This window comes from Jaculus jaculus, chromosome 10, assembly GCF_020740685.1.
Source record: "Jaculus jaculus isolate mJacJac1 chromosome 10, mJacJac1.mat.Y.cur, whole genome shotgun sequence".
Lineage (NCBI taxonomy): Eukaryota > Metazoa > Chordata > Mammalia > Rodentia > Dipodidae > Jaculus > Jaculus jaculus.
The window spans coordinates 33,039,926-33,112,014 of NC_059111.1; the positions used below are offsets into that span (position 1 = coordinate 33,039,926).

Here is a 72,089-nt window from a genome sequence, read left to right on the forward strand (position 1 = left end):
TTACAGATGATTTATCCTATGAAGTCATTGTTCTTATTTTCATCAAAAATCACTTATTATTTTGTGATAATTAAGGATTTTGCCAGACACAATGGCTCATACTTATAATCCTGGCACTAGGGAGGCTAAGGCAGGAGGAATACTCTGAAGTCACCCTGAGCTACATAGTGATTTCAAGGCTAGCATGAGCTACAAAGAAGACTCTGTCTCAAAAATCATTGTGCTCTGTTGATATTGAAGTGCCAAAAGATCAAAATTAATTAAAACTAGAATGTTTGCATAAGAATTAAAGTTAGTATAAGTACACATATTGTTCAGAAAGGTTTTTGTTTGTTTGTTTGTTTGAGGTAGGGTCTCTAGCCCTGGCTGATCTGGAATTCACTGTGTAGTCTTAGGGTGGCCTTGAACTCACAGCGATCCTCCCACCTCTGCCCCCCGAGTGCTGGGATTAAAGGTGTGCACCACCATGCCCGGCTTCTGTTTTTCTTTCTTATGATACTTTGCATACATTTAAGTAATTAAATTATGTATTTTGAACATAACCCTCTCCCATTACCTTCTCTTGTCCCCTCCCCTCTCATGGACACCTTCTTCTTTCCATTTCTTTCTATTTTAATGTCTTCTCTTTTATGACCGAATGTTGATGGGCACAATATTGTGCAGCTGTTAGTAGTCACTGTAAGATCATGAATGTAATGGTCATGTCATGCCCAGATCAAAGCATTGTAAAGTACTCTTCCCTATCCTCTGGCTACTGAATTTTTTAAAAGTAGTTATTCAGAGCTGGGGATATGGTTCAGAGGTTAAAGGCATTTTCTTGCAAATCCTGATGGCCCCAGTTTGATTCCCAAGTACCCACTTGAAGCCAGATGTACTGGTTCATGCATCTAGAGTTTGTTTGCTATGGCAGGAGACCCTAGCATGCCCATTCTCGTTCCCCCTCTTTCTCTCTCTTATTACAAATTAATAAATAAAATATTTAAGTATTCATTTATTTATTTGAGGTGAAGAGGGAGGAGAAAAAAATAAAAATGGGCATGCCAGGTTCTCCTGTCACTGCAGATAAACTCCAGACACATATGCCACTTTGTGCACTTGGCTTTACATGGGTACTGGGGAAACGAACCTGGGGCGTCAGGCTTTGCAAGCAAGTGCCTTTAACCATTGAGCAATCTTTCCAGTCCCTAAATTCTTTTTTTTTTTAAATGTTTTTTTGAAAGCCAGGCATGGTGGTGCATGTCTTTAATCCCAGCACTTGGGAGGGAGAGGTAGGAGGATCACCGTGAGTTCAAGGTTACCCTGAGGCTATATAGTAATTTCCAGGCCAGCCTGGACTAGAGTGGTACCCTACCTCAAAACAAAACAAAAAAATGTTTTATTTATAATTTTATACGTGTACATAATGTATTATAATAGCAATCCCTTCCCATTACGTTGCTTTGTTCCCCTCCCATTCTCTTCCCACCAAATCCCTTCTTCTTTACAACTAGTCCCTCCTCTGTTCTTTTCTACCTTTCTCCATCATCTATGATGACATGTTGATGGGCCAATATTGTGCAGGTGACTTTCTTTTTAAAGTTATCTATTAAAGTTAAGTCAGACTCAAATTAATGAACATGAAAACTTTAATCAATGTTATCTAAATGAGATAAAATTTTAAACTCACTTTTCAAAAATTTCATTGTTTAGATATTTTCATTAAACTAACCAAAAGTTTAGCATTGAATATTGAATATCAATTAGTGTTCAATATCAATATAAATATTTATCTATATATATCTATGTGTTGGTGTGCATTTGTGTGTATGTGTGAATGTATGTATGTATGTGACAATGCTAGGAATTCATGGCATTGTACATGCTAGGCAAACATTACCACCAATCCTAATTCTCAGCCTGTACAACTATCACATAGTATTATATGCTTGCATTAATGTTGTCTAACAAAACTATAGTGTAACTTGTATAAAAAACTTTTTGTTTTTTAATATTTTATTTATTTATTTGGGAGAGAGAGACCAGCAAAGAGAAAGAGGTAGACAACATATAAATATGGACATGCCAAGGTCTCTAGCCTCTGCAGACGAACTCCAGACGCATCCACCACTTTGTGCATCTGGCTTTATGTGGGTACTTGGGAATCAAACCAGGGTTGTAAGGTTGCAAAAAAGCACATTTAACCACTGAGCTATCTCTCCAGTCCCAACTTTGCATCTAAGTCCATTAGGCCTATAATTTTCTATTTTTGTTGGGTTTGTGTCTGGTTTAAATATTAGAGTAATGATGGCTTCACAGTAGATATTAGAGTAGTGATGGATTCATAGAAGGAGTTTGGGAGTATTCCATCTTTTTTAAAAAAATGTTTATTTGTATTTATTTATTTGAGAGCGACAGACTGAGAGAGAAAAAGGCAGACAGAGAGAGAGATAATGGGCGCGCCAGGGCCTCCAGCCACTGCAAACGAACTCCACACGCGTGCGCCCCCATGTGCATCTGGCAAACGTGGGTCCTGGGGAATTGAGCTTTGAACCGGGGTCCTTAGGCTTCATAGGCAAGCGCTTAACCGCTAAGCCATCTCTCCAGCCCCAGTATTCCATCTTTTTTAATTGTGTGAAATAATGCGGAAGTCGTTTTAGTTCTTGACTGGAGGTTTGGTAGAACTCAGCAATGAATCTGTCAGGGTCTGGACTTTTGTTGTTGGGAGATTTTTTAAAATTACTTTTTCAATTTTGTTAGAAGTAATAGGTTTGCTTAGGAAGTATATCTGCTCTGGATTTAGTTTTGAAAGGTGATGTGAGTAAAGGAATTCATCCATTTCTTCCAGGTTTTCCAATTTTGTGGAATACAGTTTTTTTAAATATGCCCTGATGATACTTCCAATTTCACTGGTATTAGTTGTGACAGCTCCTTTTTCATTACTTTTTTTTTATTTTTAAAATACAACATTTTATTCAGATTTTACGAAAGGAAGGTGGAAAGGGGAAGGCTGAGAGGTAAGGGGAAACAAAATGGGGAGAAGAGAAGTACACCACGTGAAGCCCAAAAGCCCATGTGGGCCATGTGTAGCTTAGGAGTCTGTGTGACCAGGTACGGATTTTAGAAAAAAATGTGAGAGCAAATTTAAAAAAAAAAAATGTGTACTTTTAAGAAGGATCAAAAGTGAAGATGGTAATAAAAGAAAAAGGGTGTTTCTTCCCATCCCATCATGGCTGCCTGGGTGAGAAAGTGCTCTTATCCTTCCAAAGACCCTAATGCCAGCTCCAGAGAGAGGAGGAAATGGGCCTCTTTCTCTGTGGGCCCAGAGGAATATAGGATTTGTGTTATGCCACCTAGGCATACCTACACCAGGTGTACCAGCCAACTCCCATGGAGTGGGCCTCCATCTGGCTTATAGGAGAAATCCAACCTTACCTGGGCAGGGTGCGCACTTGGGGGGGATTTAACTGGATGGGATAGATAAGCACTAAATCCAGGATTGGTGCAGGTGGGCAATCTGAGATAGCTGTGGCATCCTAAGGCCCCTCCCTTTAAGGGCCTATCTGATCCTGCTTAATTAATCTGTTTATTCTAGCACCCCACCACCTTTCCCCCTCTCAAGAGAAGACACTTTAGTTGTTGTTAAAGGAAAAAAGGACATCCTTAAACAAGTCCTGAGACCAAAAATGTATTTGTACAGCCTTTAATGGCGCCCAATGGCTCTATAGTACCAACCTTTGGCTCTGGCTACCCCTGGAAAAACTTTTTTAATTTATAAATTTTATTTTACTTTTTCTCAATTTTTAAAAACATTTTCCAAGGTTATAAAAAATATCTCATGGTAATACCTTCCCTCCCTCCCTTTCCCCATTTGAAATTCCATTCTCCATCATATCTCCTCCCCATCTCAATAGGTCTCTCTTTTATTTTGATGTCATGATCTTTCCCTCCTCTTATGATGGTCTTGTGTAGGTAGTGTCAGGCACTATGAGGTCATGGATATAGAGGCCATTTTATGTCTGGAGGGAGCACGTTGTAAGGAGTCCTTCCCTTCCTTTGGCTCTTACTTTCTTTCCGCCACCTCTTCCGCATTAGACCTTGAGCCTTGGAAGGTATAATTGAAATGTTACTTGGTACACTAGTCACTTCTTTCCAGCACATGATACATTCTGAGTTGTCCCAAGGTCACTGCCATCTGAAAAGAGAAGAATATCTACCCAAAGTGAGAGTAGCATTACTATAAGGGTATGAATATTAAGAGAAGTGTATACTGGGCAATTTGATAAGTATAGTATATACACTTATCCAGACATCAGCAGATGCTACACCCCTAGGGCTCATGACTACCCCTGTTTCAAGTTTTCAATACCAGGGCTGTATTCTCTCCCATGACAGATGTGTCACTATTGTACCCATTGGCTCATTTGGCCTGGCTGGCCAATTATAAGGCTTGTAGTGTGCACTGTTGAGTATCTTCACTGTTGGTATCTCTTTCTCCCATTGAACTGCATGTAGAATGGCTTCTTTCACCTTTCTGTCAGCTGGTCTACATGGAGGAAGTTATCAGCTCAGTTCCAGCAGGATTTGTCAGTGGCCTTGCAGCCCAAGTATGTGGAGTCTTCAGCAATAGGGTCTTACCATCTATTCCTGGTGGGAAACCAAGGGCCTCGACAAAGGCCTATAATGTTTTGGGGCCATCAGAGACAACTCTGGCCAACAACTCCCTGGAAGGTATCCCATCCCTGGCACTGAAAATTTTCTAGCAACGATCTATGGCTCCTGAGTGTTCCATTGTCCATAACCAGAGGATTCCATATGATTTATTTATATCATCTGAGATTTTGATTATCCCTCCTTCCACCTTTCCTTTACTCAATCTCCTCCCTTGACCTCACTTTGGGTCTTTTCACTCCCATTAATCTATTCTTCTACTTACATATATACAATACCAACCCACTAAGTACCCTCCTCCCTTCCTTTCTCTTCCCTTTGTATCTCTTTTTTAAAAGATTTTTTAAAAATTATTATTTATTTATTTGAGAGCGACAGACAGAGAGAGAAAGAGGCAGAGAGAGAGGAGAGTGGGCCTGCCTGGCTTCTAGCCACTGCAAATGAACTCCAGACATGTGCGCGCCCTTGTGCATCTGGCTAATATGGGTCCTGGGGAATCGAGCCTCGAACACGGGACCTTAGGCTTCACAAGCAAGCGCTTAACTGCTAAGCCATCTCTCCAGCCCTGTATCTCTTTTAACTTACTAGCCTCTGCTACTGAGTTTTTTTCCTTCTCACACAGAAGCCCAATAATCTGTAGCTAGGATCCACATACGAGAGAGAACATGCGGCGCTTGGCTTTCTGGGCCTGGGTTACCTCACTTAGTATAATCCTTTCCAGATCCCTCCATTTTTCTGCAAATTTCATAACTTCATTTTTCTTTACCGCTGAGTAGAACTCCATTGTATAAGTGTGCCATATCTTCATTATCCACTCATCAGTTGAGGGACAACTAGGCTGGTTCCATTTCCCAGCTATTGTGAATTGAGCAGCAAATAAACATGGTAGAGCATGTACTTCTAAGGAAATGAGATGAGTTCTTAGGATATATGTCCAGGAGTGCTATAGCTGGGTCATATGGTAGATCAATTTTTAGCTGCCTAGGACAAATTTCTAGAAGTATACTCTGGAAAGCTATTATACAAAAATTATACTATTATACGATTACACAAAATATGGCATCAAAGTTAAATACTGTGTATATATTACTGATAATGCTATTAATGTTTCATAAACAGATCCAGACCATGTCAGATGCTACAGTGCCATTTGGCAGTTGACATGCAGATGGTTATACAACAATCCAACTCCATTACACAGGCCCACTTGAGCACCCATTGAGAATGGAACACTTGCCACTTCTGACAGGACTACCTGCTCCCCATACCTCTCAATGCTAGACATCTCCATCTCTGAGATAGGCCCCAGTAATTATGTTACTAAGCAATGTGGCATTGGACTGATAGGTCTCTCCCTTGGGCATTTAGGCTAGTTCCCCTCTCTGGGAAACACTCTAATTGTCCATTCAGCAGGATGTAGCCCACGATCTGACATCATCATCCCCTTTTGTTTCTAATCTTGTTGATTTGAGTTTCTCTTACTTTCTTTTGATCAAATTGTCCAGTGGTTTATTATTTTTGTTTATTTTTTTGAAAAACTAGCTCTTAGTTTCATCATTTTTTAAAAAATTGTTTTATTTCCAATTTGTTGATTTCTGCTTTGATCTTGATAACTTTCTTTCTTTCTGTCTGTCTGGTACTTTTAGGTTTGGGCTGTTCTTGTCTTTCCTGTGCCTTCAAAATGGATATTTATGGTTTTTTTTTTTTTTTTTTGAGATCTCTCTCTCTTTTCATAATGCAGGCATTTAATGATATGAACTTCCCTCTTAGAACTGCCTTCACTGTGTCCCACAGGTTCTGGTGTGTTGTGTCTTCTTGGTCATTCAGTTCATTAAACTTATAGATTTCCTTTTTGAGTTCAACAACACATTCATTGTTTAATAGTGAGTTGCTCAGTCTTTAGTAGTTGGTATATTTTCTGAATTTGTGGAGACACACTTTATACCTTCACATGTGGTCTATTTTGGTTCCATGATCTGTGATAAGAATGTGTATTCAGTAGAATTAGAGTGCAAAATTTTTTAGATGTCTGTTAAGTCCACTTGATCTATAGTGTTGTTTAGATCCATTGTTTCTTTGTTTATTTTTGGCTTGGATGATCTGTATATTGATGATAGTGGGATATTAAAGTCTTTTACTATTATTGTATTGGGATTTATGTCTGTTTTACTGTCTAGTAAATTTTGCTCTATAAAATTAGGTGCCCCTGTGTTTACTGTACATAAGTTTATGATTGTAATAACTTCTTGTTGAATAGTTCCTTTAATGAGTATGAAATGGACATGTTTATCTCTTTTAATTGCTATGGTGGGTTGATTCAAGTGTTCTTCATAAACCTAGGTGTTTTGAAAGGTAGGTTCCAAGCTGGTGGAGATTTGGGAATTAACATCTCCTGGAGGCAGTGTATTGTTGTGGGTGGGCTTATGGGCATTACAGCCAGTTTCCTTGCCAGTTTTCCAGGACTGTGAGTAGCCTAGCTGGAGGAGCAGAATTGGAACTCCAGAGACTTGTTGCTGGTTAGAATTATTGGACTTGGAGACTTGTCATTGATTAGAGTTGTTGTGCTTGGAGCTACAGAGTTTGATGTTTTCTCTGTTTAAATCTTGTATTGGTTGAATGTTTCTTTGCTATGCCCAATGCCATCTTTTGTAGTATGAGTGTTTATTATGTATCATTATTGGTTTTATGGAGAATTGGTTTTTTTTTGGTATTATGGCTTACTTAAAAGATCTTGAACTGTGGGAATGTTTGAACATCATTAGGATTGATAAAAACTATGGGGACTTTTAAAGTTGGAATGAATACATTGTATTTTACATCATGGATGGTTATTAGTTTATGGAACTAGGGGCAGAATGTGGTGGTTTGATTCAGGTGTCCCCCCATGAACTTAGATGTTCTGAATGCTAGGTTCCCAGCTGGTTGAGATTTAGGAATTAAGGCCTCCTGGGGGCAGTGTATTGTTGGGAGCGTATTTATGGGTATTATGGCCAGTTTCTCTTTGCCATTTTTGGCACACTCTTCTGTTCCTGTTGTCTACCTGATGTTGGCCAGGAGGTGATGTCCACCTTCTGCTCATGTCTTCATTTTCTCCTGCAACAATTACTTTGGGTTTAAAGTCAATTTTGTCAGAAATCAGTACAGCCACTCCTGCCTATTTCTTATTTCCATTTGCTTTGAATATCCTTTTTTACACCCTTTCATTCTAAAATCGTGTTTATCTTTAATTGTAAAGTAGGTTTCTTGTAGACAACAAATGGATGAATCCAGCTTTCTGATCCAGCTTGTCAACCTATCTTTTGATTGGAGAATTGAGGCCATTGATGTTCAGAGTTATGGTTGTGAGGTGTGAGTTAATCCATGTCGTGTTGAAGACTTGTGGAGTTTGGTGTTTTATTAGTCTTTGCCTGGGGTCAGAAGGATCTGCAGGGGGTGTGGCTACTGTGTCTCCATTGGATTAATGTCTGTTTTCTTATAGGAACAATGTCTGTGACCTAACAAAAGTAAGGGGGGGATTATTACAAAAATACATTATCTACTTGCTTGAAAATTGTCAACAAAACTTTAAAAAATAAAATAAAGGTGAAATCTTAAAAAAAAAAAAAAAGCTAGTTATGGCCACACATGCCTGTAAACTTCAGTCCTGTGAGAGACATATTTACTGGAGCTCCTTGATTAGCTGTTCTGACTCCAAATGATGACTCCAGGTTCGGTAAGAGGCTCTGTCTCAATAAAATAATGTGATAAAGGAGGAAAGATGCCTGACATTCTCCTCTGACCTCTGCAAGAGAGTTCCCAGGGCTCCTGTAAGTGCATATACAAATACATATATCATGTGTACACACAACTTCAACACAGCAACAATAACAACAGCCTCACACATGCTATACTCACATACATGAAGAAAGGAATATTTTCTAAAATGTAAATTGGTAATGCTCATGTTTTTAATCCTTCTTACTGGTTGTATAAAGAAAAAGTGCAAGCTCCTTAACATGCTCTCCTTGAATTCCACCATCTGTACTCCTTGTCTTACCATTGGTATTTGTCTCCATCCAATTATATCTTCTTCTGTGTACAGATCGTGCTATAACTTCTCACCTCCAAGATCTGCTCTTAGTATTTTCACTGTGAGAAATGTTATTCCATTGCCCCATCCATTATGTGGATCATCTCTTTGGGAAGGTTCCATGATTTCTTCCTCCCTATAAGGGCTGGCTTGTGAGTTCTAGCATCTGAGCCCTTAGTTACTCATTGCACTGATTTCATTATGTCAAGTGTTATCTACATTTCCCTCTGGGCTGTCAGAATCTTCAGGAGAAAGCAATTTGATACACACACCAAACTCAACCTACACAGAAACTCAGTGAATGTGTACTGACTGAACAATTGATTATTTAATATTTATGATATACATTTTAGTTATTACCTCATGTAGTAAACTTCAAATTTAGTAGTCTTTTGTTTCACACTGTCTTTGGTCTCGCCTCATCTTGTCATTAGTGTTGTTGAGGCCATTGTCATCCATGTCATCATCATCATCATCAACATTTATTTATTTTTGTTTTTTTGAGGTAAGGTTTTGCTATAGCCTGGGCTGACCTGGAATTCACTATGTAGTCTCAGGATGGCCTCAAACTCATAGTGAACCTCCTGCCTCTGCCTCCTGAGAGCTGGGATCAGAGTCCTGTGCTACCATGCTGGGCTCCATGCTAGCATCATTGCTATATTTATTGATGCTGTGGGCTGAGACAGTACCATCTGCTAACTTTCCAAAGTCATGTAGTAAACAAAGAGCCATGGTTGCAGACATCTTCATGTTGCTGGGATGGGAATCCAAACCAGACTCAGTTTATGGGAGGAAGGGGTTTATGACAAGCTTACAGATCCAGAAAGAAGTTCCATCAGTGGTAGAAGAAGCTGCTTCCATACATCCAAGCAGAGAGAAAGAGAGAGAGAGAGAGAGAGAGAGAGGGAGGGAGGGAGAAAGACAACCAAACAGACAGCAAGCTTCAAAAGCAACAACAGGGAACTTCAGCAAGCCAGACCCCCAGAGCTCAAAACTTCTCTGCTTACCTTTTGGCTGGAATTCATAGCCATCCTCAGGCATACCTTTGGACTGGATTCCAGGATATGCACCCATTTATACCTCCTCCAGCCAGATGACTGCCTACACATACAGGCTTTAATAAACACCTGAGTCTGGGGGGACATACATCCAAACTACCACAGACACTATCTCTCTGTTAATATGCTTTATAGTCTTCTTTTCACTTACCCTTACATCAGTTCTTTGAGGATTGTGCCACTTCAGAGCCAGCTTTGAACAGTAAGAGCAGCTCGAATAGTAATAGTAACAGTTTTGAATAATAATCACACAAATGTTGATAACAACAGACATTTATTGATAAGTCATACTGCTTTATATGGTTGACCTCATTTAAGCTTAGCTAATACATAATGTGCTAATGCCATAGCATATAGACAATAGTATCAGACATTCATTAAGATATATGAATTATTTCTTCAGAATAGTCCTAGAATTGAAATTACTGAAGCAGTTTATATTTTTCACTTTTTAATTTTTAAAAATATTCATCTTCTAGAAAGGTTTAAAATCTAAATAAAATCTGCAAAGATGTGTCACCTTTGTCTCATTTATTGAATGGAAGTAGAGCCCATATTTTATTCAGATTTCCTTAGTTTTACCTAATGGGGCTTTTCTATGTCAGGATACCAAATTATTTTTTAAAATTCTTTTTATTTTTTTTTATTTTTTTGAGGCAGGTTCTCACTCTAGCCCAGGCTGACTTGAAAATCACCTTGAAATCACTTTGTAGACCAGGCTGGCCTTGAACTCAGGTAAATCTTCTTACCTCATCCTCTTGAGTGCTGGGATTAAAGGAATGCACCACCCTGCTCCTGGCCAGGATATCATTATTCTTTTAGCTTTCATTTCTTTAGGCTTCTCTTGGCTACAATGACTTCTCAGACTTCCTTTGTTTTTGACAACTGACAGTTTTTTTTTTTTTTTTTTTTTTTTTTTTTTTTTGAGGTAGGGTCTCACTCTAGCCCAGGCTGACCTGGAATTCACTATGGAGTCTCAGGGTGGCCTTGAACTCACAGTGATCCTCCTATCTCTGCCTCTCAAGTGCTGGGATTAAAGGCATGTACCACCATGTCTGGCTATGACTGACAGTTTTGAGGTGCTGTACAGTTTAAGTATGCTGTACCATGTCCTTCAGCTAGAACTTGCTTGATATTTTCCAAATTACTAGAGAAAGACCAGAAGGGAAGCCGTCATTTTTACCCCATTAGGAGAGGTTCGTGTTATCAGTGTTCTTATCACTGTTATTTTCAGTCCTTGTCACATGTGGAGTGAGTCTCATGTCTCTCTTCCTTGAAGGCAGACAGCCTACAGAAATTATTTGGGATTATTCTGTAAAGGCATTTTTTCTTTTCATTACTAAGGATCAAACCCAGGGCCTCTCCCAGACTATACATTTTCTCTACCTCTGAGCTAGATTCCAAGATCCACATATTTATAAATACATTTACATAAATCATTGATATCTACAGTTACCCTAAGATGAGTTATGATATTGTGCCTAATTAGGATCTATTACCACATGGATCATTTTAGTTTTCTTTTGCTTATCTGAAAACTTACATTTCAATAGTAAAAAATAAAATAAAACAAAGAACCTGGTTTCTTCCATGTGACATCCATTTACTTAATTGTTTAATTCTAGTGTCCACATATAGTAGCATCACAATTATTGACTCTTTCTACTGTGGGAAACAATCAAATCAACTAGAGTCCATTGCATATATATAACTCATTTTGCCATAGTCTTATGTAGTCCTGTTCACTGAGAACTACAAATGTTACTCTGACCCCATTCAGTGAGGTTGTGCTAAGATGAGGCAGACAAGAATATGAGGTAACCAAGGAAAGTGGCAGCTGTGTTGGTATTGGGGTCTCCTTGTTGTACAGGAGTTAGATGTGAGGGAATCAGGATAACCACATTTGTTTCTTGTAGAGTATCTCTTTTCTAGTTTAGTATTCTTGAAGCTGTGGCAAGGTTCTTCCCACTATCCTAGAAAGTAAGACACCAGGGAACTTTCCCAGTTGCTAGCCATGTATGACAATGAAGGGTTGGTCTGCAGCCTCAGAAGACCTTGACTGCATTATACTATCATGACACTGTGCTTTTTATCCCCTGTCTCCTGCTTTGTGGGCTCTTCAAGAGGATCATGGAAATAAATTACCCTAAAAGGGAGATCTGTTCCAACATGATTTGGGGAAGGGGAAAAGGGTCACCTTACCCCCATTGAGTAAGCCATCCATTTCATAAATATTCATTAAAATTTTCTTAAAATTCTACAGTGCATATCCCAAGGGTTGCTTCCTCAACCTTGCTTGGGTCAACTGTTCCTATCCTTCTGAGGAGTGTATTATTTTCTTGCCTTTGCCAAACAAACTTCTGCCTAAACTGTGCCTTTTGGGTGAATCTCATTTGAGAATAACAGAAACTAACAGTTGTAGGTATTTTGAAATCCAGTGAGTGCCATGCTATTATGGCAGCCTGTGTTTATCTGTCCACCCACTAAAGGACCCCTTGACTGCCTCCAGCATGGGGTGACTATGAATGAATCTGCCATAATGTCACCTGCAGAGTTTTTTAAAGCAAGGGAGTAAACACACTTTTTATTTAGTGAACTTTTCATTAGTTTAAAACTGAGTGTATAATATCATACACATTCTATATCCAATGGTCTTAGAAGAAAAAGTGCTTCACAATTTGACCCACCATGTCCCTAGTATCAGGGACACGTGCCACTTTTGTCCAGATTGCTGACAGGAGTCAATGTGTCATTCTTTGCTTTGGACACTTAAGCCTATTTCTTGCTCAAATTAAATACAGCCTCATATTGGGCATAAAATACTGTGTTCTAGAGATTTCAGGGGTGACAGCCTCCGAGACAAGAGTCGCTTGTTAGAAGTTCCAGTCCTAGCAGTCCTCCACTTGCCCTGAAGGCACAAGCAGACATGTAAGCTTTGGTTGTGGCCTAAACTTTCAATTTGGAGTGGAGTGTTCAAATTGCTCCTCTCACATCTTACTGCATGCAGGGAAAAGTAATGACAGCTTCTTCCATAATTTTTAAAACTATTTATTTATTTACTTATTTGTTTATATAAAAAAGCTATTTTTTCAAGCAGAGAGAGTTAGAAGAGAGATAGAGAGGATGGGTGTGCCAAGGCCTCCAGCTGCTACAAACAAACTCCAGATACGTGTGCCTCTTTTTGTACCTGGCTTTATTGTGGGTACTGGGGAACTGAACCAAGGTCATTAGGCTTTGCAGGCAAGTGACTTAACCACTGAGCAACCTGCCCAGCCCATTCTTCAATAATTTGCTTTAAAATTTATGTTTTACATTTTTTATTAATTAGTTTTGTATTCAGCAAACAGTCAGTTTAGTACCATTATTAGGCTCATCCGTGACCTACTGCTTTAAAATTTCTTCTAGGTGATATTCTTGGTCATCACTCTTAAATTCATTCTTTCTTAGGCCTGGGCATGATTCAAGGATACTTTGCCACAAGGATAACCTTTTCCTGTTTCTACTGTTTCTAATACTTTGTCCCTCGCTCCTGTCTGATGTGTCATCAGAATGCCTTTTGTTTTTCAAAAAATATATTTTTATTTATTTGAAAGAGGCAGAAAGAGAGAGAGAGACAGACAGACAGCGAGAATGGGCATGTCAGGGTCTCCAGCAGCTGGAAACAAACCCCAGATGCATGCACCACCTTGTGCATCTGGCTTATGTAGGTCCTGGGGAATAGAACTTGGGTCCTTTGGCTTTGCAGGCAAGCACCTTAATGACTAAGCCATATCTCTCCAGTCCAGAATGCCCTTTCTTGTCCACACTTCTACCAACAGCCTGCTGGTGATCACCTAAGTAATCTTTAAGAACACTCATCCTTTGCATACAATTTCCACTTCTGAGTCTGCCCCACAGCTCTAAATGTCTCATTCTGGGCAATTCAGGCTTTTCCTTTTGGTTTGTTGAGACTCTCCTGGACTCTACTTACCTTCCAGTTCCAAAGCTATGTCCACATTGTTAGATACCTGGTAGAACAGCAGCTCCACATCTCAGTATTTTCCCTCTTAAGTCTGTTTTGCACTGCTACAAAATACCAAAGACTGAGTAATTTGTAGGGAACAGAGATATGTTTCTTACAGTTTTAAGGACTGAAAAGTACATCAGGGGCCTATATCTGTGAGGGATTTCTTGCTGTTTCAACTCATGGTGGAAAGCAGATGGGTGAAAGAGTGTGTACTATGAAAGGTCAAACTCACAGTTTAGAATGCGTTATAATTTACATTAATCTGTTTGTGAGGGCGGAGCCCTCCTGGCCTACACAATGCCCATTGGGTCTTACCTCCCAGCCCTGCTGTATTGGGGATTAAGATTCTAACACACGAACTTTATGGGACATGTTCAAACCACAGGAGTCGGTACTGGGCCATCATTGGTATTTGTAAAACATTTGTGAATTGAGTAATGTATTAGAATTTTCATGCCAGATATCAGTGCTTCAGAGTGGACGCATTCTTTGGCTGTTTCTTATTGTCTGAACAGCTCATAAATACAAAAAGACTGTGCTTCTAGGCCATGCAGACAACTGTCTTGTTTGATTTTCATATATGTGACTGGCGCCCCCTAGCGAATAAGGTCCTTCACTTATCCTCCACTGTGGAAGAGGGCCAATGAAATATCCGAATGAACCAATTTAAACAATTTCATTGTCACATAAAGGTGATGAAGTTTTGTGCTAGTGAATAGCAGCGAGGGTGAAAATATGTCCTTCCTGAAACATCCAGGATTCAACCATATAGAAGTGCTCACCAGTTTTGTGAGTGAAGGGCACATAACTACACTCCGTCCCACTGGAAAGATGCACTGTCCAAGGTCCAAATAGACACTTGACCTGAACTTTTTATTTTATTATTTTAATATTTTTGTTTCTTTATTTGCAAGCAGAGAGAGAGACACACACACACACACACACACAGATAGACAGACAGAGAGAATGGACATGTCAGGACCTCCAGCTGCTGCAAATGAATTTCAGACACATGTACCCCTTTGTGCATCTGGCTTTATGTGGGTCTGGGGAATTGAACCCGGGTCCTCAGGCTTTATATTAACCACCGAGCAATCTCTCCAGCTCCTACACTTTCTTTTTGAGTCAGGTGGTCATCTAGTTAAGCCTGTCCTGGAACTCACTCTGTAGTCCAGGCTGACTTCAAACTCATGGCAATCCTCCTACCTCAGCTTCCTGAGAGCTGGAATTACAGGGGAGACCCCACACTTGCTTTAAGTAGAATCATAAGTACAGGTTGAGACTTGAGAAATTATTTTAATCCAGAAAACTTTTAGCTCAGCAAAATGATTTGACAAATTAGTGAATTATATCTTATTTTATTGATTTCAGAATAAAGCACTTAAAGAAGACTGTAGCTGACTGGGTTATACAACAAATCAGTTACTTTTAATTACCTTCTCTTCCCGAAGACCTTGTCACTTAAATCACATTTATTATGCTCTGAAGGAAGTATGGGTTATAATTGCCACCATAAATATTTATTACTTACTATTTATAGCATTGAGACAGTGCTCAGGTAGTATTCACATTATTTTAACAATGTTACAAGTCCGAGGCAATCACATATTTGATTCGGTGGCCTTTAAAAACAAGTACCTGAATTTAGCAAGAGATGAAATGGTGAAACAAAAAGTAAGTAGCAGATTAAACTGTAATCAGACTACTTGCAAAGATCAAAATATGAATTGTAGATAGTATACTTTTGCAGTGCATTGTGGGGTAGCCCTTCCTATGGCCTTCTGCCTTCTTTTGTTTGTTTTGAGGTGGGGTCTCATTCTAGCCTAGGCTGGCCTCAAACTCACAGCAATCCTGAGTGCTAGCCTCCTGAGAGCTAGGGTTAAAAACTGGAGCCACCTTGCCCAGCTTGAATCAATTAAAAAAAAAAAAAAAAATACAAATACTGCTGTGCTCTCCAGCAGATTGTCCTTTGTCTTCTAGGTACAGTCCTTTCAGATTTCCCTTAACTTCTGGTCCAGGCGGACTTGTCCCCTAATCATGTCTCCCTGTGCTTGGAACTACGAATGGCCTGATCTGGCACAATTACATTGCTTTAACTGTACATTAATGTTTTCATGCGCTGATCACAGCCTACTCTGTCCCCATCTTTGCAGCGTGAGACCGAGGTCCTTCGCTTAGAGGGCAAACACCTGCCTTTCCTTGTCGTGGCGACAAGCCCATGCTAAAGGTGAAGGAAACAAGCGAAATGGAGGTGAGTGACAGGTAAGGACCAAAGCACTTCGCCTACTTATCTTTGCCCACAGTCCACCCATCCTTTCCGGCCCGTTTCCCAGGACGCACCGGGGAGGGGAGAGGTCACCGTGGGAAGGCGGGCGCGCTCCTGCGCGGGGCGGGTGGGGGCAGAGGCGGCGGCGGGGGGTCAGGAGGGCCAGGTGCGCCGGCCGGGTCCCCACTCGCGACCGCAGCATCCCCGCGCCCACGGCGCCGGCGCGGGCGGGAGGAGGCGCCGGCCCCGCCCCGCCCCGCGTGGCCACGTGACGCGGGCGAGGAGATTGGAGCTGCGGCGGCGCGCGGCGACACAGAGGAGCAGCGCTGGGCGCTCGCCGCGGTCCCTCCTCCTCCTCCTCCTCCCGCTTCTCCCCCCGAGCCTGGACGACGCTCTCAGCCCGGCCCGCTCCACGCCGCGGTCCGCATCCCCCAGCCGCGGCGCCGGGAGCGGGAGGAGACGCCGCCGCCGTGAGAAGGGTCCCGGCCGCCGGCGCCCGCCCAGGTCCTCCCGCAGGGTCCCCGCCGTCCTCCCGCCGCCGCCGCCCCGACTAGCGCAGCCATGGGGCTCCTGGACGCCGAGCCGGGCAGCGTCCTGAACGTGATGTCCACGGCGCTCAACGACACGGTGGAGTTCTACCGCTGGACCTGGTCCATCGCAGGTAAAGGCGCCGACTCCTCCATCCTTGCTCGGTCCTTGGGGCCTGTGCCCCGCGGGTGGTCCCCTCTGGAGACGCCGTATCCCGGGGTTCCGCGCGGATCTGGGCCCTGCAGCCCCCACACCTGCGGCTGTTGGGGTGCCCGGGAGGCGCGCAGGTGCAGCTGCGGCTGGCGCGGCCCCCGCGGTTTTGCACTGGTTAATCGGATCTGGACGTTAAGGCATTCCCCCCCCATCACTCGCTTGAATTTTCTCTGAGCTCCCCCCTCCCAATCTCCCATCAGTTCCTCCGATCAGGGAGGTGGCATCAGATGGAGCCTGTGCCGCACAGAACCCATCACAGGAACCGCCCCACCCGGTGCGCCCTCATGACGCGTTCTGCCTTCTTCTCTAGACTTGGCTTTAATATTCACGACGTTCCTAAGAAGGCTGGAGACAGGAAAGCAACAGTGTGCCTCTCTGCTATCTCAGCTTCTTGACTGCTTTGATCAAACCCCGCTAATATTTTCTTCTGTTTAGCCCACCTAGTTATGTGGACTGAGAAGTAAATTGGCATACTTGGCTCCTTGAAGAACGTTAGTTTCCAAGGCTTCCGGGTAGCAGATCTGTTGTGTCCATCATGGCTTTGCGCACTGCAGTGCGGTCGGGAGGGGAGGCCGGAACACTAGGGAAGAAATAGGCCTCTGGGAAGGGGGTTTCCGCAGCAGCCCCTAGAGGTTGGCCCAGAAGCCTGCAGACGCACGAATAGTGTTCTTAAATCCCTGAACTTTTCCTTAGCTGTCCATCGTGTTGGGCCAGGCCGTCCTTGGGTCGATGTGTGGAAGTAGCTTTTCTAGCAGAAGTGATGGTAGCACAAATTTTGACATTTTACATTTCTAAATTTGCTTTGTTGCTTTTGATGTTAAAACATTAAAAAACTGAATCTTAGCTGGAGAGATGGCTTAGTGGCTAAGCGCTTGCCTGTGAAGCCTAAGGACCCCAGTTCGAGGCTTGATTCCCTCGGATCCACGTAAGCCAGATGCACAAGGTGGCTCACGCATCTGGAGTTCATTTGCAGTGGCTGGAAGCCCTGGTATGCCCATTCTCTCTATATATATCTGCTTCTTTCTCTGTCGCTCTCAAATGAAAAAATAAACAAAAATATTTTTTAAAAATTGAATCTTAAAACATTAGGTTTACAGGATTCTCTAAATGATCAAATGATTTAAAAATTTCTAGTCCTTTTGAAGTATAGAACTGCATTCCAGCAGAGGAAGATGACACTTTTATAGCCTTTTTTTTCCCTGTTGTTAGGGAAAATGAGACAGTAGCTTCAGCATGAATATATTGTTACATATGTGAATATATTATGATGTATATGCATATATGTATATATATAGATGTATGTGTAGACAGAATGCTTGCTGTAATTATTTTTTATAAGAAATGTTTCATGAGACAGGGTCTCATTCTGTAGCCCAGGCTACCCTGAACTTACTAAGTAGGCTGACCTTGAACCTCATGCTGGTTCGCTGGCCTCAGCCTCCCCAGTGTTAAGGATGATAGGTGTGAGCCACCCCACCCATGTGAAAAAAAAAGTTTTAACATTGAAACTTCATTGACTTTGGAAAAGTTTGATTTACTTTTCAGGAAAGCATAATAAAAAAAATTAAGTTTAATTTTTTTTGTTTTTCAAGGTAGGGTTTCACTCTAGCCCAGGCTGACCTGAAATAAACTATATAGTTTCAGCCTGGCCTTGAACTTATAGCCATCCTCCAACTTCTCCCTTCCCAGTGCTGGGATTAAAGGCGTGCACCCCATGCCTGGCTAGAGCATAAATTTGACCTGGAACATAAGCCATTACAGCTAAAAATGGTACAGTTTCAGTGGTGTTTCTTCTTCACCTCTTTCCTCAGTGTTCCATCACACTGATAGCTGCAGGAGCCGGGGAAGATGTGCCTGGCCCTCATTTCTGTGCGCTTGCTTTGAGCATTGCATCAGAGCTTCTCTTGCACAACCGTGCAGAGCTGTGCATTAGATGAGCTTTCTGGCAGGTAATTGTACTTTGTGTATGCAAAGAATTCTGGAGTTAGACACTGTTGAGTTTCTCCAGGCTCCTTACAGAGCCAGAGCCACACCTAGGAGTTCTCCGTCTTGTCTCTCATTTCCTTCCTATCCTGGAGCTTTCTCATGTCCTGAGTCTCAGAAAGAAACTTGAGAACAAAGATAGAGCACATCCTCCCTTGGTGGGCCATGTTTCCCTAGTGCTTGTGTGAAAAAAAATCATGGATGGAATAGGAGGTTTAATGTAGTCACTCAGTGAAAGCTTACTAGGCGTTGAGGAGCATATAAGAGAACTAAGATTGTGGACCACGTGTGAGTAGCCACAGTGACCCTCAAGTTCACCTCTCAGTAGCAGGTCAACAGGAAGGTTCATCCATGCTCTTTCTTGGACTATCCACTTACGCAACCTGACACTGCTTCCCTGCCTTCTGTAATAGGCTACCTGGTGCCGCAGAGGTGCTTTTTACCTGGCAAAGAGGCGCAGTGGCTGAGCTCTGCCTTCCCTTGCCACTGTGTAAGGAGGACCAGTGTTCAGGTTTTTGGCAGAACATGCCTGGAACCCCTGCTCCTCCTTCCACTTCTGTGTTCTTGGTATTCTTTCTGTGGGACTGGACCACACTGCTCCCATTCCAAAATAAATCTTCCTGAAAATCTGGCTAAGGGGGCTTAAAGTAGAAAGGTAGGCTTATTAGATGAACAAGAAAAGTTGGTGAGTCAGATGTTTGGAAAGAGGGAAATAAAAATGGGTGGGAGACACAGATGTTCTTGAGAAATGGTGGTGAGTGTGATGAAAGGATGCAAATTATTGAGGAAGAGCAAGAATGAGCTCGGCTTTACGCATTCGGAGAGCCTCCATCTCTGCACTGTGGTTATGTGCTTCTTTCCTTCCTTTTACTGGGTCATTTGCTGTTCTCTCCACGTGTTCCTACAGCACAAGTAAACTGGGTCTCGCTGTCATTATAGAAAGTAGAGATTTGTAGAGTGCATTTGATGATCCAAGACACTCTTTGACCTAGGGGAAACAGTCTCTAGGAAAATGTAATTTTGAGCCTTTATATGGGGTGTTGCTATTTAATAAAATAAATCTAAAGCAAAGTCTACAAACTAGGCTTGTCAAAAGCATGTTTCTAGTATATGCAAAGCATGGTCTTTTGAGTGTTAACAATAAAAATACTACTTTTATTATATTAACATTTCATATGCTGAAAATGAAACCTTGAAAGAACTGTACTTTTAGAAAATTAATTTAAAAATTTTGGTCTTCCCTATTGTATATGCTTAGATACTTAGAACTAGAAAGTCAATATTGGTTTCATTAGAAGAAAGCATAGATTGAGGTGAGACTTCATTAGAGTGGGCATATGGATGACATTGTGCTTGTTTTCTCTTTGCTTGCCTTGTAAGTGTATGTTGAAATGATTAGAACTGGGATCCTAGGCTCAAAAGAGTGTCTCTAATTAAGGAAACTAACTTGTCAACTGAGAAAGCTAAATATTCCCCACTCTACAAATGGTCCACATTATCTTCTCTAACTATTTACATTGACTTATTAGTTTCTTAATAAGTGTTTCCTAGCTTTCTGTCTGACCAACACTGAGCATAGAAACACTTTAGAAAGTTAGTCAAATACCCATAATAAAGCCATGTATCTCTTGGGCTACCATTATTTCTTTTGATCACAGGGTTTTAGTCATCTTTCATGGGGTGTAGGTGGCACATTTGTGTTGATTGGGATGGTTGCATTATTCTGTTGCTCAAAGATATAATATTCCACATTTTTTCCTGAAAATTTTGTGTCTGAATGGTACTTGATGTGAGAGTATTAAAGGCCAACCTAGATGGGTTCATAAATTAACTTTGGAGGTGGCAGAAGAGACAGGGCTGAGTGACATATGAGTGAAGTCTTCTATAAGATGACAGAGTTTGGAAGCCAGTCCTATATTGTAACAGTAACTATGCATAGTACAAGTTACAAGTACAGGTTTTTTTTTAATACCCCCCCCCCACTGTCTGCCACACACTTATTTCCATGTGCAAGCAATATTGGGCTCTAGAGAGGGAAGGAGGTCAGTGGGTCACAGATTAAGATCCTAAGAGAACCAGCACCATTCTCCACACCTCAGGATCCTGGTGTGAAGGACATGTAGTTTATGAGAAGGTGTCCTCATGGGAACACCAGGTTGTCAGAAAAGCCCCCCTTGCTCTCTTTCTTCAGCATCTCCACTTGTGTTGAATGACAGAAGGAGCAGGCAAACTGGCTCTGGGTTTGGAGCATTTGAGCAATTTTCCCACAGGTTCCTTCCCCAGGGTGATAGCTGATGAACTGTCAACTGGGTAGGTAGACTAGGGCAAAGGTGCCAAAGGCAAGGGGAACAGTGACAGAACCAGGGAAACCAGGATTGACTGCGTAAGTTCCAGTGAGTCATCCAGGTCTGCTGTGGGAGGGGATGTTTTAATTCAGCTCTCATAAGCTGGAGTAAAAGCAGGCTTATCCCATGGCTTGCTGGGCCACAGAGGAGCATGGATTTTAAACCTTGTGTAGCATGTTTATGTTAACTTTATTTGTCATACATAGTTAATGTGTACCTTTTCATCTGTTATTGTCTAAAATAGGTGCTATTTGTTTGTCTTAGCTTTGAAATTCAGTTACCATTTTAATATTTTTTGACAAAAAATTTGCCAAGTCTAGGCAGCTGATTGAAAACTAGCTTCCTTTCCCTCCCTCCCTCCCTCCCTCCTTCCCTCCCTTCCTTCCTTCCTCCTTCTCTCCCTCCTTTCCTTTCCCCTTATCTCTCTCTCTGTGTTGTGTATTTTGAGCAAGTTCTTGTCATAACCCACAAGATCTTTCTTTACCTCCACCTCCCAAATGCTGAGATTACAGGCATGAACCATCACATTAGCCTAAAAAGAACTATGAGGAACATTACCAGGTTATAACATGGAATCTTCTTTAGCCAGTGTTTTTAGTTAAGCCCTGTTTCATAGTCTCCCTGAAACATGAGGGAGGTTCATAGAACTGTAGTTATTTGGGGTGTTTGCTTTTTTCCCACCTCTTCAACACTGCACGTAGCAGAGGCCACATCATAGAGAGCAGCATTGGAGGACAAACCATGCCATTCTGAGACTGGTATAAGATAAGCCTGATGTAGTTAGATTCTTAGTTTAGGGAGATCGAGTTTTAAGAATATCAGGATCTCAGACAATGGTTTTGTGATCTTATGGGGGCACAGAGTACTTACTCATCCTTTTTAAAATTCTCAAGTCTTGTGATAATGTTTGTTTCCTATGAATGATTTAGCATTTACATGAATATCATTTCTCACTTCTTAAGTAACTTAATTTGGATTAGATATGTATTAGCACACAGAGAAGACTTGTTTAACAGAGTGTGTCTTTTCTCACGTTTAGATGCCTCCCTTCTTTCCCCTTCTTACTATTAGATTTACCTGTAACAAATCAAGATTTTATTTTCCCTTAGGATAAGAAAGGCATGAGTATGTTATTTAAAAATCATATGGATTTTGGGCTAGAGAGATGGCTTAGCGGTTAAGCACTTGTCTGTGAAGCCTAAGGACCCCGGTTCGAGGCTCAGTTTCCCAGGTCCCACGTTAGCCAGATGCACAAAGGGGTGCACGCGTCTGGAGTTCGTTTGCAGTGGCTGGAGGCCCTGGCGTGCCCATTCTCTCTCTCTCCCTCTATCTGTCTTTCTCTCTGTGTCTGTCGCTCTCAAATAAATAAAAAATTTAAAAAAATTTAAAAATAACCATATGGATTTTGATATTTAGAAAAGAGAAGGGGGAAAATACATAATTTTCAGAACCGGTTTCCAGATCAACTTTCTAACTTGATCAGTCAGTACTCCCCGGCCTATAAGCCCATCACTCTAGCCAGCTTGGATACCTTGTTGCCCCGTGGATAAAGTGTGTGTTTGCCTAACTCTATTTATTATTCCCTTGCCCTGGCTCATCTTTTCTCTGGTTCAAGCATTATTTTTCAACTTTCCTCTGTTCATCTCTCCAGATATCGCTCCTCTCAAACAATTCCCAAACATGGTAGTCTGAGCAGCTGATCCCCTGACAGGAAAGCATTACCTTCAGCTCGTCTGTTTCCTTGTGTCATTCTTTCTGGGACTCTGGTCCATCAGTGTGGCTTGCCTCTAGCATTCTCTACCCATCCTCCCACACATTGATTTTATATGTATCCCCTTAACTTTTTTTTTTTTTAATTTTGAAATGGTCTCAATGTGTAGCCCAGGCTGGCCTTGAACCTGTGATCTTCCTGTCTCCGCCTCATGAGCTCTGGGATTATAGGCAGCAACCACCACACCCAGATAATCTGGCATAGTATATTGTGGTTTCTAAATAGTAATAAAGTTTTAGACCATACTAAATTACAGAATGCTTTCAAAAATTATCTTTGTCCTCATTTAGTCAAAAACTTAGTTGATGTTAAGTTTGCTGACTGAATAAACCATTAAGTCATTTAGTAGTACAAAACAAATAGAACTTCACATCCAGTTATCCTTTGTCATGCAGGAGCATGTGCTTTTTATGAGTGAAGAGGGTGGCATGGTATAATGAATGGAAAGAATTTTGGACTGGGATGAAAGTGACATGGCTTCAGTCCCTGGATAACTGCTGATTGGCTGTGAGAATTCAGACAGATCCCTCTTTACCCAGTCCTAAATGCTTGTCAGTTGTAAGTTAAGAGGGTTGGATAAGGTGATAATCTTTCAGGTCCCATGTGGCTCTAGGCTTGTGGATATAGATACCTCTTTCATTGTACTTTGACTAGGTATAGCAGTTTCAAGTAAATATACATTATTATTTTGAAAATCTTATTGCATATAGTAATTTAAATATTTTGCACAGCCCTTACTAGCACTGCCAATTAGTGAACACAGCAGATTTGCATTTAGACCTTTTTGCTTGGTCTTATCTGTTCCACAGAGATACATAGTGGAATATAGAAACAAAGGCACAGATACTTGAGCACCTGTGGAAACAACACTGTGTGTGTTACATCACTGTACTTAATTACTTCAGTATTCCTTGAATAACTGTTTTGCCCTAAAACGGGAAGTATAAAGTTATTTCAGTTACATGTTGATTTTATTATGTGACATACAACTTCTCAGAATGGCTTAATATGTGGTATTGGGCATTTATTTATGTTTCTTTAGGTCTTTTAGTTCTGCATACCCAAAGAGGTTGAACAATATGTTATCCAGAGTCAGATCTCTAACAGACTCCATGAAATTCTCAGCTTTCCTAACATGATTAGATATCAGCTTAAACTCAGTGCTACTTCTGTAGAAAATGTGGGGTTTTACATATCAATACCAAAGTTTTCAACAACAGGAACCTTATGTTTGATGCTTTCTGGCTTAAGTTTGGAAGTATTGCTAGAAGTTTATAAAAATTGCTAAAACGTATGTAGGTCTCACAGGAATGGGAAAAAAGAAACAGAGTGATTTTGATATATGTGAATAACATAATTGTTAGGCAGTTATAGTCATGTATTTTATGTATGATGTAATTCAAATATGTCTTGAGCTGTACAAGACAAATGCATTAATCCACTAAAAGAATCAGTTGTTGTCAGATAAAATCACGTAAGTTCTTTTTTCTGGTTTCATTTTGTATTTATTAAGTTTAAACTTGGGCAGACATATATTATTTATGAATTTCATATTTTTGCACTCTCCTTGTTTATAGCATTGTTTCAGAGTAGCCAAAAGGTAGAAATAACTGAAATGTCCATTGGAAAATGAATGGATGAGCATGTGGATAAAAGAAGGTTTTTCAACTTGAAAAGGAGGAAAGTCTAACAGTTGAGACACAGTGATGCTGTGCTCATTGAAATAAACCAGTCACAAAAGATACATGACACGTAATTTCTCTCATGTGGGGTTTCTAAAATAAATTAATAGAAGCAGAAATGGGAACACTGATTGCCAGGGGCTGGAAAAAGAGAAGTGGCTGGAGAATTGTTTAATAGGTTTGAAGTTTCAGTTTTGCAGAATTAAAAATAGTTATGGAAATTGACTATACAACATTGTGAATAGGCTTAATACTGTCAGACTGTGCACTTAGAATGATAAGGATGCTACATTTTATGCTATTTTCACAATCAATAAAGAATTCCAATAAAATATTATAAAAATTAATTAAAAAATAAAAAATTCCATATATTAGAAAATTAATATGATGGCACTTCCAGGAATGTTTCTTCAGTATTGAATAGTAAAGCTGTTGATTCAATTTGTTTCTTTAGCATAAGGGAAATGACTTTATTAAGAGAATATAAAGGTGTTGGCTAGAGAGTAGCAAACAAGAAGGAAGGAAACTTTATACTTTATAGTTTTATAGCCATTCCAGAAGATAGGACTGAAGCAGTTTGTCTCCATATGGTTAAAAAATCCCTGAGAGTCATAGAAATTAATGCTCTGCAGATGGTCACTGGAGTGGAAATAAGTAGCAGCAGGCCATTTTGTGTCTGGCTTGATGGTCTTGTCACCACTCAAGGAAGAAGTACATCTTTCTTCTTTTTACTCTTCCCATCATTACATTTTCTATACATTTACTACTATTTATTGTACTAAATATGACTAATATTATAATGCCAGCACAGAGAACAACAACAACAAAAGACATCAGAAATGCTCAAAGGTAGTATAAGGACTGGTGCATGAAATTAAGCTTACACGTGACATTACTTGTCTACAGTTATATGCTTATACTATCATATGAATAAACATAGGAGATATGATACTCAGTGTTCAATTTGTGAAGAGTTACCTTCCATATGATGGAGGTATGTATGTAAAAAGTATATTCAAAGTGAATTTGAAAATGTTTGCTATTGCATGTTACAAGAACTATCAACTACTGTTAATTAGGGAAGGTTGGTAAGTCAGACTGGCAGTATTTTACACAGTGCATATTTAGTTTATAGAACTGGAAAAGCTGAGAGAAGCCTTTCTATGCACACATGTGTATACACACACACAGAGTTCCCATCTATACACAGGAGTATGTGCACACACAAAGCTCCCATCTACACATAAATGTGCATGCACATACACAAAGCTCCCATCTATACACATGGGTATAAGTCTTTGTTTTTGCTAAAGTGAAATATTATTTTGTTTCCCTTCGAGTTTTGCAATCACTGGAAGTACTGAGTGGATGCCTGAACTTGGAGCTCCCAGGTCAATACAAGGAGGTTTTACAAAGCAGGGAAAAGAGAGAACTTATTCTTATTCTGATCTGGGCTTCCAGGATATGGGGCATCATTTTTCTTTTTCAGTTCTCTCTCTCTTTCTCTCTTTGTGTATATAAACCCCATTGCTTTTTCTCTTTCTCATATAAACTGGCTTTAATTTACCATTTTAGTTTTTTAAATTTATTTGAGAGCGACAGGCACAGAGAGAAAGACAGATAGAGGGAGAGAGAGAGAATGGGCGCGCCAGGGCTTCCAGCCTCTGCAAACGAACTCCAGATGCATGCGCCCCCTTGTGCATCTGGCTAACGTGGGACCTGGGGAACCGAGCCTCGAACCACGGTCCTTAGGCTTCACAGGCAAGCGCTTAACCGCTAAGCCATCTCTCCAGCCCTAATTTACCATTTTAAACTGAATCAGATATCAGCACATAATATAACTCATTGATGTCTTGGCTTTTCTACAGTAGGCTATTGAGGATTATCTGCTGCAGTTATATGGGGTAGACTTATATTTCATCGTTATAGCATCCCTTTAGGCTAGGTGTTATCTGACCATCTGTAGATGAAGTAGAGTCACAGAGCTGGGACAGAATCACAGTCTCCTTCCTAAGATGGTTTTCTCTCTATATGGCAGCACAGCCTAATTCATCACATATGTTCAGTACTCACTGGTCACAGACAAGTGCCAGGTATTGTAACCAGAGTTTTATGTTTATTATCACATTTAATTCTTGTGTTTTTCTGGCCTGGGTACCATTATCATCTCCATCTTCTTGGAGAGTAAATTTGTGTGTCTTGGATCTTTCTTTCCATTCTTTTTTTTTAACAAAAACTATTATTGACAATTTCCATAATTATAGCCAATAAACCATGATAATTCTCTCGCACCCCCACTTTTCCCCTTCACAACTCCTCTCTCTATCATAATCCCTCCCCCTCTTCATCAGTCTCTCTTTTATTCTGTTGTTAACTTTTCCTCCTAGTATGATGGTCTTGTGTAGATTGTGCCAGGCACTGCGAGGTCATGGATATCCAGGCCATTTTGTGTTTGTGTTTGGAAGAGTGCATTGAAAGGAGTCCTACCCTTCTTTTGGCTCCTACATTCTTTCTACCACCTCTTCTGCAATGGACCCTGAGCTTTGGAAGGTGAGATAGAGATGTTTCCATGCTGAGCACTCCTCTGTCACTTCTTCTTAGCACTATGATGCCTGTAGAGTCATCCCAGAGGTCTCTGCCATCTGCAAAGAGAAGCTTCTCTAACCAAAAGTGAGAGTAGCATTAATATATGGGTATGAACATTAAGAGAAGTGCTTACCAGGCACTTTGGTGAGCATAATATATGCATTTAGCCAGACACCAGCAGGTATTACACCCCTAGGGCTCCTGACCTCCCCCATAAGTTTTTCAGTATCAGGCATGTATTCTTTCCCATTGAGCAGACCTCCAGTCCAATTAGAGAGTGGTTGGTTTCCTCCATATCAGACATGCCACTTTTGCACCTGTTTGCTCATTTGGCATGGCTGACCAAGCATAAGGCTTACAGTGTTTACTGTTGTTTATCTCTACTGATGACTTCTCTTTCTCCCATGAAGCTGCATAAAGCAAGCTTTTTCCAGTTTTCTGTCACCTGGTCTACACAGAGGAGGTTTTCAGGTCAGCTCCAGGAAGATTTTTCTTAATTTATTTTTTATTAACAACTTCCATGATTGTAAGCAATGTCCTATGGTAATGCTCTCCCTCTCCCCACTTTCAGCTTTTAAACCCCACTCTCCATCATATCCCCTCCCCATCTCAATCAGTTTCTCTTTTATTTTGATGTCATAATCTTTTTCCTCCTATTATGATGGTCTTGTGTAGGTAGTGTCAGGCACTGTGAGGTCATGGATATCCAGGCCATTTTGTGTCTGGAGGAGAATGTTGTAAGGAGTCCTACCCTTCCTTTGGCTCTTATAGTCTTTCTGCCACCTCTTCCTCAATGGATCCTGAGCCTTGGAAGGTGTGATAGAGATATTGCAGTGCTGAGCACTCCTCTGTCACTTCTTCCCAGCACCATGATGCCTTCTGAGTCATCCAAAGGTCACTGCTATCTGAAAAGAGAAGGTTCTCTACCAAAAGTGAGAGTAGCATTAATATATAGGTATGAACATTAAGAGAAGTGCTTACTGGGAAGTTTCATGAGCATAGTATATACGTTTAGCCAGACAGCAGCAGGCGTTATACCCCTAGGGCTCATGGCTACCCCTGTTGTAGGTTTTCAGTACCAGGGCTGTATTCCCTCCCATGGAGCGGGCCTCCAGTCCAATTAGAGGGCAGTTGGTTTCTATTGTGTCAGGCGGGCCACTATTGCAGCAAGATTTTTGTTTTTGGTTTTTCAAGGTAGGGTCACACTAGCCCAGGCTGTCCTGGAATTCACTGTATAGTCTCAGGGTGGCCTCAGACTCACACGGATCCTCCTACCTCAGCCTCACGAGTAAGAGGTTTAAAGGTGTGTATGCACCACCACACTCAGCACCCCCTGGATCTTATACATCTAATACTTTAACCTCCCAAATTAAAACTCAGAATAAGTAGCCTCCGACTTGACATCATCAAACGGATTCACTTGCTGCATTTATCTTATAGTTATCTTACGCAGCTTCCACATTCATCCTTATTTTTTATTTTCTGTAGGAATCTTTATAATGGTCTCCTTTATTACTTTTATTATGATCTCTGTTCACACTTGCAACCAAAATGCTGTTCCTTCTGCCTTGTTGGTCTTTGCTCTATTTTTTCATGCTCTCATGACTGTTACACTGCAGAGTTAGATAAAATATCTTTACCCTTTTGTTCTAAACCCATTCTGAACTACTCTGCTTCCTCCTGCCTTCAGACACTCCCTATCCCTCCCTTGGGGCCAAACTTCCCTGTCCTCGTGTCTGTCCATCACACTGACCTCTTGCCATTTGCCTGAAGACCAGCTTCTGCCCATGTCCAGTGCTGAGTTCTACAAATATGCCCATAGAGTTCATCCAGGTGTGCACTTCTGGCCGCTTTCCTTAAGGGTCATACAGGTGTGCCTTTCATCCCCTTTCCTGAATGTGTGGCAATAAGCATGTCAATTTAACCTATGAAAAAGAAAAGAGCTCTGACTGTTGTTGAACCTCCACATAAAGAATCTGTCCCTTATTTCTAGAGTACCTCTCAGGTTGTTACCTGCTCCATTCTGCACAGGGTTTTGAAGACCCTTTACTGTGTCTGCCTTTCTCCTTGGATATGTAAGCTCTGTGTGGCTTGCTTTGTATACTTACCATCATATTTTAAGTTGGAACCTAGAAGAAGCTTTAGTGTGAAATTGTTTGCTCCCCACTGTAGATTATTCTGAGATTATTCTCAGAGTCTTCTTGAAAACAGTTGTGTACATTTGTCAGAAATTATTTACTATTTTTTATTTCATTTGTTTTTTTCAGGTAGGGTCTCACAGAAGGTCAGGCTGACCTGGAATTCACTATGAAGTCTTAGACTGGCCTCAAAATTACTGTGACCCTCCTACCTCAGTACCATTTAACAAAAAGAAATAGGACTCTTCTGTACCAGTCACTGTTGTAAAGATAGAGCCAGGAATGGGGCTGGCCTTGGCCCCATAGCATTCATAACAAGTAGAGGAAGACACACACTGCCTTCTTACTAGAAAGATCTCATTTGCCTTTGGGGCAATTTTAGTGTGCCATGTGACATTGTACAGTGGATGGTTAGCCTTTACTTTTTGTGACAAGGCAAGTTGGTCACAACATCACTCAGCATGTTAGTGCTGCTTACAAGTCAGATGTTTTAAAAAATATTTCTATTTATTATTTATTTGTAAGCAGAGAGAGAAAGAGAAAGAGAGAGAGAGAAAGAGAGAGACAGGTGTGTGTGTGTGTGTGTTGTGTATGGGTGTGTCAGGGCCTCTTACCACTGCAAATGAACTCCAGATGCATGCACCACATTATGCATTTGACTTTTTTTTTTTTTTTAAACTGGGGAATTGAACCTGGGCCATCACTTTTTAAAATTTTTATTAGTTTTCTATTCAGCAAATACAGGCAGTTTGGTACCATTAATAGGCTCATCCGTGACCTACCCCCTCCCCAATAGCCCCTCCTTGTTGATGTATATGGGTCATGCATTGTGGAGTTAGCCTACAGTTATTGGTACGATAAATGTCTCTGCATATCATGACCCAACATGTGGCTCTGACATACTTTCCGCCCCCTCTTCCACAAAATGTCCCTGAGCTATGTTGGGGTCATTTTTGGTCTGCTTCAGTGATGAGGTGTTGGGGACCTCTGGGGCTCTGGCTCTCTGATTTGGTAGGAGTTGATTTTTTTCTGTGTTGGTCTCCTTCCCCCTTGTTCTGGGTATCTGGTCCATCAGGAAAAGAGCACCTTTGCTTGTTTTGCCAATTTTCCTTAGTTTCAGTCGGGGCCTTTTTGAGGTATGATGGGGTGGCTCTGTCCTTAGGATCTGCATCTATCTGAAAAAGAGAAGCAGAATCTCCAACAGAGAGTAAGTTAGCAACAGGACAAATGAGATAACCCTTACTTCTTAAATACAGAGTTTAATAGGTGTTTAATAGTTTAATAGGCCCTCTTGTACCCCATGATTGATGGTAGCTTGATATTGGAGAGTGGGCTTATGTTTGGATATGGTTCTGACTTGTTTTCCAGCTCCAGCTATGGGTCCTGCATCACTGAGGGGATCAGTTAGCCAAATCAAGAGCAGTTGGTTCCCCACCATGGCTGTGTGCCACTATTGCACTTGTGTGGGTTATTTGCTACTAAGTAGGTTAGACCATGAGTTGCTTGGACAGATATTGGTCATTTCCCCCAGTTGCCCATGTAGCACCTTCTGGCACTAGACATGCTGACTGTCTGGGGACTGACTCTATCCTGGCCTCCAGCCATGTCGTTCAATTTTACATGTCAGCTGCATGTGGAGTCTTCAGCAATAGGGTCTTACCACTGATCTTTGGTGGGTCATCAAGTACTCTGACAGAAGTCTGTCATTGTTTTAGGAAACCTTGTAGGTCTCTCTGATCAAAAGCTCATTGTGGATGATAGCCCCATGCTGGTACTGGGAGTTACAGGTCAGTGCACACTAAGAAAATGAGGAAAAAGATAACTAATATACAAGAGTTAGGGAGGAGAGGGGTGGGAGGAATGGAGGGAAGATGTAGAAGATTTAGGTTAGACTTGATCCTAACCTCTCCAGTGTCTTGTGGTTTAGGTGTTTCCTGTAAGGTGCAAGCACCTTTAGCTACTAAGCCTTCTGGGATGTTTTTAGAAATGAGCTCACTTCCAGCTCTTGGATTCATCCTAGTAAAGAAAGATGCAGTGCTTCTGAGCGTACCATTCAGGACATAGTTCCGTGTCTTGAATAGATTCCTGAAGCTGCTCTGTAGCAAGCACCCATTAGACTTGCAAGTTTTTAGTGTCAGTGGCAGATTGCACAGGTGGAGAGGCTGTGAGAAGAAAAAGAAGTGGCTGGTTTCTATAGGTAGATGTTAGGGCCAAATCAAACAACTTTTTGTTTTGGAGGCTTCATTATGCGTTATATGAAATAGGCTGATATTTCTGCTTATGACTCTTTAACATAGAGCACCTGTGATCATATTAAAATGGTGATTATGGCTTAGTAGTTTTGAGGGAGGTATGAGATTCTGTATTTCTTACAAGTTTCCATGTGGCAATTTTCTGGTGCCTGGACCACACTTTAAGCAAAAGGGAAGAAATAATGATTAATTTCTTTGGGACATGCCTACTACTTTTTGACTATGGAAAAAGAAGATCTTTTTATATGTACTTAAGTTTTTAACTTGAAAACCAAATGATGGGCCAGGCATGGAGGGGTACATCTGTAGTCCATTTAGTACTCAAGATGCTGTGGCTGGAATATTTCAAGTTTTAGGCCAGTCTGGGCTGTGTAGTAAGTTCTAGGCCAACCTGAGCTACATAGTAAGACTCTGTAACTCATGAAGTTGATATGCTAAAATTTAGTAAGCAGCAGTTCCTAACACCATGTACACCACAAAGTTCCTCACTGTATTGTTGCTGTATCTGTTCTCCCCTCACTGCAGATCTTTACAAGAGTGTCTTAAGTCAGGAACACTGTGAGACCCTCCCCTTAGAAGTATTCCTGCATGCCATCTAGGCCTGTTCTGCCTCATTTACATACTTCTCTAGCTGTGAATATGGACTCTCAAGCCAGACTGCCAGCATTCTTACCTCCCAAGAGAATATGCCTCAGAAGCTCCCAAGTCTCTTGGGAGTCGTCCTGGCCTCATGGGTGATAACTGTCATTGTGAAGATGTAGTTAATATGTACACCATGTCTGACACAGAATAAGAGTTTAATAAATAAAGACATTGTCATTATTAGTGATAATAATCATTAAATCTTCCTCTCTTCCAACAGAAGAGTTGAACCAAATTAAAGAAAATGTAGCATCATGTAGAGTTTATGCTGAGAAGGCTAGAACACTTTGTAAATCATATACTGAGAAAACAAAGTAGTTTATGGCTCACTCTTTACTTAATCCAGGAATCAGATACTAAATTCTAAATACAAATACTAACTGATTTGTAAATTATGTTGAGAGGCTATTTAAAAATCTTTTAAAAATGTAAAACAGATTTTAATAAAAATAAGATGTGTGTAGTCTAATAGTTTTAACTAACTCAACTTATATAGAAAGAACCATAATTAATGCAACTTCCTTAAAAATTTTATGGGCTATATATTAAAAAAATCTTTAATGGGCCTACTTCTTTCTTTGAAAGGCTAACTTAAAACTATATTGTAACTCAGGATTTCCATCAGTCAAAATGAACTTTCTTCCTCCAACGTTGTCTGATCTAGTTAAGTTCTAAAATAATATCCCAGGAAAAAATATTAATAAAATTAAAAAGTTTTATAATATAGATTCCTAGAACAGAGGGAAACAAGATTGCAGGAAAAAATAGTATTGGGTGACTGCTTGGGAAAGCTCACTGAATGGTGGCGCTATGTGCGGTGTGTGTGGTGCACGGGGCGAATGATCAGGACTCAAAACCCCACAAACAGAAAGAGCCAGAGCAAGGGAGTGGGGGAGAGAACTGGATTCCAGGTCTGGCTGTTAGTTTTTGTCCTTCACTGTGAACCTGAATTCTTCAAACCACCATTCCATCCTGTGTAAAATGTAGTTGATGATAAGATTATTCAGCCCATTGCCTTTTTGATTCAGTGAAATGATCAAGATTACATGGGTCTAACTCATGAAGGGAGGGAAAGAGAGAGGGGTACAGAAACCCTCTTCCTGTGTAACCCCAACTTCAAACCTCTTTTATTCTTACTCTCTGTTCTTTGTTTATAACACTTAAGCTCTGATATAATTTTCACAGTCAGTGTCTCCTCTACTTGTCTACTGGCATGACAGTTCCGATGCAGCTCGAGAGCCTCCTAACTGTACCACCTAGGCATCTCTAGTTCCCTGTTCACTTCCTGTCAGACCCTGTCCTCTGTCTGGTGTACTCTACTCAATCCTGACTTCCCTGTCTGTGCTGCCAGCTAGGCCATATACCTGTGAGTCATCCAGAGCTTCTCATTTACTTTCAGCTCTCACATCTATAACTTCCCCAGATCTATATATTTGATCCATTCATGTTACCTTTGCTGTCCACACCAGTACAGTCCCCAAACATGGGGTTTCCATCACCTCGTGCATTGTAGAGGTCTCCACATCTGTCTGCCCATGAGAATTACAGAGGAATGTCACAGGCACGTTGCTGGGCCTCAGCCCCAGACCTAGGGTTCCTGTCAGCTCATGGATTGTGGTGGTCTCCACATCTGGCTGCCCTTGAGAATTGCCAGGGGAATATCGTAGCCATGGTGCTGGGCCTCAGCTGAAGACATGTCTATTCACCATCTAGGGTGGGCTTGAGGACTGATAACTTTAAGCAGCACATGCTCCTTACATGGTCAATTTAGCAACATACATGAACCAGACTGGTTTCCATACCTCTTGACAATCCCTTTCCCCTGGCAATCCGTCCCTCATGGCCTCAACCAACCTCCTTTAAAGGCTCAAACCAATCAAGCATCCTCCCATTATCTACATGATAAATTCCAGCCTCTTGCTCCTGTACAAATTCTGTGAGAGTTTCCACAGCCTCTTCCTGCCCTCTTCTCTTATAAGGATCTTCTACCTTTAAAGTGCTTAGTTTTCAGAATAAATGTTTTACTTCTTGTTTATACACCATATCTAAAATATCTAAAAGCTCTGAGAGAACTGAAGATATAATTAAGTTCTCTCAGAGCTTTTAGATATTTTATCCATGTACCTCCTATCATTCTACACAGGGGAGTTTTTGGCAGCTTCTGTAATGCTGTCTTTTGAAACAAGAGCTTTCTGCCTATATGTCTGTTTGTCAGGTTTTTGTTCAAGTAAGAATTCACATGGCTATTCTTGAGTCATGTCTGGCTCCCTTTCCAGTCCTCGTACTGTACTTGGTCACTCTTAAGATACTGCGCTCATCCTACTGTGTAGCCATTGACTTTTCAAGTCTGTCCTGTCCTCTAATAGATAATGAGCTTCCAGAGGTCAGGGGCCAACAGCTTAGCTGCAAAGGGGTAGAGCTGGCTGGCTGCAATGCTGTGTGATAGTAAGATACAAACTGAATTAGCAATAAAAGTGTATTGGTAGGGAGTGTTCAAGAAGCCTGTTTCAGGTGAAGCCCCTTCTTATTTTTTAATTTAAAAATATTTATTTATTTGAGAGAGAGAGAGAGAGAGAGAGAGAGAGAGAGAGAGAGAGAGAGAGAGAGAGAGAGAGAGAGAATGGGTGTAGCAGAGCTGCTAGCCACTGCAAATGAACTCCAGATGCATCTGCCACCTTGTGCATCTGGCTTTACATGGGTACTAGGGAATTGAACCTGGGTCCTTTGGCTTTGCTGGCAAGCATCATAACCACTAAGCAATCTCTTCAGTCCCTTTTATTGATAATTTTCACACATGCACATACTGTACTTTGATCATAATCTCTTCCCATTATCATCTTTTGCCCCCCATTCCACTTTCATTGAACCCCTTCTTCTTTCCCGTTCTCTTTCTTCAATATTGATGTGTTATTTTATTGCCCTCCTCCATCATCCATGATGGAGTGCTGATGGGCCCAATATTGTGCAGGTTTTGTGCAGGCAGTTACAGTTGCTGGAGGTCATGAATGCAATGGGTGCATCATGTCTGCAAGATAGCATTCCAAAACACTGTTCCTCACCTTCTGGCTATTATATTCTTCCTCCCCCTATTCTGCAATGTTCTCTGAGGCTTTGCAGATATGATAGAAGTTCTGAGTACTAACCTGCCATTTCTCAGTACTTTCATGAGTTTTGAGTCTTTCCAGTAGCCACTGCTGTCTGCAAAAAGAAGTTTCTCTGACTAAAAGTGAGAGTAATACTAATCTATGGGCACAAACTTACATATTTTGAGGGCAATTTGATGAGCATAACTTATCCATTTCACCAAACAACAGTAGTAGCTTCCCGACTATGGCCAATGACCTTCTTAGTCATAGGCTTGGTTTGCAGTACTAAGCATGAATTCCCTCCCATGGAGTGGGTTCAAATCCAATCAGAGAGTGGTTGGTTGCCCTCACAGCAGACATGCAAATGTTGCCCTTCGTAGGCACCACACCTTGCCTGGCTGGTCAGTGGTCTTGCTTATAGAATCCACTGCTAGTTAGGACTGTTGCTGATTCCTCTCCCCCAGCAGCCTGAATAGCACTTTACAGTTCTACAACAGCCAGCCAGCAGGGAGGAGACTTCCAGCTCTGTTCCAGATTGATTTCTCACTGTTCTGCAATCAAAGCATGTGGTGCCTTCAGTGATAGGGTCTAGATAGATAGAACCATCTAGTTCTAGTGAATACCTATGAGCATTGGCAACAGCCTATATTGTTTGGGGGGGAGGCTCAAAAATTCAGAGAGGTATCTCACCCCTGAGCCCCTTATCTCATACAGATATCATATTCACATAGGAAAGTGACTCCTTTAAGTGAATACTTTGTATGTTTTAGTACACATTGTTGCATGACTGTTGTTTTTTTTTTGATATTTCAGTGTGGATAGCATTATGTAATTGCCAACTAAACTAATGTGTGTAAACAGATTGGTTCAACTTGCTATGTACCTTATAAGGTGTTCAAGATACTCTGAGTGGTAACTGTTATAACCCTTCGGGATCAGGAAGAGTTAATTAAGAACAGTGTAATGCTGGAAATGGCAGTATACACATGTAATCCCTGACCCTGGTAGCTAATATAGGAGGATCATGAGTTCTAGGCCAGCCTAAGGTTCACAGGAGGTCCTGAGTCAAAAATAAAGGCAGTATCTTTAGTAAACTTTCATTGATAAAATAAAACCTTTTACTCTAAAACTTGATATGCTACAATATTTAGCTTTAGGTTTACTCAAATTTAATTAAAACTAAGATATAAGATAAGGGATGTGCTACCAAAGGGGACAGTTCCTTCTACATACAAGAGGGAGTACTAGTGCTTGGAAATTTCCAGAATTTGAGTGAAATTCTTCTCTATAGTTTTTTCTCATTGTTTTTAATTTAGCCTCCTGACAATAGAGAATAAATTTGATTTCTCTTGGCTTTTTGATGAACTCACTTTCTCTTTTCCAGGCTAGGTACCATTATTGACAAGACGGACAGACAGACAGACAGACAGACACACACACACACACACACACACACACACACACACACACTCATGCATATAGAGACATAGGGTGGCATGGCTTCCAGAGCCTTCCTGTTCCTGACCCAGGCCTGCTGATAGCACCTGATGAAGCGAGAGCCTTAGCGTGTGTGAATGTCTCTTCAATCTACTGAGGGAGTCTTTCTAGGTCTCTCTTAGGATCTCTCTATTGAATGACAGTCTTCTTGCACCTGTAATTTGGTGGGGGGGATGATAGGATGTTCTCTTCCTTAAAGTTAAGGTACATGAAGAAAACACTATTTTCTCTCATTTTATTAATTTATTTTTGGTTTTTTTCCCAAACCTTTTAACCTCTCAAAATTTCATTAAGATAATCACTTCTAACACTGAAATTCTGTGCTTATTTTAGATAAAAACCTCACAAAAGACTTAAAATTATTGATAAATAGACTTAAAATAAGAGCAAAATCTTTAAGGTATTAGTATAAAACATGTAACTAAATGTAGTATGAAATATAAAAGTAGGACAATTTAAAATAACAAATTGACAAAAAGTTAAATTATATTCATGTCATTTTTATTCTCCCCCACCCACACACACAAAGCTTTCCAAAGAGAGTTCACAAGAATGCTATTCAAAACACATTTGTTCTGTGGCCTTCATTAATGACAGAGTTGACTTTGATGGTTGTAGGTATGGCAAGATTCTAACAGGAGTTTTTTTTTTTTTTTTCATTTTTCTCCATGAAAGTTCATGATATGGAATAACACCCATACTTGTTTAGGGTCAGGATATTCACAATATACCAGAAATACACCTTTTATCCCTCTAATGTGTAATAAGTGAATAGAGATTTGATTTTATAAGAACTTATTAATGCACTTGAAGGTTACATAAAGCTTCAGTACTCATGACTTCCTTCCCTGTGTTAGTTGCCTAACTTTTTTGAGGTACCAGATTTGGAAGATCCATTAGTTATGTGTATTGTCACATCATTTACTGACACATCTAGTACCTCTAGAGTTCTTTCCCATTTTCCTCCATCTTTTTGCTCTTTACTCAGCCTCCCTTGGTGTTTGATATTATAAGACCTTCAGCTTCTTCTCAACCTGTGTCTTCCTCATCCTCTCCTTGATAGTCCTTTTAAAATATCTCTGCTGACAGAATGATTATGTGCTCCACACCATACATGAAAAAGAAGATTCTAGGCTGGGGCAGTGGCTCAGTGGATCACGTGCTTGCCACACAAAGTTGAGTACTTAACCTGGATGCAAGAGTATGGGCATATGTAGTCCCAGTGCTTCTGTGGCAGCTTTGGAGGTAGAGACGTGAGAATTCCCTGGTAGCATGCAAGAGAGCCAGCTAGCCTCAAGAACCAGCGGTGAACAGTGAGAAACCTTGCCTCAAAGCAGTGGAAAGTGAGGATGGATACCCAAGGTTGTCTTCTGACCACCACATATGTGCTGTGACATGTGCACACCTGCACTCACACATACAGAAACACACACACCCACAAAAGGGGAAAAAGGAGCAAGCTGAACATAGTGGGTATATTTGTAGTTCTAGCTACCTAGGAGGCTGAGGTAAGAGGATCACTTGAGCTGACATGTTCAGCCAGAGTCTTGAAAACAAAGACCCTTTCCCCATCTCAAAATAAATTAAAGAAGCAATTGGATATATTCTGAAAATTTTTTGAACCTGTTTTTCTAAATTTTTTCTACTCTTGTGTGTGGTCAGGGGTTAGGTAGAATCCATGAGGATAGGTAGAAGGTAAGATCTCCATTCTGGTAAAGCTTTGTTTCTTTTTCTTTTGCCTCATAGATTATCCAGTTTGGCATATATATTTGGTGGAGGAAGAGACTTAAGTGATGTGGTTGACTTTGTCAGAGGCCATAGTGTTTGTGGGGAAGTATAGCCCTACACCTTCTCCTTTGTGACTTGAGAAATGGCTTGAAGATTCAGTAGTTTGTCTATATCAAAAAAGAAACAAGTGGATAAGCACCCTGTATTTTGTATGAGAGTCCTTTGCCAAAGAAAGAGATATAATGTAGAAGGATAAAATACCTTTTACAAAGTGAGGACCCCTGCCTGATAAAAGCTATCATGGCTTTTGATGAAAGTTAGCCATATCTTTAAGTCTCTACCTTCATGTGAGACATTTACTATCGTTTCTCTCTTTTAAATATTTTACTTTACTTTTAACTCTGGATTGTATTTGACTTGAGCAATATAACTATCATTGCCATGAACAGTGGACCTCCTTTGTAAACTAAGAAGTAAAATGGAGTTTTCTGTTTTCCTTGTTCCTATATGTGTTTTCTGACTCTTTTTTTTTTTAAATTTAATTTATTAGTTTTCTTTTCAGTAAATACAGGCAGTTTGGTACCATTATTTAGGCTCATCTGTGATCTACCCCCTCCCATTAGACCCTCCTTGTTATTGAAAATGGGTCGTGCATTGTGGATTTAGCCCCCAGTTATTAGTATGATAAATGTCTCTGAAAATCATGACCCAACATGTAACTCTGACATTCTTTCCGCCCCCTCTTCTGCAAGATTTCCCTGAGCCATGTTGGGTTCATTTTTGGTCTGCTTCAGTGCTGAGGTGTTGAGGGCCTCTGAGGCTCTGGCTCTCTGATTTGGTAGGAGTTGATTTTTCTCTGCATTGATCTCCTTCCCCTTTGTGCTGGTATCCAGTTCACAGGAAAACATCACCCTTGCTTATTTCGCCAGTTGTCCTTAGTTTCAGTTGGGCCCCTCCTGAGGTATGTTGGGGCAGCTCTCTTCTTAGGATCTGCATCTATCTGGAAAAGAGAAGCAGATTCTCCAACGGAGAGTAAGTTAGCACCCAGAAAATTGAGATAACACTTCTTTTTTGATAGACAGTTTGATAGGTGTAGGCCCTCTTATACCCCATGATTGATGGTAGCTTGATATTGTAGAGTGGGCTTGTGTTTGGGTATGGTTCTGACTTGTTTCCCAGCTCCAGCTAAGGGTCTAGTACCACTGAGTGGATCAGTTAGCCAAATCAAGAGCAATTGATTCCTCACCATGGCTGTTTTCTGACTCTTGTGGGCTCTCTGTATAGTCCAGTTTGGCTCCAAACTCATGATCCATCTGCTTAACTTCTAGAATGCTAAGCATTTCCACCGTTTTAACAACTCTGCTTTCACTGGAATCATAGTAATTATAGTACTTTATGTCTGGGAAGATTATTAAATGAAACCTTATGTTTTATGCCTTGTAGCTCGTTTTCCCATGATAGTATATAGAAACAGAATAGTGATTTACGTTTATACTTACATAAATGCATAGAAAAGATATTAGCAGTCTTTCCCAGCTGTGCACTCTGCATGCTGCACAGTCAACCTTCCATATAAGATGTTTCCTCTAGTGTGCTAGTGGCATGCCTGTTACAAGGGAAACCAACTGCTTCCTGATTGGATTTGATACCTGTTCCATGGGAGGGAATTCATGCCTGGTTCTGAAAACCTAGTCAAAAGCCTATGGAGCTTGTAGGCCCTTGTGTAGAAGCTATTCCTATCATTTGTCTAAATGAGTATCTTGTGTCATTAGTCTGCCTTTTAAGTATTTGTTTCTGTCAATAGGTTAGTGCTACTTTAAGCTTCTGTCAGAGAAGCTTCTTATTGCAGTGGAAAGTGGTTATAGCAGAGACACGTAACTGAGCAAAGTGCTGAGAATAAGGCACTATCGAGTATTAAATATTCATCCCTAAGTAGGACATTTGTATTATCCCCTGCCAAGCTCAGAGGACATTGCACAAGAGTGAGCAGGAAAAATGCAAGAGCCAGAGGATGAGGAGGAGTGCTGTGGAGCATTGCCTTCTGGGTAGAACATGGCTGTTATACTCATGAACTCAGCATCTGTAATTGGTGACCTGTTCCAGATTGGACTCAACATTCTATCATTGATGAGGGAGGGATTCTTGAAGCCACATCCTTCCCTGGATTGCTACTAGCAGTTAATAGTTACTAGGGAAGGAAGACGTATTTTCTTTAGTGGTGTAGCCACTGGTAAGATACCCAATCTCCAGGAAATAATCTACTCATGCAAACAACTCTAATTAGACTCAGCAAACCACCAAAAGGAAATGAAAGAAAGCAGAGTATAAGGGGAATGAGCTGGGAAGAAGAAAGGATTCAATGGGAAGGAGACCAGAGAAGGCATTGTGGATGTGTACAATGAAAACCTAAATTCATAAAATTTTCTAAATAAATAAAAAACAAAATTAAATATGGGTTATTTTAACTAGCAAAATGTTAAATTCATACTGGATTCTAGGAGATCACAAAAGGGCATATTTTCCTTATTTTTAAAAGTGCATGATTTTTCTGAAAATAGAACATAAAATGTTTTGTACTGGTAAAAATAAAATAAAAATTAGATTTTAAAATGTACTATTTAACTTTTAGAAATATAAAAATTGCCATTTTTTTTTAATTTGCAAAGAGAAAGAGAAGGACTGGGCATGCTTGCCACTGTAAACAAACTCCAGATGCATTGGTCACATTGTGCATCTAGCTTTATATTGGTATAGGGAATCAAACCCAGGATGGTAGGCTTTGCAAGCAAGTTTACTTACCCACTGGCCATCTTTCCAGCCTTAAAAAAAATCACTATTAATATATTTTTATCTACATAAAAGGAATTTTCTTAGTCATGAGTCTTTATCATCATTGCTGACAATTTCTATTGTAAAATAGTTTGAGGGTTCCATATATGATTATGGACAATCTGTTTATTTTAAATGAAATTATTTACACAAATAAATTATGGGAAGTTAAGCTTACAAATTGGGTTTACTAGGTAGTAAAATATATGCACACCATCAGTGGCAAAGTGAAAGATGTGTCTTGAATATGGTTGCCATAAATAAGTTATTGGATTGTAGTGAACACTAACATAATTCCTCATGTATAACTGTACTCTTAATTTCAGTATCTAGAGATAGTCCAGCTCATGACTTCCATTGCCCCACACCTCCTCAGCCTAATTCATTCTTGCTTCAGGGGTGTGCAAAGCAGTTCCAAACTACATGATAAGTTTCACATGCTTAAGGCAGATGCTGCCTTAAAATAATTATTTGTGAGGGATGGAGAGATGGCTTAGTGGTTAGGGCACTTGCCTTCAAAGCCAAAGGACCTCGGTTTGATTCCCCAGTACCCACATAAGCCACATGCACAAGGGGGCACATGCATCTGGAGTTCGTTTGCAGTGGCTGGAGGTCCTGGTGCGCCCAGTCTCTCTCTCCCCCTCCCCACCTCTCTCTCTCTCTTTCCCTCTCTCTCTCTGTCTTCCTCTGTCCCTCTCTCAAATAAATAAAATATTAAAAAAGAATTATTTGTAGACTATGATTTTTTTTTCACTTTGCATCTCAAGCTTGCCTCCTATATTTTTAGTGCACTTTTTTCTTTTTTCTTTTTTTTAATTCTCTATTAAAAAACATGAAACATAAGTAATGGAAATAACTTTCAAAAGGTATTTGCAATCATGTGTTTTTTTTTGTTTTGTTTTTTATATATAGCATTATTTTCATTGACCTAGTGACATGTATTTCATCCATTTACAAAATTGAAACATTTTAATTCTTAAAAGAGTTCATTTTGTAAACCATGCAGTGTTTGGTGAATTTCATGTTATTCCATTCTCTATGCAGATAAACGCGTAGAGGACTGGCCTCTGATGCAGTCTCCATGGCCGACACTGAGTATAAGCACTCTTTACCTTCTGTTCGTGTGGCTGGGCCCGAAGTGGATGAAGGACCGCGAGCCCTTTCAGATGCGCTTAGTGCTCATCCTCTACAACTTCGGGATGGTTTTGCTAAACCTGTTCATATTCAGAGAGGTGGGTGTACTAGGGCCATTCTATAATAATTCTCTGGGATTGTTGGAAATTAAAGAGACCTTGTAAAACCAATATTGCAAGATAGCTGTTAGCTACTTTAAACTTTTAAATATTAGGAGTAGCAAAGTGAAAGTATGGTATAGTTATTTAAGATAGAACTTTAAATCAGACAGTAGATTCTCAAATTACTCTTACTGTTTTGACATTGAATATTAGTTAACTTACTTACTATATTTTTTTCACATCTCTCAAATGGGGAAATACCTGCCATCGGGCTATTACTAGAGCTAAGTGAGATTATTATTTCATGATGCTGGTGCTATTAAGTACTCGGCGAACAGTAGGAGTTAGTTTTGTAAGGTTCTTATTCATCAGCTTAGGATTTGGCAACTGATCAAAGTATACAGATGTAAATACCAATTTCAAGTTAAGTTACCTTATGTAATTTTTTATTGTATGCTGTGCTGGAACTGAAATGAATTAACTGTCTTAACAGCAGTTGCTACTCACCACCACACACTTTTCTGGGTAACCAATAAATTTCTCCATGACATTTTGAAAGAAAACCCTGAAGGCTAGATTAACACAGCCATAGTTTTAATTGCAAAAGACAGGGACTTGTTGCTAAGAGACTTAATAAAATGCTGTGTGAGTCCAGAGAATACTAGATACTAGGAAAATTAACAGTGACTCTTCCTTAGAAAACCTGTTTTTCTACTAACAATTTAGTCAAAATCTTAGCTTTAGTTTGCTTTCATTTGCTTTATTTGAACACCTTTACTTAATTTGCTAGATACAGACCAATATAGATCAAGAATATAAGACAGGACAGGTCTTAGCTCAGAGTCATGGCTATAAAAATTTATTTTTTAATATGATGAACTAGATGGAGTTAATGTCTTGGTTCAAAATAGATTATACTTCATTTTTAATTTAGTCTTTCTTAATGTTAGTGTTGGGAAATAATAACTTTGAGAAATTCCAGTGTATTTATTACACATTTAATTCAGGGCATGGAATGTGGCTTGGTGGTAGGGCACTCACCTAGCGTATGCAAAGTCTGTCTGATCCCAGCAACACATGCATGCAAAAACAACTAAAATAACCTGTTTGATGTTTTTAGAGAATAAAGTGATTTGGAAGATTACATATCAAATTGAATGTTTTTAATGCTGCATCTACTAAAATTTTTACTGTAAATGTTATTTCTTTTATTTTCAGCTATTCATGGGATCATATAATGCAGGGTATAGCTATATTTGCCAGACTGTGGACTATTCTAATAACGTTAATGAAGTCAGGGTAAGTACATCAATGAATAGTATTGATTGGTATAAGTGGTTTAGCTTTTTAATAAGGCTGCAATATGTACAGTCATTTTATTTATTTATTTTTATTTTTTTTAAGGTAGGGTCTTACTCTAGCCCAGACTGCTCTGTAATTCTCTCTGTAGTCCCAGGCTGGCCTCGAACTCACAGCCATCCTCCTACCTCTGCCTCCACAAGCTGGGATTAAAAGTGTGTACCACCATACCCAGCTTGTACAAAGTCTTTAAATATGACAATGAGATAGGTTGTTTTGAGGCAAGGAAGCTCTGCTTTTATTTCAGCGCAGAGAATTGAAGTCTGTCTTCATACCACATTCTTTGCTTTGGTAGCATAAGAGTGAGTGTGTGTTGGGTTGCTTGTCCATGTTTGATGTAAGAGTTTAATTTATTCTATTTTATTTTTTAAAATATTTATTTATTTATTTGAGAGTGATAGACAGAGAGAGAAAGACAGATAGAGGGAGAGAGAGAGAATGGGCGCGCCAGGGCTTCCAGCCTCTGCAAACGAACTCCAGACGCATGCGCCCCCTTGTGCATCTGGCTAATGTGGGACCTGGGGAACCGAGCCTCGAACCGGGGTCCTTAGGCTTCACAGGCAAGCGCATAACCGCTAAGCCATCTCTCCAGCCCGAGAGTTTTATTTTTTATTTTTGTTATTTTGGTTCAAAAAGAGAAACTCGCAAAGATAGTCCAATTTATTAGTATGAGGAATTATTTCATGAACCATGTAGGCAATTAAGGAAACTAAGAGTGGGTGTAATGGAGTTAGTACTTTTCTCAGAGACTTGTTTTTGTATTTATTCATTGTTACATAGTCAACAGGCATTCATTTTGGTGGAGCTTAGTCAAAGATAGTGAGTGCAGTTTACCAACTAAGGAAAATGGCTTGTTAAACGTGAGCTGGACTAGCTTAGAGTCCACTATGGAGGGAAAAAATCACATCTTGTCTTTTTCTTCTAAAGTTTGCTATGTTAAAATGGTTACTTGCTTCATTTGTAAGTACTAACACAATCACACATATCAAATATAGAATTGTTGTGGGTAAAATACTTAAAGCCAGTTTTCAACCAGTTGTATCATTTTCAACAGTTCTACTCAAGAAGATATAGTAAATTATTCTAAACTGACATGCATGAGACTTGATTTTGTATTTGTTTTCCCCATGTTTTAAGATTGTAATTTGGGGAAATGCCTGTTTGCTCTATGCATTGCAAGTGATAGTTGATTCTACAATTGAAAATAACTGATTAAGATCCTTAACTTGGCCCTGGCTGTGCTCCCCAACAGAAAAACTTAACAATAAGAAATAGAGATATAGCTATGTTTTACAAAGGCACCCCCCGCCATATACACATTAAAAATATGTTGTTACATCAGCTAGACACAGGTATAAAATGAGCAAGGGATCTTTCCACTAAAACACTTGTCTGTTAATGAATGAGTCCATCAGGCCTCTTTCACAGAAAGGTTTATAAATAGATTTTAGTTATCAGCGGCTTTATTTTTACACACGAATTTATAGAAACAACTAGATATAAACAAGTTAAGCCTTAGTTGCTGTTACAGTAACATCATTGTCAGATGTTTTAAAACATAGACAGGGGTCACCTCTTACTGGGTCCTTAATCTCAGCATGGCATGTAATCTTTCTGTACCATCTGGTGTCTTAATTAGAGCCCAGGAAGAGACAAGACTTACTCATGTAAGCAGGATTATATTTATGAGCTAGGAAATATTTATTGTTTTTGTTTGTTTACATTTATTATTTTGAAGATTTTACTAATACAAACTGCCATGATTATATATGTCATTGTTAACTACAGTGGGATAGATAAAAATACTAAGAAACAAGTTATTAAGTAAATGTACTGCAAGTGTGAGATATCCTGAGGGCTATGTGAGACACCGGAGATATCTGTATAAAGTAAGCCTGTTACTTTCTCTACCACATTGAAAAGCTTGGCAAAGAGACTATCTAATACTCTGTATTGAGCAACTTGACACTGAGTGACACCTACATAAGAAACTGTGTTCTGTAGATTATTGGCACTGAGTAGAGAAAGCTTTGGATTTTTTTCTTTTCTGTTGTTTCTCTTATGGGTACATGGTTAGATTTCAAACTCATTTAGTCATAGTGATTTTATGCCATGCACATTTTGTTCAATGCATTTTGGGTTTATTAACATGGAATAGAAGCCCATATGTTGGTGGAATTTGGTTTTATAACATGCTTTTCCTTCCATTTTGCAGATAGCTGCTGCTTTGTGGTGGTACTTTGTATCTAAAGGAGTTGAATACTTAGACACCGTGTTTTTTATCCTGAGGAAGAAAAACAACCAAGTGTCTTTCCTTCATGTGTATCATCACTGTACAATGTTCACCCTGTGGTGGATTGGAATTAAGTGGGTTGCAGGGGGCCAAGGTGAGGAGTCAGTGAAGTCCCCAAGATGTGTTTTGTGGAACAGTGAGGTTATTTGCTCTCTCAGTTTGCTGTCATGCTTACTCATCCCCACCCATGTTCATCTCACTTTTAAAAAATTCGAATGAAGAACAACATTTTTGTTCATCTGTGAATACGTAAACACTTAAAGATTTGTCCCAAACATGAGCATAAATCAAGTGTAAATGCCAAACACGATGCTTGGGTGGGGAGCAGTACTGGTTGGTGGTTCTGACAAAGGAATCACGACACAGCACCTCAATGTGAAGATTCACCTTCAGCGCAGCACAGAGCTTACTCCTGCTCCAGTGTAGGTCTGCAGTGACCTTATAGTTTCTTATATAAGTGAAATTTTCTGTGGCCTCATTTATGTTGCAGAGGATCTGAATTTAGGTGGTGCCACCGTCTTCAGAGGCCTGTAGACCAAGGATCATCCCTATATTGAACTGTGTGAGGCCCTGGGGAAATATCCTAACAGTGTGGCTGACCACTCTGCTTTCCTGCCACTGTTGTGTGGCTATTGGCAACTTGGACATTTCATACTAACCAGTTACTATGGGGTTAATGTCAGTTGTAAGTTTAAAAGAAAATAAGTTTGAACTGACCCCCTTAATTCTCTTTATGACAAGATTCATTATTATGTCTATACTTGATTTAAGTTTTCTAAGGAGAAGAAATGCTATCAATTTAACCTGAGTTGAATATCCCTAGAGTCTTATACACTGAATGGATGTATGACTCAATATGTACAGTGCTGTCCTATTTCAAAACATAGAAATCTTAGAAGTATTATTTTGTCACTGGTATGCTTATTGGCCAATGTGCACATCTCGAGACAACAGTAGAAATCACAAGTCTATTTACACACTTAGCTGTCTCATAGACCTTTCTTCCAGAGAATAGTAGAATTAAAGGTAGGAGCCAATAATAGTTATTTTATATATTATTATTATTATTATCTTTTGCCCAGCATTGTGGCACATGCCTTTTTTGTTTTTGTTGCTTTTATTTATTTATTTGAGAGCGACAAACAGGCAGAAAGAAAGAGGCAGAGAGAGAGAGAGAGAGAGAGAGAGAATGGGTATGTCAGGGCCTCCAGCCACTGCCAACGAACTCCAGATGCATGTACCATGTGCATCTGATTTACATGGGTCCTGGGTAGTCGAGCTTCAAACCAGGGTCCTTACACTTCACAGCCAAGCACTTAACCACTAAGCCAGCTCTCCAGCCCTTTTATTTTATTTTATTTGTAGGCAGGATTTCAGTCTAGTCCAGGCTGACTTGGAATTCAGGCTGGCCTCCAACTCGTGGTGATCCTCTTACCTCTACCTCTCCAGTGCTAGGATTAAAAGTGTCTGCCACTACACCTAGCTGCCAATATAATTTTATGTTGATTTTACTCAAGGTCACTGGAGTATCTCATTTTAGAATTGTCACTTTAAAAATTCTTTGCATTTGACACATATGCTTTTATGGTTAAAAAACATCAAATCAAAGCTGCAAAAATACCTACTTAATTTAAGAGAAAGCTTTCTCCTTACCTTGTTACCTAGTTCTCCTATGGATTCAAGACTAATGTAGAAAGAAATGTCGATGCATTCACTGTTTGAAATCTCAATGTCTCATTGCTAAGTAAACACCTTCCAACTTTGCCACAATTGTGTCTTGTTTCTCTGTAGCATTTTTTGGAGCCCAGATGAACTCCCTCATCCACGTGATCATGTACTCCTACTATGGGCTCACTGCATTTGGCCCATGGGTCCAGAAGTACCTTTGGTGGAAGCGATACCTGACCATGCTGCAGCTGGTGAGTTAAATGTCTGTATAGTTTTTCCTGGTTGTTCCCAAAGCCAGAACACTTAAACTGTTTCATTTTTATCAAACATAAAGTGATATGTCATTTTAGACTATTTTCCATTATAAAATTCCCTTTATCCTGAAGCTGCAGTATAGAGGCTTTCTGGGTTCTCCCACCAAGGGTTTTGTCCATGGTATCTTTCTTTATAATGACCTCGAAAGATCAGATCCCACTCCTACCTTTAAAGAAGAACATTCTGTGAAAATATCTGTGAACTTAATGAATGTAAGCACACCACAGTACACATAGATTCATGTATGACTAGAAGAATAATATAGTTATTTTCCTTGAATGAGATTTTCAACTTAATATATCATTATATCTCTTATTATTACCCTTGCCTAAATTTTCTGGGTTTACTCCATTTTTTAATACTTGTTAACAGACCCTATACATACAGAAAAGAAAACAGATCCAGGGAAGGGTAGATGGAAGGAATGGAGCAAGGACTAGAGACTTCCATTTGATTCTCTGAAACTCTGTTTTTGAGTTGCAGAGCCAGGGTGTCCAGTTGTGAGCGTTCAGGCTGCCCAACTCAGCCCTTCCTAGTAGGGCTTCTGTCGTAGTAGCATCTGAGGGCACACATCCGAGCACCATTCAGAGTTCTGCCCTGGCCTGAATCGCACTGAAAACACAAGCTGGTAGTTAATCTCCAAGCTTCAGAATTTATCATAATGTGCTATAATCATAGTGTGTACACAGTTTTATCAGTGGGATCGTGTTTGGAAATACTCCTCTCTGCCTTAAGTTGCTAAATAACTGCCCAGCCAAACAGGAATCACAACCTTTTGGGAGTATTGGGTGTGAAGGATTCACCAGGGCAGAAATGCTATAAGAAACTCCTCCACTGTTTGTGAAAACTGTTTACATAATTTGGAAACTTCATTTCTCTCAGTTGTTGGAAAGTGGTACCAAGAAAATGAAGGAGTGACCAAAATCATATGAATTATTTTATCTACTATGATAATGTTGTCCTTGGCTTCCCTTGAGCTACACCATATAAATCACACCCTATACACACCCTTTTTCAGTGGTACAGGTTCTAAGAACCATTGTGAAATCAAAAGTTTGAAAAATTTGGATTTTTGCCATGGGAACTTGTTGTTTAATATAAATTCCTGACATATGGAATAAATTGTTTTAAATAATATTTTATATGACAATACTGATATCTTTGAACAAGAATCTGTAGTAGGATATTGAATTTATACTTCTGAGCCATAAGTTTTCATAACAATCATATAAGATGCTGATAAGAAGTTAATTTTTTCTAATAACATAGAACTTACAATTCTTATGATGAGTGTATCATAAGTTAGAATTATTTCATTATCTTGAGCATCCGAGCTTTGGAATTTCTCCTTCTCTTTTGTACTTGGTCTCAACTATTGATTGATTTTAATCAAAACATTAGTTTTTTCAAGTAAGTGCCTTTACCCACTGAGCTATCTTCCCAGCCCAGAGTAGAGAACAGTGTTCATTCAGATGCAAATTTTCCTGCTCACTGTCTGTAAGAAACAAGTTATAAGCCAGATGGGTAATTCATTTTCAAGGTAAATGTACTTACATTGCATGAATGCAGGGCAACTATTTGGGGGGAGGGGGAGGGGAGACTAGTGGGAAGGGGGAGAAAGGAAACAGTGGGGGCTGAATAAGAGCAAAGTACAGTGATAAACACTTACAAAAGTTTTGCAGAGAATCCCATTATTTTGTATGCATGCTAAAAATAATAGTTAAAAAATAAAGAACATGGCTGGAGAGTTGGCTTAGCAGCAAAGGCACTTGCCTTGGATGCCTAAGGACTGAGGTTTGATTCCCCAGTACCCATGTAAACCAGATGTACATGGTGGCACATGTGTCTGGAGTTTGTTTGAAGTGGCTAGAGGTCCTGGCATGCCTACACTCTCTCTATCTGCCTCTTTCTCCCTCTGCCTCTCAAATAAATAAATAGATAAATTATATATATATACACACATACATACACACACACACACACACACACACATATATATGTATGTATATATACATATATATGTATATGTTTGTTTTGTTTTTCAAGGTAGGTTCTCACTCTAGCCTAGGCTGACCTGGAATTCACTATAGGAAGAAAAAAAATGGAGACTTTGTAATGCTAGTTTCACTTTCTCAGCCATAGCAGATAATCAGATAGTTCAAACACTGTACCAAGGATTCAGGCATCATTGGTGTGTGAGACTCAGCCCTTCCTTAAAGACATATAGCAGAAAAGACAACTGAACAGAGACAGCTTCAGACAGCTACTCTGTTTTATACCCAAGATACAAAAGCCCTGAGGTTAATGGGATTGAGATGCCCAAGGAAACCTTAGGAAGCTCTTGTGAGCAAGTGGTGTTTGAACTGTGATCACACTGAGAGGGAGTCAGAGACCATGGTGTGGCCAAATTTGGGTCTATGCTGTATGGAAGAGTGTGATGTGGGCATCTGAAGCTGCTGTCTGGCTAAATGTACGGCGCACTGCTGTTTTTATTTTGCAGGTTCAGTTCCATGTGACCATCGGGCATACAGCACTGTCTCTCTACACTGATTGTCCTTTCCCCAAGTGGATGCACTGGGCTCTAATCGCCTACGCCATCAGCTTCATATTCCTCTTTCTCAACTTCTACGTTCGGACATACAATGAGCCCAAGAAATCAAAAACTGGAAAGACAGTGATGAATGGTGTTTCAGCAAATGGTGTGAACAAGTCAGAAAAGCAGCTAGTGTTAGAGAATGGGAAAACCCAGAAAAATGGAAAAGCAAAAGGAGAGTAAATTGAACTGGGCCTTAACTGTGGTCGACAGTGAGGAAACTCGTATGTCATGTAAAATTTCAGGGATAACAGAAGCAGAAGGTCTGGGGTGGGGAGAAAAAGCAGATGTGCTGTATGTACTAGTAACCTTTAGACTGAGTAAAGCGATCAATACGGGGCCCAGATGTTTTATTTATGAAGTTTTTTTTTAAACCTTTTTTTTTATTAGCCTTGATGTCCACACGAAAGCAACCCCAGTGTGGCTTCGGAGACCCCAAATCTCATCCGCTGTCTGATGGGGAGGTCTTATGTGGATCTTACATTCTCTCATTTGTCAGCGTGGATTTTACATGGTCACAGAAACACAGTTTTTATGAACGTTTTTTGTTTTTGCTAAATTACCAGCTATCTGCTGGAAGCAATCATATACTTAATTTTCCTAACCAAAGATGGAAATGTGGCTATATTTGAATTTGCACATTTGAATTCATTTATGGACCATCATGATCAAATCTCCCCACCTCTAGTCAGGATATAACCCTTTGGTTGTAATGAAATTAGAAACTTTCTGCTGAGCTCTATAGAACCTTAGAGGCTTGATGATGGTGTTGGTAAAAAATAAAGAAAGAATAACGGTAAAAATCCTGTCTAGTGACTCCAAAGTCACCACGATTTACGGCACAAATCACTGTGGGAAACAATTTTTGTGATGAAAAGGCAGCCTTTGGAATACTCAGATTATTAGAAGAAATGTATTATGCAAATTAAGATTATTGTCTGATTGAAACATGAAACAGCTCATATTCATTTATAATTCCTGAGATAGTTACATTTCTGTGCAGCTAGAATTCTAAGAGTATGTTGATTTTTATCAGGCTTTCCTTGTTTTGATTTGTGGCTGTTGCTGATTTTTCATATGTGGAAATATACCTACCTCTTCTGTTGGAAAGAACACTCAAAATTTAATAAATTTTAATTAAAAAAAATCAAGGAGTCCTCTAATACAAATTTTAATTTTCACTTTTAAAATTTTCACTAGTATTTTTTGGGCTTTTAAAAAATACAAATAGCATACACCACATTTCTGTGAAACTGTCTCTTTCAATGTGTTTAATTTTGGAATAATATTTCCCTTGTGACTATGTTGTAAAATCTTATTTATTAGCCAGATATGAAGTGTAAACCCATTTTGGTGCAATAATCTTGACTCCTTGGTGCTAAAGATCATTAAATTCAGTGCTTGATATACAAAGTGTTAATTATTGAAGCACAGTGAATAAAAATGAGAGCAAATCCAAACTACCAAGTTAAATTTGCTAATTACAAATGAAGTATTTCATGTAGTAGAAATGAGCAGCCGGCAGTAGTATGGAGGAGAACCTGAACCTTGTTTGATTGCATAGATTAACTCGTTAGGGATGTCACAGAGGGATCATGACAGAAAGAGAAACTGACAAAAATAGCATGAATATCTCCAAGTAACTTATCAACACTGCATGTGTATAGGATGTGTGCTGTCTTTACAGACTTCTAGGATATTTTGTAAACTATGAAATATTTATTGTGTATTAAAATTCCATTCTCCCCAACGGCATGCAGTCATGGGCACTGCAGCTCACAGAACTTTGGTCTATGAGGACTCACTTCTTGCTTTTGCTCCAGTGTGTAATGACTAGAGATTTGTGGATCTTTGTGAACATTCTGTACTGGTTCCCCAGAGCGATTCATTCCCTGCTGCCTGACTTCAGCACAATAAATGTTCAATTGCTGTGGGAAAAGTGATTATTACTTTTTTTTGTTAATCGGTTGTTTGTAAATACAATGTTTTATTTTGAGCTGCCACTTTCTTATATAGAAAAGAAGTGAAACTAGATATTTGGTTTCTATAAGTTTATGGTTAAAGCCTTATTACTTTTCAAGACAATGTCTTGCTATGTAGCCCAGGCTGGCCTGTGACTTGCTGTTGTACTCCAGGTTGGCCTTGAAGTCACCATCCTCCTACCTCTGTTTTTTGAGTGATTACAGGTGTGCAACACTATTAAAAGCTTTTTTTTTTTTTTTTGGTGGCATATCTCTACTTAGGAATTAGTTTCTGTTTTTTTTTTTTTTTCAGACAGAATATGCCATTCTCAGTTATTCTTTAATAAATGGAGGTTGCTTTGTTGTCATATTTAAATCACTCAGTATTTACCATGAGTTGATGGAAGGTGATTTTTTTGTTTGTTTGTTTGTTTTTTGGTTTTCTGAGGTAGGGTTTCACTCTAGCCCAAGCTGACCTGGAATTCACTCTGTAGTCTCAGGGTGGCCTTGAACTCACAGTGATCCTGCTACCTCTGCCTCCCAAGTGCTGGGATAAAAGGCGTGCACCACCACGCCTGGCTTGGAAGGTGACTTAATATGTAATAAATGTAGCCTTTTCTGATAGCTTTGTTAATTTCTCTTACCATCATGGATCAGTTATATGGCTTTGACTTAACACCCATTGAACAAGGATTGCATCCCCTTTGTGATAAGACTTCTTTCCTAAAATGATAATTTCTTAAAGATGGAAAATTTATTGAATATTTGGATACATACATATTTGACTAAAGACACCTGAAACCTAGGACAGGGAGCTTTCCAGTGTGGCAGATTCTGTCTTTCTTGTCTCCATGCTCTTGACTTGTTGCCAACAGTGACTATTAAGTTGTTTCAGTTTTAATGTTAACGTATTCATTCTTTCTTCCATACTCCTGGCATTCAGCAACATTTTACTGTACGTAGTGTTGTTGAACACAGGCTCTGCCAGCGTTCCGGTGTTTGCTTGGAGATGCCACCCAGGGCTGCCGCGCTGCTTCCAGAGGCGGGGAGCCAGGGACCCATATTGCCTCAAGAAGATTATAGAATCATGTTGCAAAAAAAATGTGAAAACCTTTTAGGGCTTTCAGTGAATTTCAAGTTCTGCTTCCTAAAGACTAGAGGAAAGGACACAAACACGGGGACAGAGTCACACATGGTTGGCACTTGCATTTTCAGCAGAACAGAGAGGCAGGCTGGCAGTTTTGCTGAGAAGTTTCCTGTCCTTTGCCTGCACATGAGAAGCCAGTGCTAGCAGAGTTTGCTTGTTTCTGTGGGCTGCAGCAGGCTGCCATGTGTGTGCCCCACCTCCTCTTGGGGTTCTCCCATACAACCAATGGGAGGCCGGGAGAGGCTCTGTCACTTGGGAGTTTATTTCTTTTTTAAAGTTTTTTTTAGTATAAGAATTTGTTAAGGATAGTGTGAAATCATGACAGCAGGAAAAAAAAAATAAGGCCAGAAAGGGGCAATCCTGGGCGAGGACAAAGGAAGAGGCAGGAAATTCTCCCTCACATGGGAACTAGAAGTCTCAGAAGTGCCTGGAGGAAGCAGGAGAGTTTCTTACTATCACCATAGAGGAATTATCCTAATAACTAGACTAGGATTTTCTAAAGTCAACCAGTGTTTTTTTTTATTATTATTATGAGTATTTTAATTTTCAAATTTGTTCCATATATGCAACTCAAGTTATTCTACATATGAGGAAGAAAACCCTTAAGGTAGAGGCAATATTTTAAATTTATTTTTATTTATATGAGAGGGAAAGAGAGGGAGAGAGAGAATGGGCATGCCAGGGCCTCCAGCCATTGCAAACGAACTCCAGACACATGTGCCCCCATGTGCTTCTGGCTTATATGAGTCCTGGGGAATAAAACCTGGGTCCTTTGGCTTTGCAGGCAAGCACCTTAATTAATAAGCCATCTCTCAAGCCCCAAGGTGATTTTTTTCTGTGTTAACCATTTGATAACACCAATTCAGACACTATATTTTGACTATGGGGGCAGAAGCTTCAAATCTCACCTCTTATCAGGATATCACACACTTTAAGCTGTTCACACCCCGAGCTCTTCTTGCTGAGCCTGATTTATTCATAATGCAGTTACTGAGGGAGAATGACTAGAGATGTCCAGGGTATAATCTGGAGTGCTCAGTTTAGACATGGGACACATAGATCTGGACTTCTTCCTGGATGGCAAATGAAGTCACTGAGAGGCACTGTGTGTCAGAGCCATGTGCCCCAGTTCAGGACCTGAGCAGTACCAGGGAACCTGATGAAGGACATTGATGATTGGCTTTTCAGTGCACAAGTGATATTGACAGATTATCTTGGGGTTTTGGAAAGCAGTTCCTTACTAGTAGCATATGTTAGAATCTGCTTCATCGGCAGAGTTCTAGGAAATGACATCTGAATGATAAGGCTGGGGAGAAGAGAAGCAGAAGTCAATCCTTGTTTCAAAGCACTATGAATCATGAAAGTGTTTAGTTGGTTCCCTGACTACACACAGGGAAGGCATAGATTGCTTTGAATGTTTTAAAGGATGCTGTGAATCCTGAAGGGGATTCAAAGATGTAAACTAAACATAACATATATAGAATCACTTCCATATGAATATTTCTCTGGATAGAATGAGTACATCACTGAAGGTGGCCCATAGCTGGCTGTGTTTTCAGTGTGTGTGTGTGTGTGTGTGTGTGTGTGTGTGTATGTAATTAGACACGGTTTTGATAAGTAAACAGGGTGGCCTGGAACTCTCCATCTTTCTGCCTCCTCCACTCAAGTTGTAGGATTATAGGCATGTACCACTATACCTAGCTCTATAGCTATTTTGAAATGATTAAGTAATGGGGCTTTTAGGTGGGCAAAATGGTCTACATTTCACTGTGTCCTTTGAGAAATTAAACTCTTTTTGCTTAAAAAGGGATTTTTGTTGCGTATTTTTTATATGACCACATAAAATTATGATGGAAGATCCATACAATATTTCCTTCATATATATGTTCATTGAAGACACATTTGGTCTTAAATAAAAACTTGGAATTATTTACTTCTTTTAATTGTAATGTGCAAGGCTTTCTTTAGGGATATTCTTTTAAACTAGTGTATCCTTTAAAATGAAACACAGGGCTAGAGAGATGGTTTAGCAGTTAAGTGCTTGCCTGTGAAGCCCAAGGACCCCAGTTCAAGGCTCGATTCCCTAGGACCCATGTTAGCCAGATGCACAAGGGGGTGCATGCGTCTGGAGTTCGTTTGCAGTGGCTGGAGGCCCTGGTGCACCCATTCTCTCTCTCTCTCTCTCTTTCTCTTTCTCTCTGCCTCTCTCTCTCTCTGTCTGTCGCTCTTAAATAAAAACAAAAAACAAAAAAAATTAAAAAAGATGAAATGCATGCCTCAGCACATCACTTGAAATTTCTCTAACTGTATAAAGTATTAATCGGGAGGTAACACTGTATTTGAGCATCTTTACAGAATGCATCCAAATTAAAATCCATCCTAAATAAAACCTTAAAAGGCTTAAATAATAAAATCATTTCTCAAGAACTGTGATATTACTATTTCCCAATTTAAATGCAGGACTGATAGTTTTAAATAATTTTATCATCAGTACATACACATACTACATATTACAAATGCTTTGTCAACCTCTAGGTTTTCCGTTGCTTTTGGAAGGGGGGGGGGCAATTTTGGAGAAGTCAGATTGCTCTTTTTCTCAATTCTTTTTTTTGTGTGTGTTTTTGTATTTCTCATGGGGAAAAGGATGACTCCATTCGAAATTCTTTTGTCACCCATGCTGCATTATATTTAAATTGTGTTTCTCCTCCCTGTGAAGAAATGATCCCAAGAACCAGTCTTTCAAGAATAATGATTACCTAGCTATTTGGAAATGAGCAAGTAGGGAGATGACGAGTCTTGCATGATATGGAAGCATTATGTTAGTAAATCTCGCCTCACTTTTGAGTGTCGTTTATGGTCCGGTTTCCGTAGTCTCAGGATAGTATATAATACATTTTACAATCTTCTTTTCACTGTCACCTTTTCTCATACAGTTTGATTTCAGTATGTTTTCCAGTGCTGAGTAGGCAAGTGCTGTATTACTGAGCTACACCCCTAGATTTTAAATATATTCTAATTGCAGTCCCCAACATGAAAATTTATAAAGCTGTTATCACAAAATAATAATTAATCTCTCCAAATTTATATTTACCTAAAAAATTAAGTGCTTTTATCCTGATTGAAGAATTATTAGCCCTTATAAAAGTGCAGTCTACTCTTTTCTGCAGGAAGAAAAGAATCTTGGGAACTTGTGAGGCAAAAGATCAGATAGGTAAATTTGAGGAACAAATTCTAATTTCTAGTGTATCATCATTACAGTTCAGATTTGAAGCTTACAATCCCACAGGTCTAAGCATTAAGTGCTTACAAAAACTAGCACCATCTTTTTAAGTTAGTGTGCTAAATGTTTATTGGCACAATGAATCCATTCCTTGTCTCCTTGTGGTCTCCCTTCTCTCCTTCAATGATACTATAGAACTAAAAATTATATTTCTCACATTCCCTAGTGAGTCTGTGACTCTTTGACAAAATTAGTTTGTGTCATTAATGAGGCAATCTGAATATGAACTAAGCAGAGTACACAGGTGGCATCTGCATGCAGTGGTACAATTAGCAAAACAGGCTCCTCAACACAGACATGTTGGCAACAGCTGGATTTCATGCCCCATGATCTGCGCCAACTTTGTGAATGCAGACAGCTGTAATGGCAATAGCAGTTCTGGCAGATGGCCACACACATGTAAATCAAAACGAGAGGTGGTTTCTTGGCCTTTATTATGCCAAGTTACCAGTAATTTTATAAGCATTTAATCCTTTAAGTTAGAAATTATACTTACTGCTTGATCTATCTTCAGTAGTATCTCTTTTATACATAGAAGTTTATTTAACTCAGCATGCAACATCAAGTATGAAAAAGAAATAGTTCTAAAGATGATTTGGAATTAGCTATCTGACCTTGTTGAGTTTAAAAGGAGTGATAACTCCATGTTTAGTGGAAAATGGGATGCTGATTTCCATGAAGCAAATAGCTAAGTTAGGAGCCTTCATCATGAGTGGAGTGATTGTTAGAAGGCAGTAGTTGTGCTATCATGATGCAAGTGAGGAATGTAAAGTCCTGTGGCCTGACTGCCTCTGCCCTGTGGAGCACCCAGAAGGAAGCTTACCTGGGTGCTCTAGATTCTTGGCTCGGGTCTCAGACAAAGGAGCTTCTATGGCTGCCTTTGGAAACCTTCTCTAGAGAAGGGTACTTGCCCTATTAGACTTCCTTATACCTCATAGCTGCAGACCCGAAAGGTCTAGCAAGATCCTAAGTTTGATCCCGTGGGCTACAGAGTTAAAACTTAACTGATTCCTCAATAGTATTCTATGTGAAACATATGGCATTGATGGTGAAAGAGTGGGGTCCCAAAGACCTGGAATTTGGGATGTTTGAGTATATTTGGATGAATCTAAAGACCTGGAGCCCTCAATCTCTTGGCTACCAACCAAGAAAAACAGTCCCTCCTCCTTTATCAGGGAACGTCAGTCTTTTATGACATAAAATCCTATAATGAGGGATCAACCAAAGCAGTTCCCCTGCAAAGGGAGGCTGAACCTCCTGATACTGCTTTTCTATTCCATCAGTACCATCATATCTACATGGAAAATTCTATGACAGGTTCCCCAGAGGAACAAGTACAAATCTATCCTGGTAGGAGATAGTGCCCGATGATAGTGCTTGGCTAATTTTCATCTTCAGAAATTCATAGGAACAGATTCTCAGGGTGCTGAAGCAGGATGGAACATGTCTATAGAATGGACTGAAATTATTGATACAACCATACTAACCAGAAATTCTCAAATTGAGGCCAAAGATCAACAGTGGGGAGTGGTTTTCTGGCTTGTTAGTTGTTTAACTGAAACCTGGACTTAGAGGTAGTTTATATTGAAATTAGATATGTGTTAGGAATGCATTGCAATTAGATGTGGGAGATAGTCAAAAGGTTTATGGGGCTAGAAAGGTTGGAGATTTGTCATATGTGACCCACTCCATTCCTTCTCTGTGTCTGAGAAATACTTTGATCAGGACAACTGGCATCCTTGAATAATGGTTTAGTGGATACTTCCTATAGGTAGAGATGATGAGAGAGGGAAAACTTTCCCTGAAGTGTATTCTTTAGTGGAAAATGATAGTGCCACAGGTTGGATAGGCCAAATGGCACTACAAGATGACAGACAGTGTGGCCATGGCAACAATTAGAACAGCAGAGTCAAATGTATATTAGAATGGCTTATAATTTGAATATCATTTTTTGTTTTGTTTGGTTTTTTGGTTTTTCCAGGTAGGGTCTCAGTCTAGCCCAGGCTGACCTGGAATTCACTATGTAGTCCCAGGCTGACCACCAACTCACAGTAATTCTACCTCTGTGTCCCTCCCCAGTGCTGGGATAAAAACTGTGTACCACCATGCTGGATATCTTTAATGATGGTAATTTATTATAATGTGCCTGAGACCAAAATAGATGGGCAATTTATTAAGGTCCTGTTGATCAATATGTTGGACTAGAAGTCTGGTGAACACAGGCCCAAGTTGTTACAATGCCAGGACAGTGCTCCTTACCAAATATCACACCTGATCTAATACTCAGACCTGCATCATTCCTGCACATGTCCATTCATGACCTCACTATGCTCCCCAGGCTGGTCTTGAATTTCAGGGCTCAATCTATCTTTCCATCTCAGCCTCCCAAGTGCTGAAACTATAGGTATGCACCACCATACCTTGCTCCATAGCTGTTTATGTGAAGGGAACATTGGGTTTTCTTGAAGAAATTCACTGGGGTGGTGCCATGAGAATATACTATACATCTTCCTAGCTTTCACTAAAGGAAAAGACAGTCTGGGAAGATTACAGTGACAGTCAGCTGACATTGATCACTGAGCACCCATATTACTACTGGGGTCTTATGGAAGCAAGGTGATAAATGCAATTTCAGTCTGAGTCCATCTCACAGGGGTTCATTGGGTCTCCACACTCACCCCAATTTCTACATATATAGTTGAATTAGATATATCCTCTGGCTGAGGCCCTACACTGGTTCTCTAGCTCATGGAATGAGGACTGTTATGTTGTAATGCCAAGTCAAGGTTCCCAAACTCCAAGTTAAAACAATAGATTAAAAGGAATGCTGGTGGGTTGGAAAGAGGGCTCAGAAGTTAAGGCACTTGCCTGCAAAGACTAACAACCTGGGTTTAATTCCCCAGTACCAATATAAATCCAGATTCACAAAGTGGCACATTTGGAGTTCATTTACAGTGTCTAGAAGCTCTGGTATGCTCATTCTCTTTCTCTGTCTTTCTTCATTCTGTCTCTTTACAAATAAATAAATAAATAAGTTTTTTTTTTTTTTTAAAATAAAGCAATGCTGTATTCCCCCAGGGGAATTTCAGGTATTTATTTTGCCTGTAAGACCTGAAAGAGTCTGGGGTAATGAGTTTTTGGTCATACTCCCATTTAACTCTAGTTCCCCTTGAACAGAAATTGTAGTCTTGGATAATGACAGTTTATTATTAACTAATCATGTAGCGCCAACTACAATGACTGGTATAGATATAGCTAGTGAACAGAAGTAAACCAACATAATTTGGCAGCTGATGACTATCAAATTCATTAAATTTTTTTTTCTCCTTTCCAGTAAAGACAAGTGGTTTCTTTTACCTGCAGTGTAAGTTATATGTCAGTCATCTTGTCTTCTGAAGACTATCACAGGAACCTTGCTTGCCTCATCATATATGATATCACTTTGGTTCACTAGCTCTATAATATCTGTTTAATTTGATGTGTTGAATAGGAAGTGGTAATTACCACAGCTTTCTTGTTAAAAGAACATGTATGCCAGAAGAATTCAAGGTGAATTCAAGGACCATGGTAGTCCAGTGACCTATAGAAGGCTGAGATAGTTCCTCCAGAGTGGGAAAAGTGCTGCTATTTGTCACCTCTCATTACTGAAGAAACACCATGATGACTACCATCTTATTGGCTCTTGTAACCACACATACATTTGAAGGTGTTGCTTACACTCATTTATCAAGTAGCCTATTGTACTGCCAATTCCAAACAGGGTCAGAGCAAGAGAAGAATTTGTCAGTACCATGAGTAGCAATACAAGCTATTCTTTTACTGAGAGTGAAGAGCTGACAGACTGAATAGTGCTTAAAGCATTTGGCAGATAGCCAGTTTGTAGGTGGCACCTGAAAACTCTTGATTTACAATACAGTGCAGTCTTTAGGGCTTTAGGGAATATCTATGACCTAGTCCCCAAATAACTATTAAGAAACAGGTCCAGCTTGTATGTGGCCTATGCCACACATTCATGTGTCTTACCACAGACGTGAAATACTTCTGTAAATTGAGCTGTCCACCCAAAACTGGGTGCTATCTGACCCACCATCACACAAGCTAGTGCATTCATATGGATGATACGAGGGACAGGTACACAGCACGAGCTGGCCTTGGACTACAATGTGCCCATCGCTGATGCATTCCACCTCCTCCACTCACATGTTTCATCTCATGTGCATCACAACTGTTTCTGCTGAAGTGCTGGCTGATGGCCAGCATACCTCTGATACAGTTTGCCCTATTTTGTATCCAGATGTGCTAAGTCATTTTGGTGTCTTCTATGGTCTGAATTCATGTGTTGAGAATTTTGGCCTCCAAATCATGTGTTAACAATACTTGGAGGTAGGAGTTTGGGTTGGGGGCTTGGCCCTCATAAATGGGTTAATTAATTCATATATTACTAGGTTATCTCAAAAGAAGGTTTGTTATACAAATGAGCTGCCTCTGGCTAGATTGTTCTGTCTTACCTACATATGATTATTTCTGCACCATGCTTTGACCCAGCAGAAGAGCCCTCGCCAAATGCCAGGCAGTCTTCCGGAACCTAAACTAACCTCTTCTCTTCGTAAAAATAATGTGTGGAATTTAGTTACAGCAACAGAAAATGGGCCAAGACAGCTATCCCCCTAGCCATAATATAATATCTGTTTAATTTGATGTGTTGAATAGGAAGTGGTAATTACCACTTAGCCATGTAGGAGATCTAAAGGTTCCAGGGTATATGGGAAATGTCCATGCTTCCTCCTGACCTTACGGAGGTCTCTAACCTTAGCCCTTCCCTGACAAGCACAGCCTCTACTGAGAAGCCTCCTTTTCCTCGTTCTAGTTCTCACTGAGCTCAAGGAAGAGTTGTCTTTCCTTGTGCCTTCCTGTCTACAGTACAATAACACCACATGGGTTAGTTCCTGGCACCACAATACCCTGTGTTCATACCTTTTATCTCTGGCTCCACTTCTACCTGATACCCCTTTGGTAAAACTTCTTTGTTTTAGCCATCTGGGATAAATTCTAGTTTATACTGGGTCACTTATTGAGAAAATGGAAAAGGAAACAACTGAGCTTGATTTACAAATTATTCAATGTAATATTCAAAAACTAGCTGGGAAGGGACTGTGGCAGCCTAATAACCGCACTTATAAGAGGGCTTAAAAGACATGGGGAAGGAAAAAAAATCCATTCTAAGAGTTGCTGACTTTTGTTGCCCTTGTGAGAGGATGTCTGTTTGGTGACTTTTCCTGAAGGAAAAATGATCAGAGTTATGAATTTGTTTATGGTCTGGCACTGACAAATGATCCATGACTTCAGAGGAACAAAGTTGAAGACTAATGATGTATTCTGAGAAGTTCTAAATGTAGATGTTCATCAATGTAGATGGTCATCCTACAGAAGAGACTTTAAACAAACAGATGGACTTTCTGTGCATATCAGTCGCCCCCCTCAAGCTATCCCATGATTTTCTAGTGTGTTTCATGGGTAAAGGATAATTCAATAAGCTGAATGGTGACCCACTAAATATTAGGGATTAACACCTGGAACCTCTAGCTATCACCCAATTTTGAAAGGTGTGATTAATAAACCAGGAGTGGTGGCACACACCTTTAATCCCAGCACTTGGGAGGAAGAGGTAGGAGGATCGCCATGAGTTTGAGGCCACCCTGAGACTGAGAATACATAATGAACATAATGAATTCCAGACTTGGACTAGAGAAAGACCTTACCTTGAGCCCCCCCCCCCCCCGGCCAATAAATAAATGAAAGGCGAGATTAACAATCTTTTTGTTTTATTTTTAATTATTAAGTTCCATAATAACAGACAATAAATCCTGATACTTCCCTCCCCCTTCATTTTTCCTTTCATAGCTCCATTCTCCATCATATCCCCTCCCCCTCCCAATCAGCCTCTCTTTTATTTTGATGTCATCATCTTTTCCTCATATGTTGATGGTCTTGTGTAGGCAGTGCCAGACACTGTGAGGTCATGGATATCCAGGCCATTTTGTGTCTGGAATATTGCATTGTAAGCAGTCCTACCCTTTCTTTGTCTCTTACATTCTTTCCACCACCTCTTCCACAATGGACCCTGATCCTTGGAAGGTGTGATAGAGATGTTTCAGCGTTGAGCACTCCCCTGTCACTTCTTCTCAGCACTATGGTGACTTTTGAGTCATCCCACAGGTCACCACCATATGAAAAGAGAAAAAGAGAAGCTTCTCTAACCAAAAGTGAGAGTACCATTAATATAGGAATATGAACATTAAGAGAGATGCTTACCAGGCAGTTTGGTGAGCATAATATATGCATTTAATTAGACACCAGAAGGCATTACACCCATAGGGCTCATGACTTCCCACATCATAGGCTTTTCAGTATCAGGCATATATTCCATCCAGTGGAGTGGGCCTCCAGTCCAGTTAAAAAGTGGTTGGTTTCCCCCGTAATAGATATGCCACTATTGCACCTGTTTGCTCATTTGGCCTCATTTGCCCACTTAAACTTAAGGCTTGCAATGTCTACTGTTGTTTATCTCCACTGATGACTTTTCTCTCTCTCATGGATCTACATGCAGTGTAGCTTTTCCCAGATCTCTGTCAGCTGGTTTACATGGAGGAGGTTTTCAGCTTAGCCTCAGCAAGATTTCTCAGTGACCTTGTAGTCCAAACATGTGGAGTCTTTAGCAATAGGGTCTTACCATCTATTACTGGTGGGAAACCAAGAGTCTTGGCAATGGCCTGTAATATTTTGGGAATACCAGGGGTCTCCCTGGCCAATAACTCACTGGAAGGTATCCCATCTTTGGCACTGAAGCTTTTCTGGTAACAATCTATGACTTCTGGGTGTGCCACTGTACCAAACAGGTTTCCATATGACTTAATCATACCCTCTTCAATTTTAATTAACCCTTTTTCCTTCTTTTACTCAATCTCTTCCCCTGGCCTTACTTAGGCCTTTATACACCCTAGTAATCTGTTCTTCTACTTATATATATACATATACATATACATATACATATACATATACATATACACATATACATATACAATACCATCCCCTTAAGTCCTCCCCTCTCTCCTCCCTCCCTTATAGCCTCTTTCTAGTTTACCGGTCCCTGCTACCATGTTTTATTCCAACTCACATACAAATCCAAACATTTGTAGCTAGGATCCACATATGAGAGAGAACATGCGCCTTTTGGCACTCTGGGTTACCTCATTTAGTATAATCCTTCCCAGGCCCATCCATTTTCCCCAAAATTTTATAATTTCATTTTCCATTATCACTGAATAGAATTCCATTGTATAAATGTACCATATCTTCATTATCCATTATCAGTTAAGGCACATCTAGGCTTATTCCATTTCCTAGCTGTTGTGAATAGAGAGGCAATAAACATAGATGTGCAAGTATCTCTAAGGTAGTGTGATGAATCCTTAAGATATATTACTAGGAGTGTTATAACTGGTTCATACATAAATCTATTTTTTGCTACCTCAGGAACATCCACATTGATTTCTACAATGGTTGTACCAGATTACATTCTCACCAACAGTGTAGAAGGGCTCCTCTTTTTCCGCATCTTCTCCTGCATTTATTGTCATTTGATGGGAGCCATTCTGATAGGAGCAAATTGGAATCTCAAAGAAGTTTTAATTTGTTGGACTGTATTATATCTGCTACTGGGTCTTCTAGTTTAGATATTCTGTCTTCTTCTTGGTCCATTCTACTGGTGAGAGTTTCTACTGAGTTTTCTATTTGACTTACTCTGTTTTTCATTTCTACTATTTCTGGTTGGTATTTTTTATTTATTTCCATTTCATTACTTATGTGTTGTATTGACCTTCTTATTTCATTAAGTTAGTTTCCTGTGTTCTTTTGGGATTCCTTCAGGAGGTTCTTTTTTTAAATTTAATTCCTTTTATTTCTTCTTTGATTTCTTGGAACACAGATATAATGATGTTTTTTTTGAAATCTTTGTTAGATATTTCATCTAAGACAGTCTCACTGGAGGTCATTTTTCATGGATTTATAATTTTTGGTGGGATTTTATTGTCATTGTTTTTTGTGTTTCTTGTATTATAATGTAGAGATTTTTGCATCTTGAGTTAACCTGATACTTGGGTTTTCTAATTATCTTTAGTGGCCTTAGCCATGTAAATCCAACTTTATGTATCTTCAGGGTAGGAGTTTAAAGTGCCAAGTGTGGCTTTTATACTCCAAGAGAACCAGCAGAAGTGACCCTAGGTGTTGAGTTTGCCTACTATGCAAGTATTGTAGTGGATTGGGTGGAACAATTTACTGGGAAATTCTAAAACTCAACTGAGCAATATACATACAATCCAAACTAGCACAGAGTATTTAGGCAAGGGTGGGGATTAAAACAACCAGATCATCTAATAAAGCCAAAGTCCCTAAGGGTTTGTGTTGCCCCACACCCTTAATCCTGTCAACTGGGAGGTTGAGATTTCTGGTCTGAAATGGGTCAGACCCTGTCCCCAGTAGTGACAGAAGAAGACAAAAGCTGTTGTTGCTGGAAGAAAACACCCAACCAAGAGCAGCTTGTGTGAGGAAAATGATTTTTTTTTTTTTTTTTTTTTTTTTTGTTTACAGACTTGAGGGGAAGCTCCATGATGGCAGGGGAGAAAAATGGCAGAAGCAGAGGGTGGACATCACCTCCTGGCCAACATCAGGTGGACAACAGAAATAGGAGAGTATGCCAAACACTGACAAAAGGAAGCTGACTATAACACCCATAAACCCTCCCCCAACAATACACTGCCTCCAGAATGGTTTAATTCCCAAATTGCCATCAGCTGGGGACATAGCATTCAGAACACCTAAGTTTATGGGGGAATCAAACCACCACAGCTGTACAAATCAGGAAGCCTCAAAGGCAACAATAGTATATCCCCAAATACATCTTATTTGACAATGGTAAAGCCAACTAAGAATATGTAACACATAACCTGCCCTGATATGGAAGGAGAGATTGGCACTTCCAGTGTAGGCCTAAGTGCCTGGCTTTGTGTAAGTATGGCCTGTTACCTTTTGGGATTGCTTCCACTCTCATCAATGCTGAGTGCCCACCTCGATTCCTCTCTGTTGAGCTGTGGATCAGGTGTTCTGATCAGCTGTGCTAGATGCCGTGCAGCAGAGGGTGGAGGGGGTTGGTGAATGAGCTCTCCAGAGGTTCGCAGCACTGGCAGTTGGGGTATGGGAGGCTGTGCAGGATGCCTGGAGCTGCGGCTGCTGCTCTGCTGGTCCCATCTGTGTTCTCCCTCAGTAGCTGCTCAGCTGGTCCCTGCGGTCTTCCCCTTCAGGTTTTTTGATTTGCAATAAGGCTGGTGTGAGTAGAAAATCCCTATACTTGGCTTCTGCTCCTTCATCTCTGTGCCACCAGCTGGGTGGGCACATGGACTGGGGCCTCAGTCACCTTGGTGGGATTCTGACCAGTGTTTTCTTTTCTAGAAGATCTGAGTCTCTCCTTCTCTGCTGTGGTTGATAACTTATGCACCTTTATTTTTTGGTAGAAGAATGTATTTTGCTGTTTTTCTGCTTATTTTCTCCCTAGCTGCTTTGGCGTGGTCACTATACTGCCGTCTTACCTGGAAGTCAACAATCTTGAAATAAGTAGACAATTCCCAATATTGGTTGTCTTCTAAATGTCTCTGCAGGTTACTTTTTTAATCAAAAAATTTAATGTAATTTTTTAAATTGAAAAGTGTGTTGTATGTATGTATGATACATGAGTGTGTATGTGTGTTCTCACATGCCATGGCATGCATGTGGAGGTGTGGGTATCAGAGGACAACTTTTGGGTGTCAGTCCTAGCTTTCCAGCTCCTTTGAGACCAGGTCTCGCATTGTTCATCACTACTTTTTAGAAAGGATAGCTGGCTGGCCCCTGAGCTTCCAGCAGATTTTATCTCTGCCTCCCTTCTCAACTGTAGGTGTGGCTGGGATTACAAAAGCCTGCTACAGCCTTCAGCTTTTTACTTGGGTGCTGGGATTCCAAAATCAGGTACTCATTTATCTACTGAGCCATCTCACCAGACCCACTGTTAATATTTTCAAATATATTTTTTGCCTGGGAATGTGTGTTTAGTATGCATTTGTGTACCTCTGTATGAGTGTGTGGGTATATGTGTGTGGCTGTGTAGGCCACAAGCAGACATCAGGTGTCCTGAACCACTCTCCACCTTATTCTCCTAGGTAGAGCCTCTCACTTCAGCTGGAGCTCACAGACTGGGTTATCTATCTAGTCAGTAAGCCCTGCTACCCTCCTGTATTCCCAATGCTGGGATCACAGGTGTGCTGTTGTGCTCAACATTTTACATGTGCGCTGGTGATCCAAATTTAGGTCCCTATGTTCCCACGGTAAATATCCTTAAGGGAGGTTGATGCTATACATGTAAGAGGAAAGGTGAGGTAGAGATGGAAGCAGGGTGGGTCTGATGCAGCTTCGGAAAGCTGGCTGCCATCAGAGCTGGAAGAGCCAAGGAGAGTCTCTCCAGTGAGTAATACACTGATGGACTTTCATCTCAGACTTCTCGACTCTAGGACTGGGTGAGGATAAGGAGGGAAGCTGAATATGGGCCTGAGCAGCACAGACTTCTCTGCCAGAATGACCTGGCTGGCAGCTGCTGAATGGCCAACTGCTCACAGCAGAGCCCAATGCTGGCCTTGTGGTATGAGGCCATACTTGATGGATTCTGAGAGAGAGAGAGAGGGTGCATTAATTCATTCTTAACTCTAGACATAATGGTTTTGGTAGCAGAGCAGAGTTCCTTGTGAATTTCAAGAACATTTCTTCATGTTCAGAAAATTACAATTCAAGAAATAAGACACTGGGCTCACATTCAAGGGATCGATCCAGTTACCTTTCTGTGTGCTGCAGTACAAGATCTACTTCTGCAGCAAGATCTGAGAGAGCTTTGCATATATTCCCTGGTTTATATTTTTATATCTATACACAAATCAAAGTCACCATTCTCTTGCTGTGTGATAGAAGGCATATTATTGATGGTCAACTTGAAAATTATGACTATTATAAAGGTTACCAAGGTAGAATTGTATCTGAACTGGAAGGGAAATAGCTAGCTATTATTAGTAGAGTGTAAACTTCTAAATAGATTGGCTGGAGGGTCTGGCATGTCAATTTCTCTGTCCCTTTGTTTCTCTCTCATTCATAAAAAATCAAACAAAATGTTTGTTGGTATGTGTATATGTGTACGTTGCATGTTCATGTGTGTGAGTATAGGTACATATGTGTTATGGTGCATGTATGTAGGTCACAGAACAACTTTTGGGTCTGTCCTCACCTTCCCCCTTGATTGAAGCAGGGTGTGTCCTTTTCACTGCTGTGTTTGCCAAACTAGCTGGCCTGTGAGTTTCTAGGAAATTCTCTGGTCTCTTCCCCCATCTTGCAGTGGGCAAGCTGGGGTTACAGAAGCCCACTGTGACCTCCAGTTTTTTATGAGGGTGCTGGAAATCTGAGCTCAGGTATTCACACTTATATGACAAGCATTTTTCCACTGAGCCATCTCCTCAATCCTATTTAAAAATACTTTATTTTTAGCTATTTGAGAGAGGGAGATAGATAGAACAAAAGAAAGAATTTGCATGCCATGGCCTTCAACCACAGCAAATGAACTCCAGACACATGTGCCACCTTGTGTATCTGGCTAATGTGGGTCCTGGGGAATTAAACCAGGATCTTTTGGCTTTGCAGGCAAGTGCCTTAACCACTAAAACCATCGCTCCAGCCCCCAAATATTTTTTAAAACATTTTATTAATTTATTTGTTTGAGAGAGAGAAAGAGAATTGGCACTCCAGGTCCTCCAGCCACTACAAACTCCAGACACATGAGCCACCTTGTACATCTGGTTTATGTGGGTCCTGGGGAATCCAACCAGGGTCCTTTGGCTTTTCAGGCAAGCACCTTAACTACTAAGCAATCTCTCCAGCCACCAGAAATATTTTTTTTTTAATTTTTATTTATTTATTTATTTGACAGTGACAGACACAGAGAGAAAGACAGATAGAGGGAGAGAGAGAGAATGGGCGCGCCAGGGCTTCCAGCCTCTGCAAACGAACTCCAGACGCGTGCGCCCCCTTGTGCATCTGGCTAACGTGGGACCTGGGGAACCGAGCCTCGAACCGGGGTCCTTAGGCTTCATAGGCAAGCACTTAACCGCTAAGCCATCTCTCCAGCCCCAGAAATATTTTTAAAGAAGAACTTTAAGATGTTTCTTATTTCCTGATTTCTTTTTCTTTTCTCACTGAGGGTGCACATTTTAGTCCTTCTATTGCAGCTGTGTACCTGCTGCCTGACATTCATCTTGAAGTGTGACATGAGACAAAGGTTATGGTTCATGGCAGGATGTGCTGGCTTTGGGCTGTGCTTCAGTGTGGATGGAAAACCTTATTAGTCTGGGGGCTTCCCAATGCCTGGACAAGGAGAATGAGTACTTTTGCTAGTTTCCCTAGTAAATTTAAGTTAAATTTAAATTAAATTAAAGTTAAATTAAATTAATTTATTTGCAAGCAGAGAGATAGAGAGGAGACAGACAGAGAGAATGGGTGTGCCAGCATCTCCAGCTGCTGCAAACAAACTCCAGATGCATGCACCACTTTGTGGATCTGGCTTTATGTGGGTACTGGGGAACTGAACCTCGGTTGTTAGGCTTCATAAGCAAGCATCTTAATTGTGAAGCCATCTTTCCAGGCCCTGGCTTTGTTTCTCTGTATGTAAAAATGTGTAATAAAATCTAACTGAACATGATTTAAAATAACATGAGAAATAAATGAACAGTGCTTATGAAGTGTTTAATACAGTGTCTAGCTCATACACTCCTGTGACACATGGGAATTCCTTGCACTTTTTTAGCATCTTCTTAAAAGTCCATTCATCCGCCATCAGGTAAACTTACCTTGATTTCTTAATTTATTTTATGACAGTACTGGAGAAGGTTGGATAGCTTGTAGGGTTATTATTGGTTCCACAATAATACAGTGAATTATTGCTCTGGGCTATTTTCTAATTATAAATTATCTACAACTGCTTTCAATGTTTATTTCCAAAAAGGTTTTATTACTTAGTTCCAGCAAGAAACAAACTATTAATGCCTTAACTAAGCCAAATTTTTTTTCTCATTTTCTCTTCATGGCTTAAGGCATACTTCTGAAATAGTTTTTCTATGTTAATTTTATTAAACCCTTTTTATAGTAACATAGTACATCATGTATATTGAGCACTTTTAGAGAATTCAGGGCACCACTGCTTCTCTAACATAGCTAGCACATTATACATTACAAGTTGGTTACAATGATGTTATGAATTCAGTTGGAAAAACATATAATGAGATATAAATAATGAAATCTCTTTTGTAGAAAGAAACCAAATAAGGAGGAGTAATTGGGACATTAATTGTACCTCTGATATTTGGATACCGGTGACTGGTGATTGATGTATTGATATATATTTGCACAAGGAAAATCACTATAGGAAGTGGCATGGTTTCTTAATCATTAGTGAATCACTTAAAAGTTTGGTAGCAAAAAAAAAAAATTAAAAACTTTCTGTATTAGCTTTTAATGCTTTATAGTAGGAATTAATTTGGAAATTTTTATAAGGCAGTATTGGGCTAGCTCTGATTGGAATAGCTAGAGAGATAATCAGATTAAGGGCTCATGGTCAGATGCTGTGACAATAATAGAAAATAATAACTGTAAATCCAGAGGGGCCTGCCATAGATCCCTGGCTTAACGAACATTACTAATACCATGCCCTTCACTGTATACAGCTCCAAATCTCTTCCAGTTTAAATGTAAATACTTCAGAAGTATTTATTAGTCTGTCACAGTGTTTTAGGCATGTACTCCTAAGTACTCCAGAGGCTGAGGCAGGAGGATCACTTGAACCTTGGATGTTTAGGCTGGCCTATCTCAAAAAAGTTTTATTAATCATCTAAGTGAAGTTGGTTTACTGATGTTATTGCTGATATACTAAATCTCTTTGAATTAACCATTGCAATTACCTTCTTTTTGGTAAGACAAAACACCTGATCAGAAGCAGCTGATGGGAGAAAAGGGTTAACTTTGATTTACAGCCCTGAGGGAAAGTTTCATCATGACAAGAAAGCATGGCAGAGCAGAGGCTGGACATCACATCTTGTCATAGCAGCTAGGATGTAGCTCAAGAGTGACCTGTCTAGTACTGGCACAGAGGATCTGGGTGATAACACCCCAAAGCCCACCCCAGGAACACACCTTTTCCAGCAACGCTCTATTTCCCAAATTGCCACCAGCTGGGTATTAAATATGAGGCTAAATCACACAACTCATGAGGGTAGGGGGATATTTCACATACAAACTACCAAAGTGACATTTCAAATTTTCCTTGTAAATATTCATAAAACTTTATGTTTTTAAAGTAATTTTAGGTTCACAGAAAAAAATGGACAGAAGTAATAGGGGCACTATATATAACCAGCCCCACCCCCTGCACAACTTCTGTTGAATTTTTACATGTCAGTTATCACTTAAAGTTCATAGTTTGTATTAGGATTCACTCTTGGCATTGTGTAAACCCTGTGAGTTTTTAACCAGTGCTTAATGATGTGCACTCACCATTGTATCATACAGAATATTTTCACTGCCCTAAATACCCCTGTGCTCCACTGGCTCATCCCCTTCTTCTTCTAGCTTCAGGCAACTGCTGGTCATTTTATGGCCTCCATCTTTATACCTTTTCCAGAATGTCACATAGTTGGACTCATATGTCATGTAGTTTTTCTAAGTTTGGATACATTTGCTTAGTAGTATGTATTTAAGATTCTTTCTTATCTTTCTGTGTCTTGATTCCTCTTTATTAC

At 40.0% G+C, this 72,089-nt stretch overlaps 1 protein-coding gene across 1 annotated transcript; it reads left to right on the forward strand.

Annotated features, from left to right (window-relative positions):
• The first annotated feature begins 16,562 nt into the window (after nt 1-16,562).
• On the forward strand, nt 16,563-52,732 carry Elovl4 (ELOVL fatty acid elongase 4). Its single transcript, XM_004660474.2, has 6 exons — nt 16,563-16,707; nt 42,371-42,558; nt 43,780-43,860; nt 46,136-46,307; nt 48,005-48,132; nt 50,697-52,732. The coding sequence occupies exons 1-6, from the start codon at nt 16,608-16,610 to the stop codon at nt 50,970-50,972; spliced, it is 945 nt and encodes a 314-aa protein (XP_004660531.1). The 5' UTR covers nt 16,563-16,607; the 3' UTR covers nt 50,973-52,732.
• The last annotated feature ends 19,357 nt before the right edge of the window (nt 52,733-72,089 follow it).

Bases quoted from the DNA above. Each gene is read 5' to 3' on its own strand.
- Elovl4 (XM_004660474.2), top strand. From the start codon at position 16,608: ATGGGGCTCCTGGACGCCGAGCCGGGCAGCGTCCTGAACGTGATGTCC. The intron at 42,559-43,779 runs GTGGGTGTACTA...TTTTATTTTCAG, and splicing joins ACCTGTTCATATTCAGAGAG to CTATTCATGGGATCATATAA. The intron at 43,861-46,135 runs GTAAGTACATCA...TCCATTTTGCAG, and splicing joins ATAACGTTAATGAAGTCAGG to ATAGCTGCTGCTTTGTGGTG.